The sequence below is a fragment of the Spermophilus citellus genome (genome assembly GCF_964194105.1).
Source record: "Spermophilus citellus genome assembly, chromosome: 9".
NCBI classification, from domain to species: domain Eukaryota; kingdom Metazoa; phylum Chordata; class Mammalia; order Rodentia; family Sciuridae; genus Spermophilus; species Spermophilus citellus.
Window position 1 is genome coordinate 9,230,534 of NC_138191.1, and position 72,089 is coordinate 9,302,622.

General features: G+C 39.9%; 2 protein-coding genes and 3 pseudogenes across 5 annotated transcripts; 3 read left to right on the plus strand and 2 right to left on the minus strand.

Annotated features, from left to right (window-relative positions):
• The first annotated feature begins 7,333 nt into the window (after positions 1–7,333).
• On the plus strand, positions 7,334–11,084 carry CD1D (CD1d molecule). The gene is made up of 6 exons (XM_081308303.1): positions 7,334–7,435; positions 7,722–7,988; positions 8,258–8,536; positions 9,017–9,295; positions 10,208–10,310; positions 10,408–11,084. Exons 1-6 carry the CDS (start codon positions 7,375–7,377, stop codon positions 10,427–10,429), a joined length of 1,011 nt encoding a protein of 336 aa, XP_081164429.1. The 5' UTR covers positions 7,334–7,374; the 3' UTR covers positions 10,430–11,084.
• A 21,543-nt stretch (positions 11,085–32,627) lies between these two features.
• LOC308656931 (antigen-presenting glycoprotein CD1d-like) lies at positions 32,628–37,592 on the plus strand. Its single transcript, XM_081308302.1, has 6 exons — positions 32,628–32,721; positions 33,000–33,266; positions 33,536–33,814; positions 34,294–34,572; positions 35,498–35,600; positions 35,697–37,592. Exons 1-6 carry the CDS (start codon positions 32,661–32,663, stop codon positions 35,716–35,718), a joined length of 1,011 nt encoding a protein of 336 aa, XP_081164428.1. The 5' UTR covers positions 32,628–32,660; the 3' UTR covers positions 35,719–37,592.
• A 5,387-nt stretch (positions 37,593–42,979) lies between these two features.
• Positions 42,980–46,432, plus strand: LOC308656858 (antigen-presenting glycoprotein CD1d-like; annotated as a pseudogene). The gene is made up of 6 exons: positions 42,980–43,055; positions 43,341–43,608; positions 43,879–44,157; positions 45,004–45,282; positions 46,211–46,313; positions 46,411–46,432. The product of its transcript is annotated as an antigen-presenting glycoprotein CD1d-like (transcript).
• Positions 46,433–51,311: 4,879 nt separating this feature from the next.
• Positions 51,312–52,432, minus strand: LOC308657115 (GPN-loop GTPase 1-like; annotated as a pseudogene). The gene has a single exon. The product of its transcript is annotated as a GPN-loop GTPase 1-like (transcript).
• Positions 52,433–64,865: 12,433 nt separating this feature from the next.
• On the minus strand, positions 64,866–67,396 carry LOC308656859 (thioredoxin reductase-like selenoprotein T; annotated as a pseudogene). Its single transcript has one exon. The product of its transcript is annotated as a thioredoxin reductase-like selenoprotein T (transcript).
• Positions 67,397–72,089: the final 4,693 nt, after the last annotated feature.

A 72,089-nucleotide genomic window follows, 5' to 3' on the forward strand; every position in this document is an offset into this window, starting at 1 on the left:
TTTTTAAATAAAATCATCAGGGGGATAGTAGGGGATAGGAAAGGTAGCAGAATACAACAATTACTAATAGGGCATTATGTAAAATTGTGGATGTGTAACCGACGTGATTCTGCAATCTGCATTTGGGGTAAAATTGGGGGTTCATAACCCACTTCAATCTAATGTATGAAATATGATATGTCAAGAGCTTTGTAATGTTGTGAACAACCAATAAAAAATAAATAAATAAATAAATAAATAAATAAATAAATAAAATCATCAATATCCCCAAATAAGTACTTATACCTAACTAAAAATAGAGAAAACAATAAGTTTTATTTCCATTAAAATAATCAAAATTAAACTTTCTTCTACTTTTACAAAGTATGAAGTATGGAGACTAAACACCCACCAAACTGACATCTGATTGTATACAATAATAAAATATTAATTTATAAAAAAGAAAATGGCCAGGAATGGTGGAAAATGCCTATAATCCCAGCGGCTTGGGAGGCTGAGACAGGAGGATCAAGAGTTCTAAGCGAGCCTCAGCAAAAGCCAGGTGCTAAGCAACTCAGTGAGACTCTGTCTCTAAATAAAATATGAAACAGTGCTGGGGATGTGGCTCAGTGGTTGAGTGCCCCTGAGTTCAATCCCTGGTACCAAAACAAAACAAAAACAAAACAATATCAACAACAAGAACAACAAGAACAAAAAAGAAGCAATATAGGAACTCTTACATTATAGTGTAAATGTAAGTAATTCCAGATGTATTAAAGACTTGAAAGTTCCAAGTACACATATAATACACACATTCCAAAATAGGAACTCAGAACCTATTCTATAAAATTTATAAATGTATTTTTAAAAATGTGTGAAAAGCAATAGATGGTATAACTCAACTATAGATTGGGCAAAAATATCTATACTGGAGATGACAGTGCTAGTTAATCTTATCAGTGACATGGTTTCTTACAAACTTATAAGACAAAATGCAAACTGAAAACAAGAAATGGACAAAGAATGAAAAGATAACTCATGAATAAAAATCCCAAATGGCTAATAAACATAAGGTAAGATGATCATCCTCATTAGCAGTCATGGTATTTTGAAAATTAAAATGTAAGTGGGATGTTCATTTTAATTTATTAAATTGACAATACTGAAGAGGGACAGTACATTAATACATGGCTTTTTAAACAGGACTTTGGAAAGCTATTTGGCAAAATTCTCTGATCCCTCAGCTGGAAAATTGTATATTTGGAAACACATCATATTGAAGGTAAAGCACCAGGATTTGAGGATATATGTCCAAAGATGAATGTTGCAACTCTTTGTGTATGCACGTATGCATGTGTTTTATAGTGGCAAAAATAATGGAAATAGGCATTAATTTAGGACTAGGTGGTGTTTCTGCACCTAGTCCTAATTACATTAGAAACAGACCCAATAACAGGATCTTAAAAATACTAAGTTTCTCTTTAATAACAGGATCTTTAAAATACTGAGTTTCTCTTTCATATACATAATCGCAGTCCAGAGGTGGTACTCAAAGGCTAATTCCATGAGCTTTCTAGGGAGCCAGGCTTCTTGAAGCTTAGTGCTCTGTTAGTTACAGTTATGCCTCAACATGAAGTTTAATCCAGCATGAGGGCTTCTGCTATCATGAAAGATCATTCCATTTCTACTTTTAATGTGAGTTATTAGAAGCAGGACACAAACAGCGCAAACATGCTTTTGGTCTGAAATAGTCATAGGCCAATATCTATCTCAGGAGGGGCTGGGATATATAATATTTAATTTGGTGATAATATGCTGATCCAAAAATGAGGTTTTATTTATATATATTTTTCCGTTTTAAAAATTTGTTCTAATTGGTTATACATGAAAATAGAATGCATTTTGACACATCATACATAAATGGAAAATAGCTTCTCATTCTTCTGGTTGTACATGATGTGGAATCACACTCGTCATGTAATCATGTATGCACATAGGTAATAATGTCTGATTCATTCTACTATCATTCCTATCCCGTACCCCTCCATTCCCTTCACTTCTCTCTGGCTAATCCAAAGTACCTCTATTTTCCCCTACTCCATTCACCCCTTATTGTAAAGAAGCAACCACATATCAGATAAAACATTTATTCTTTGTTTTTTGGGATTTGCTTATTTAGCTTGGCATGATATTATATGGTTCCATGGCATTTACCTGAGAATGCCATAATTTCATTCTTCTTTAAGGATAAGTAATATTCCAGTGTGTATAGATACCACAGTTTCTTCATCCATTCATCTGTTGAAGGGCATCTAGGTTGGTTTCCAGTTTACCTATTGTGAAATGAGCTGCTATTAACATTGGTGTGGCTGTGACACTGTAGTATACTGATTTTAAGTCCTTTGGTTACTAACCAGGGAGTGGGATAGCTAGGTCAAATGGTGGTTCCATTCCAAGTTTTCTGAGGAATCTCCATACTGCTTTCCATGACAGTCGCAACACTCACAGTTTGCAGTTTGCAGTTCCACCAGCAATGCGTGAGTGTAACTTTCGCCCAACATTTATTGTTACTTGTATTCTTAATATTTGCCATTGTGACTGGAGTGAGATAAAAATCTTAGTTTTGAAAAAATGAATTTTATAACTAATGAATTTGGGGAGGCAACTAGCAGTCTCTGTTATCAGGCAAACCACAGGACAATGGGCAGCCATTGAAAGAAAATAGTGAGATTCATTAATATTGACGTGGTATTTCAGTTAAAAAAAAGAACAAATGATATTAATAGATACTTCTCAAAAGAAGACATGTAAATGGTCAAAACTATGCTCAATAACATGATCCATCAGAAAAATGCAAATAAAAATTATAACACGACCTCCTCTCAGTTAGAATGGCTACACCCAAAAACAAACAAACAAACAAACAAACAAATAAATAAATAAATGCTGGCAAGGATGTTGAGAAAAACGAACTCTTATTCACTGTTGATGGAAATGTAAATTAGAATAGCTACTATAGAAAACAGTATGGCATTTCATCCAAGCACTAAAACTAGATCTACCATACGATTTAGTCATCCCATTCCTGGGTATATATCCAAAGGAAATGAAATAGACATACCAGAGAGTTACCTGCATACCCATGATTATTGCAGCAACACACTCAGTGGCTAACATGTGGAACTGGCCTACTTGTCCATCAGTAGAAGAAAGGATGGGAAAATGTGCTACACATACAATGGAGTATTGTTCAACTATAAATAAGAATGGGATCCTGTCATTTGCAGTGAAATGGAAGGAACTGGAGGAAGTCACATCAAGCAAAACAACCTCAGGTATAGAAAGACAAGTAGTGATATTCTCTTTCACAGGTGGAAAGTAAAATACGTTAACATGAAGGTAAAATACTGATTAGTAGAGGCTGGGAATGGTGTGTGTGTGGGGGAAGGGGCTGAATGGAGCTTGGATAGTCAGGGCATGCTGTTTCCATTTGTGATAGTATCATACTGAACTCCATTAATATGTATTATTAATACAGGTTAATACAACTTTTAAAACCAGAGATTATTTCTAGGTAACAAATTACTGCATTGTTGGGAGCTGCCCCGGATGCAGACGCCTTTAAGTCCTAATGCATGGATTCTGAACAATTACTGCATTCAGTCTGGCAGGGTAGCACCAGGTCGCAGTAATGTGGGTGTTACTCCAGTTTGGATGCAGGGCGTGGCCCCAGGAGTAGGCATCATCTGTCACCCCTGGGGGTTGAGTTATACTCACCTGTTCCTTTGCAATCCTACCCCTTTGCCCTTTTGAAGATAGAATGCATGGACCCTCTCCTTGTGTGTCCCCCATATAAGAATAAAAAAAATTCCAATAGCTCTCTCTCTTTCCACGGATCCTTAACGTCGAGAGCCATCTTGGATTTTGAAAAGGTACTTCTGTGTGTCTGCGTGCTTTCTTTGTCAGTTTTATTAAGCTATTGGAATAGTCAGATTTTGTGAACCCAGCATTAGGTCGCCGGCTACGATAGATGGTGATACTGCATCTCCCTGGTTTCAGAAGAAAGTTGTGGAAGTTGTAATAGCCAAAAAGTGTCTGACTCAACCTACCTTTGGAAAAAAAAAATTCCATAAGTCCAGATAGCCATAACTGGATCTGAGGTTATGCAGCTAGGAATTATTGATTAAAAAAAACAACAAAACAAAGCAAAACAAGAACAACCAAACCAAATAAAAACAAAAACAACCCACATTCTTGTCTTTACATATGAGAGAATTTTTGCACCAAAAGTTTGACATACAGATAAATTAAATAGAACTCTTCAAGTTTTTAAATGGAGCTCATAAATTTGGAGAATGAAGTTAGGTGTTGTAACATGATCCACACAACTGCTTTTCTTTTCACGTCTCTGCCCACAGTTTCCTTCCCATCCACAATTTGGGCTATTTTGAACTTTTATTTAATCACTTAGTCCTCTATTTGTTACACAGATAAGTTTTCTGTGTTCTTTCAAACTGTTTTGGGACATTCGTTATAGTAAGGTAGGTGGGTTAGGGCGATCTCCAGGATCCCTGCTCAGGGTGAGGGGCAGATGCTTGTTCTCTAGGGACACAGGGGTATGGGAGGAAGGGAAGTATTCATGTGGTCAGATGGGAGGAAGTGGAGACAGGAGATGTGATCCTTACATGTGCTGTCCCTCCAGCTGATTGACAGGAGCACACAGAAAGAGACACACACACACACACACACACACACACAAATGTTTCTATAATGACAGGCTCTGCAGGTGCTGGGAGGAAAGGTTTGCAAAGCAAGTTAGTGTGCAAGGAGTGCAGGTGGGGCTGGCCTAGTTCTCCTGCCTTTGCTCACAGTCTGGGAGGCACAGAAGACTCCCCTGAGAAATTGACCTTAGAGCCTGAGGTCAGAGTGGAAAAAACTAGGCCCAGGAAGTGGTGAGGGGAGCAGAGGGGACCAAGTTCCCCAAACTGAGTGAACTCTTTGTGCAGAGGCTTTTGGCAGGAAGATGCTGTGCATATAAGAAAAACTGAAAGCGTATCATCATGAAGTGAGACTGAGGTGCAAGATGATATGTTCAAAGGTTGAGCAGGGGAGGGCCACGTGCTCTTGTAGGCCACGCCATTGATTTTTGCTCTCCTACCTAAGACAGCTATTTCCAGGGACTCTGCAAAACATTAGGGTGGTGATGAAGGTGGAAGGTGGAGAAAGAGAGCCATTTAAGAGCTATGTAAAGTGGAGCCTCGCTGGTAGTGGGTCGGTCAAAAGATGGGGGAGAGGGGTGTCAGGATGTGCTGAGGCTCTGACTGATTAAAGAAGGGATCACTGTTCAGGGGATCAGGACTCCAAGCCACTGTGTCTGTCACAATTTCTTGTTTTCATTGCGAGAGGTGGGTATTTGTCCCTCCAGGTTCACAGACACATTTGAATCTTATGTCTTGTCTTTAGAACAGAGGCTCATATTAGAAGAGGGAGGGAGCAGGAAGGCAGGAGAGGAAGCCAAGTAGGTAGAGGGGACAGGCAGGAGGGGTGAGAGGTGGAGGGCAATGCAGGGGTACTGGCATGACCAGGAATATTGCTGTTTGGGTTCCAGAGCATTGTGATCAAGTGAATAGTGCTACGAAGGGAGTCACACACATTTTTTGGTTTCTTATCTTTATACTGCACTATAATTCATTAAGTGTGTAATATCGGGTCTCTAAAATGTACACCGATTAATTGAAATTACTTAATTGCTTGAAACTACTTATGAACCTGGGAGCTGGTGGAAAAAAGGGGCTGATTGATCTGTGCAAGCTTGCCATAAATGTGCAATTTTTACCAAGCTGTTATCTGGGAAACACAATAAAGTGACATGCAAAAAAAAAAAAAAAAAGACATGGGATATGTGCACTCGAAAGAATCTTATTCAACCTAATGCAATTCCCTCCATATACTCTCACAAGGATGCGGGTCTGAGGAGGGGCTCCAAAAGAAAGTGATGCAGATCCTGAGGTTCCTTGATGTCATGGCAAAATAGAGTTGAAGGACGGGTTGAAGGGAGGCACAGATTGACTTTATTTTATTTTAATTTTATTTTTTAGTTTTCAGTGGATATAACATCTTTATTTTATTTTTATGTGGTGCTGAGGATCGAACCCAGCACTCTGCGCATGCCAGGTGAGCGCGTTACCGCTTGAGCCACACCCCCAGCCCTTGATTTTATTTTGAGAAAGAAAGCAGTACACACTCTGACAGAGTAGAGTATAGGTGCTGGTGAAGAATGTGCTAGATACATCTCAGCCAGGAGTATTTATATATGAAACATCTGTAGTACAGGGACATGATCTAAGAGGGTGGTTGAGTCCTGCTTTGTGACAGTAAGTGGAAGGATTAACAATTACCCAGTAGGCGTCATTTTCTTTTCTGATTTATTTTTGAAGAAAAATCGCTTTTTGCAATCCCCCCCAGGGTGGGGGTTCATTGTTCTGCATGTGAATTTAAACATTACTACACTGGTGTAACATTGAGGGTTTGCAGCAGAGTATGACATAAAGATGACGTCATCAATTCTCAACGTATGAGTAGTAAGAATACCTACTTGTTGAGCTAAGGCATTTCTCAGACCCGTTTTTTGCTTGTGGGTCCAGGTGAGGAAAGAAGTTATTTAAGGTCCTGTGGGTGAGGACTAGCAACTACTGGAACAGTGCTGTTTGTAATCAGAGTACCCTGAAAGAGACTTTGAAACCTGCACTTTTAATCCACGTGAAAGTGGACTTCAAATCTGAACCTTAAATCCAGGCCACTCTTGATTTTTATCCCCTGTCTCCTTTCTACCTATCCTGTCTTCTATCCTACCTCAGGACACTGAGAAAATTGGTTTTAATGTGGTAGTTTATGGACAATGTAATAGATTCGCTTGTAGATTTTTTTTGAAGACTTAAAAGTGTAAAACAAATCAAAATCACCCATAGTCTCTCCACCTGGCGACCCCAACTGCTAAACCAAATTCTTTCATATATATATATTGGCACTGTCACAGTGGTAAAACAGATACACCTAATGTCCTCTTTTAACAGATAACAGTTGCAAAGTGTCTCCTGTGCTGTTTCCTATTCCTTCTGCATTGGGACAGATCCTGAGAAAGTGAGTTGGTTGTGAAACCCAGTGAAGTGAGCGACAGCTTCTGGACTCCTTGCAGATGGAACCGCTAGGGGCGAGGGGGACAGTCCAGCAGAAGAGTAAAGCGCACCCCAGCAGGTGCGGGGCGACTGCCTGAGCTGCGCCTGGGACTTGGCTCGGGTCCCTGCCAAAAGCGGAGCGCAGGAGGCTGCTGGGGGCGGGGCTTGCAAGGCAGCGCCTTGGGAAGGGTGGAGCCCGCAAGGTCCCAGACTCCGCGGCATGGGGTGCTTGTGGTTCTTGCTGTTGTGGGTGCTCCCGCAGACCTGGGGAAGCTCTGATGGTGAGTGGCCCAGGGTGCCCGCGTACTGGCGGTAAAGAACCAAGAGAGGGAGCGGGCTTGGGACTTAGGGAAAGGCTCCCCTGGGCGATGGGATGGACGCTGGGCGGCGGATCCCGGAGCGCACAGATGCACCAGAGATCGCGGGGTCTCTGGCTCCCGACGCGGTGCGGCTCAGGGTCACCGCACCCCAGCTGTCCCTCCTGGACTCACCTTCTGCTTTGCTTCCTTCCTCTCCCTGTGCTGTCTGCTCCGTGGGCTGTACTTACCCAGTCTTCGTTTTCCCCAGTCCTGCGAAGGAGTGTCCTCTTCCGCTGTCTCCAGCTCTCCTCCTTCACTAACAGCAGCTGGATGCGCACTGATGCCTTGGCCTGGTTGGGGGAGCTGCAGACGCACAGTTGGAGCAACGCCTCTGACACCATCAGCTTGGTGAAGCCCTGGGCCCAGGGCACCTTCAGCAGCCAGCAGTGGGTCCACCTGCAGAATATACTTCGGGTTTTTCGAAGCAGCTTCACCAGGGACATACAGGAATTCGCCAAAATGCTGTCCTTGGAGTGTGAGTTGAGGGGATGGGATCCTGGGCAGGCGCCACAGTGAGAGAATGGACATGGAAGTCCTGCTGGGAGAGGGGATGAGATTGTCTGCTTTCTCCCCCTCTGAGGACTTGCACTTCTGCTTAGCCGGGCCCCAGTTTCAGGCATCAGGCCACCCACTCTCATTTCCTTCCACTGTGGGTCCCCCGTGTAAGCCCAGTACCAGTCTCTTCTCCTTCATCCCTTTCAGTCCTTTAAACCTCATTTGAGTTTTGCACGTTTCTCTCCACAGATCCCATGGAGCTGCAGCTGTCTGGTGGTTGTGAGGTGCACCCTGGGAACGTCTCAGAACACTTTCTTCATGTAGCATATCAGGGAGAATATATCCTGAGTTTCCAGGGAACTGCTTGGGAGCCTGCCCCACAGGCCCCACAGAGGGTAGATTTGGTCATCAAAGTGCTCAACCAGGACAAAGGGACAAGGGAAACAGTGCAGTGGCTCCTCAATGACATCTGCCCCCAATTTGTGAATGGCCTCCTAGAGACAGGGAAGTCAGAACTGGAGAAGCAAGGTCAGCCTTCTGTCCTCTCCATCTATCTTACTTTTAAGCTTCAAGTAGGTTTTGCCATCCAAGGGTTTGCTTTCGTTTAAGCATCAGACAAAGAGCAAGACATAGAGGGGATGGATAAGGCATGAGGGTATTTGTTCATATCACCCAGTGTCACTGAGTACCTGCTGGGTTCCATGAGTTGAATTAAATCAAGACTGTGGGTCAGAATTGATTCAGACAATGTTTGAGACATGCTGTGTGCTCCAGCTGAGCTCAGGGTGTTAGAGTAGGGAGGTGAGGCATTTATGGGGCACTGGGATCAGGGGAGGGGAATGAGTATCAGGGATGGGTCTCCTGGACAAGGTGACACAAAGGGATCAGAGCTACCTGGAGACTTCACCTCCAGAAGTGGACCTTTGGGGAGCATGAACCTGCGAGGAGCCTGGGACCTCTGATGCAGAGTTCTCACCTTATGGTTTCCTCATCCCTTATTGAATACAGTGAAGCCTGAGGCCTGGCTGTCCAGTGGCCTCCGTCCTGGGCCTGGGCGTCTGCTGCTGGTGTGCCACGCGTCTGGATTCTACCCAAAGCCCGTGTGGGTGATGTGGATGCGAGGTGAACAGGAGCAGCAGGGCACTCAGAAAGGTGACATCCTGCCCAATGGTGATGAGACGTGGTATCTCAGAGCAACCCTGGATGTGGCAGCTGGGGAGGCGGCTGGCCTGGCCTGCAGGGTGAAGCACAGCAGCCTAGGAGGGCAGGACCTTGTCCTCTACTGGGGTGAGAAAGGGCTGGGGCTGTGTTGGAAATGGAGACAGGTGCTTCTCCAGCATAGAGGGAGCGACTGTGAAGGATGGAGTTGGCACACCAAGTAGGAGGGCTAGAAGGATGGATTCCAGACACAGTAAAGAGGAAAATAGGACTAACATCCGATGTATTAATACAAGATGAAATGGGACTCATAATCTTAGAGATCTGGAAGTTGTTGGCAATTAATGAATCCCTGGAAGCTGGGCATGACAGCACTTATTTGTATTCCCAGCTGCTGGGGAGGCTGATGCAGGAGAATTCCAAGTAGTTGGCTGGACTAGCCAAATTAGGGAGACCTTGTCTCAAAAAGTAAAGGCTAGGGATGCAGATCAGTGGTTTGTCCCAGACTCTAGGGTTCAAAAATCAGTACTGCATATAAAATGAAAACAGAATCTGGGAAGATTCATTTCCCAGCAGAATGGGGATCAGGGACTTACGAAAAGCAGGTTAACAAGGAGACCTGTGGTTTACTGAGTGCTTCCTGTGTGGGGACCTGGCCTCTCTGCATCCAGTGCTTTACCTGAGCATCACCACTCCCCTTTGAAACACTTACTGTTATTCTATTTTACAAATGAGGAAATTGAGGCTGAGATAGGTTAAGTACCCAGAGTCTCATAGAAGGTGGAAGAGCTGGATATCGATTCAGGTCTGCCTGGCTACACAGCTTCACCTGTACGCTACGTTATTATATAGTGAAATGAACTGTAGTAGAGGTGCCTAGACCCTGTGAAAAGGTGGGGAATCGAAACTTCTGAGGTATAGAAGTTGATGCTCTAAATAGGGGGAGGGAAAAGGCAGCGCCTGGCCCCTCACATGTGCTAGACCAGGGAACTTGGTACAGTGCAGTGTCCTGGACTTACACACATCCTGTGTCCCCTGCAGGTGGGAGCCACACCTCTGTGAGCTTGGTCATCCTGGCGGTACTGGCTTGTCTGGTGCTGCTCTTTGTGCTCATTCTAGGCTTCTATTGGATCAAGAGACACCGGTGAGTCTCCCCTTCCATCTGCTCCTTCCCTCCTCCTCTCTCCTCCCTCCCTGGTTCCTGTTTTCTGAATGGTGTCTCCCTTTCTCTTCCCTCACAGCTCCTATGAAGACATCTTGTGAGTCTTCTGGTCACCTGCCTGTCTGGAGCCCAAGACCTCAGGTCCCCAGAACTGCAGTCTTTGCCTGCTTAGGAATGGAGGATGAATGGAGAGTTAACCTGGAGAAGTAAAAAAGAAAAGGGTCATCCACATCCTTTTAATGTTTATCTAAGATATTTCAAGTCCTTTCCCTTGTATGACAAGTTTTTAAGCCCCAGTGATTCTGTGCAAAGAGGAGCGCCAAGTCCTCTGATGACCTGCTGTCAATGAGCAGGTAAGGGCTGGGGTAGCAGTGCCCTGGTTGGCCATGGAGTGACAGGGTCTGTCCTGAGCTGGGAAAACGTGTCCTTTGCAAAGGTGGTAGCTGCAGTGGCCAGCTGTCAAGTGCCCAGTCAAACTCTGGCCTGATTGCAGCCTATGTTTCTCCCGAAAACTGGAAATCTAGAATTTTATGTGACAGGTGATTTAAAAAGTTAACTTGTCTTTGGACAAAATATTCTTTGTGATAAATAAGCATTGCTAACTGGTCTCATCTCGGGTGCACCCAGATCATGTCTCTTTTCCCTTCTTCAAGATCCATTTCAACACCCGTTTACCACGAAAAATTTTCTGAGTCATGAAGAACTGACATATTTCTGTTCTCCTGAGCACCCTCCTTATAAACTCTTATTAGTGTTGCTAACAAAGAAATAAACTTGAATAAAATAAAGTATAATTTGAATACAAGAAGGGGTTCCTATAGTTCAAGGAATTATACTAATATCTACACCCATGTAACTACTTTCCCCCCATCTTCCCAGAGTTCACAGAAACTTTTCAGTTCCCCAAAGTCTGTGATTTCTCCTTGTTAAAACCAGCATGAGTTTGTGTTGATCTACATTCTACTTCTTTTTGTTTTATCAGTCTGAGAATTTTATATAAATGGAATGGAATGTTTCTGTTCTTCACTTGACACAATGTGTGTTGAGACTCATCTATGTTCCATTTATCAATAGTTCCTTCCCACATACTAATACTAACGGATTAAAGGAATCACAATCTTTGGTGATTTATAATGCTGGGCCTTCAGGAATGAAGCTGCTGTGAACATTTACGCAGAGTCTTTGGGTGCCCTTGGTTTTCCTTATCTCAAGTATATCCTGAGAAGTGGAACTGTGAAACTGAATGTAAATGTGTTTCGTTTTTTTGATCTATCGGTTATTTAAAAATACATTGTGTGTTGGGCTGGGGATGTGGCTCAAGCCGTAGCGCGCTCGCCTGGCATGCGTGCTGTCTGGGTTCAATCCTCAGCACCACATACCAACAAAGATGTTGTGTCCGCCGAGAACTAAAAAATAAATATTAAAATTCTCTCTCCCTCCCTCCCTCCCTCCCTCCCTCCCTCTCTCTCTCTCTCTCTCTCTCTCTCTCTCTCTATCTTTTAAAAAATATATTGTGTAATTATCAAATGTTTGCTGTATTTTATGGGTATTTTAGTCATTGGCTTTCTGTTTGATTCCCCAAATATATTTTGTGTGGTTTTAATCTTTTGAAATCTATTGGAAGTTGTTTGCTATCTGCAGTCTCTCTCTCTGAATATTCCATGTGCACTGGAAAAGAAAGTGTTCTGCTGTTGGGTGGACTGCCTTATAAATATCAGTTAGGTTGTTCTCTAAATCTTCTATATCCTTACTAATTTCCTGTCTACCTGCTCTGTTACTTATTGAGATAGGAGAGTTGAAATCTCCAACTACATTTGTGGATGTAAATGTTTTCCCTTTCATTTCTAACTTTTTGTTCTATTTGCTCCAGGTTTTTTTAAGTTCTCTTATTAATATAAAATTAGTTTTTTTTTTTGGTGGATTGACCCTTTTATCATCATTAAATGATTTCTTTTACGTCTGATATTTCTTGTCCTGAATTCTACTCTGACATTAAAATAGTCACTCTTTCTTTCCTTCTTTCTTTCTTTCTTTCTTTCTTTCTTTCTTTCTTTCTTTCTTTCTTTCTTTCTTTCTTTCTTCTGTCTTTCTTTCGTTTTTTAAAATAGATGAACACAGTACTTTTATTTTATTCATTTATTTTTATGTGGCGCTGAGAATCGAACCTAGACAAGCGCTTTACCACTGAGCCCCAACCCCAGTCCTCTTGCTTTCATTTATCAGGTTTTGTTAAGTGTATCTTTTGCCATCTTCTGCTTAACCTATCTTTGTTCTCTTTACTTAATTTTTCATTTATTTAATATTTCTTTACTGATATACAGGACAGTAGGGTATAATTCGACACACACACACATAAAATAATTTTAACATTTTCCACTTAGGATCCCATTATTGTGGTTTTACATGATGTGGGGTTACATTGGTCATTTAATCATATATAAAGATAGGAAAGTCATGTCAGATTCATTGTACTGCTGTCTTTGTTCTTAAAGTGTGTTTTCTGTAGACTGCAGAGAGTTGTATTTTACATTTTTATTCTATATGACAATCTGATTGTTTGGACCATTTGCATGTGATTTGTGTTATATTAAAGCAATGTAATTTGGGGTATGGTTTAAGTCTTCTGTCTTTTCATTCTTTTCTTACTTGCCCCACCTTTCTTGTTCCTTTTAGGATTTTATTTATAGCCAAGAGTAGCTTTTTGGCGATGTATTTATAAGTACATCAGCGCTCCAGCATTCATATAATTTTTTGGTTGTATCACAGTCTACTTTTATTATCTTAAAAATTTATTTATTTATCCTAATTTGTTATACATGACAGCAGAATGCATTTCAACTCATAGTACACATATAGAACACATTTTTCATTTACCTGGCTGTACACAAAGTAGAGTCACACCATTCATGTCTTCATACATGTAGTTAGGGTAATGATGTCCATCTTATTCCACCATCTTTCCTACCCCGATGACTCCTCCCTTTTCCTCCCTCCCCTTCTCCATATCTAAAGTTCCTCCCATGGTCCCCAACCCCCATTAGGAATCAGCATCCACATATCAGAAAAAACACTGGACCTTTGGTTTTTTGGGATTGGCTTTCTTCACTTAGCATGACATTCTCCAACTCCATCCATTTACCTGCAAATGCCATAATTTTATTCTCTTTTAATGCTGAGTAATATTTGATTGTACATATATATGTATGTGTGTGTGTGTGTGTGTGTGTGTGTGTGTGTGTATATATATATATATCACATTTTATTTATCCATTCATCTGTTTAAGGGTATCTGCTATTTTGCTGAATTCATTTTTTAGTCATGGAAGTTTTCTTATGGAGTTTTTTAGATCCTCTAAATTGAGAATCATGTTGTTGGCAAAAAGTGATAGTTTGAGTGCTTCTTTCCTCTTCATATCCCTTTAATTTCTTCTTCTGTCTAATTGCTCTGGCTAGAGTTTCAAGGACTATGTTGAATAGAAGTGGTGAAAGAGGGCATCCCTGTCTTGTTCCAGTTTTTAGAGGGAATCCTTTTAATTTTTTTCCCATTTACAATGATGTTGGCCTTGGTCTTTGCATAAATAGCTTTTACAGTGTTGAGATATGTTCCTGTTACCCCTAGTTTTTCTACTGTTTTGAACATGAAAACGTGCTGTAGTTTGTCAAATGTGTGTCTGCATCTATTGAGATGATCATATGATTCTTGTCTGTTGATGTGATAAATTACATTTATTGATTTCTGTATGTTGAACCAACTTTGCATCCCTGGAATGAACCCCACTTGATCATGGTGCACTATCTTTTAAATGTGTTTTGTGTGAGATTATCCAGAATTATTGAGAATTATTGAGAATTTTTGCATTTATGTTCATCAGGCCATTGGTCTTTCCTTGATGTGACTTTGTCTGGTTTTGGTATTAGAATGATACTAGCCTAATAGAATGAGTTTGGAAGGGGTCCTTTTTTCCTCTTTCATAGAGTAATTTGAGGAGTATTGGAATTAATTCTTCTTTGAAGGTCTTGAAGAACTCAGCTGTGTATCTGTCTGGTTTTGGGTTTTTCTTGGTTGTCAGGCTTTTGATGGCATCTTCTGTTTCATTGCTTGAAACTGATCCTGTTTAAATTGTGTATGTCCTGACTCAGTTTGTCCATACCATATGTCTCTAAAATTTGTTGATATCTTTGATATTTTTTATTTTCCTGGAGTGTAAATTTTCAAAATAGTTTCTAATTTATCTTCTGTATTTCAATCATTATATCATGATATTTCCTTTTTCATATTTTCTTTTTCCTCATGAATTTAAGTAATTTCAGTTTTCTCTCTCTTCTTCATTAGCATGGCTCATGGTTTATCAATTTTATCTATTTTTTTCAAAGAACCAATTTTTTGTTTTGTCAACTTTTTGAATTGTTTCTTTTATTTTAATTTTATTCATTTCAGCTCTGATTTTAATTATTTCCTGTCTTCTACTACTTTTTATGTTGATTTGTTCTTTTTCTAGGGCTTTGAGATGTAATGTCAGGTCATTTATTTGTTGACTTTTATTCTTTAATGAATGAGCTCAATGCAATGAACTTACCTTTTAGCACTGCCTTCATAAGTCCCAGAGATTTTGATATGTTGAATCATTGCATTGTTCTCATTTACTTCTAAGAGTTGTTTGTTTTTTTTTTTAATCTCCTTCATGACGTCTTCTGCTATCCACTTGTTATTCAAGAGTGTATTATTTAGTCTCCAAGTGTTGGAGTAGTTTCTATTTTTTATTTTATCATTGATTTCAAATTTCATTCTATTATGAAATTTTATGCAATGCAGGATAGTATCTCTATTTTTATGTATTTGCTAAGGTATGCTTTGTGGCATAACATATGTTCTATTTTAGAGAATGATCCATGTGTTGCTGAGAATAAAGTGTATTTGCTTATTGATGGATGAGTTCTATAGTTTCTTTGTTTAGTTTTTGTTTGGAAGATCTATGTAATGGTGAGAGAGGTGTGTTGAAGTCATCCAGTATTATTGTGTTGTGGTCTATTTGATTCTTGAAATTGAGAAGGGTTTTTTTTTTAATGTACATAGATGCTCCAATGCTTTAGGTATACATATTTATGATTCTTATGTTTTGTTGATGTATGGTTCCCTTAAGCAGAGTGAAATGTCCTTATTTATCTCTTCTGATGAACTATGGCTGGAAGTCCACTTTATCTGATGTGAGGATGGAAACTCCTGCTAGTTTACGCAGTCCATGTGGGTGATATGTTTTTTCCCATCCTTTCACCCTCAGTCTGTGGATATCTTTTCGTATGAGATGAGTCTCTTGAAGGCAGGATATTGTTGGGTCTTTTTAAAAAACCCAATCTGCCAGACTATGTCTTTTGATTAATGAGTTTAGGCAATTAACATTCAGGATTATTATTGAGCTATGACTTGTATTCATTTTGGTTTATTTTTGTTTATATAAGGTGACTTGGTTTTTCCTTTGATTGACTTTTCCAATGTAGTTCCACTTTTTGCTGATTTTCATTCCTCCTCATGGAATATTTTGCTGAGAATATTTTGTAGTGCAGGCTTTCTAGTTGTAAATTACTTTAACTTTTGTTGATCATGGAAGATTTTATTTCATCATCAAATCTGAAGCTTAATTTTGCTGGTTATAAGATTCTTGGTTGGCACCCATTTTCTTTCAGAGCTTGGTATATGTTGTTCCAGGATATCCTAGCTCTGAGGTTCTGGGTTGAGAAATTTACTGAGATCCAAATTGGTTTCCTTCTATATGTGTACAATAGAAGGTACTTTTCTTTTGTGGCCTTTAAAATTCTCTCCTTATTTTGTATGCTAGGTATTTTTATTATAAATTTCTCTCCTTATACTGTATGCTAAGTATTTTTATTATAATGTGCATTTGTGTGGAACTGTTATAATTTTGTACATTTGGTGTCATGTAAGCCTCTTGTATTTGATTTTCCATTTCATTCTACAGGTTTGGGAAATTTTTTGGTATTATTTCATTGAAAAAATAGTATATTTCCTTGGTTTGTATCTCTTTTCCTTTCTTTATTCCAACAAATCTTAAATTTGGTCTTTTTGTGTTATCCTATAATTCTTTTTTTTTTTTTTTTAAAGAGAGAGTGAGAGAGGAGAGAGAGAGAGAGAGAGAATTTTTAATATTTATTTTTTAGTTCTCGGTGGACACAACATCTTTGTTGGTATGTGGTGCTGAGGATCGAACCCGGGCCACACGCATGCCAGGCGAGCGCGCTACCGCTGAGCCACATCCCCAGCCCCAATCCTATAATTCTTAGAGGTTCTGATCATGATATCTTACCATCTTCACTGTGTGGTCAAGTTTATTTTCAACACTATATATTATGTCCTTATTGTCTGAGGTTCTATCTTCCAAGTCTGTTGGTGATGATTTCTTGTGAATTTTATTTTGGTTTATTTTTTCCTTCATTTTGAGAATTTCTGTTTGGATTTCTTTCAGAATCTCTTGAAATGAAGGTTACTAGTGTTGGGAGGGTTAGTCTGGGATGTGGAACTCCTGGAGATAGGGCATAGCAATTGCTAGCCCCTATTGGAATACTGAAGCCCAGGAATCTCCTTGGGGGTCCTCTTGTATGTTGTAGGAGCCTGGTCTTAACTTGTGGACCCCTCAATTCCTGGTCTGGAACTTAGCTTCTAAACTGTATCTCTCTCACCCTATGCTTTTGACTTCCTAATCTGGAATCTCTCTCTGGAGGTCCTCAGGGCTGAGCACCAGCATCAGTGTGCCTGTTGTGGAGAGCTGTTCTATATTGTGCAGATGAGGACCAGGCACCAAGAGCAGCAGGCCAGCCATGTAACTGTGAGTGCTGAGCCAGGTTGGTGGCTAGAGGGCTGGAAGACTGGGGATTGGAGAGCCAGAGGGCCCTTTTGATTGCCAAACCAGTAGGACCAGGTGGTCAGTGGATGCTGGATTGGGCAGTGAGCTGGGTGCTGGGCTGTTGTTGGGTCCCAGCAAGTGCTGCTGGAGTTGGCCTTGAGAACCCTGTGGGTGCTGGGCTGGTTGGGTGGGTGAGCCCGGATCAAGATGTCCTGACACTCTCTTCCACACTATCAACCCTGTGAAAAGTCTTCTTCTGAGTCTGCAGCAGGATGGTGGAGAGATCTCACATGTAACCAAGGCTGCAAGGCCCTTGGTGGTGGTCATCCATGCCCTGGCTGTTGTCCCTAGATGGAAGTGGCTGTGTCTCTAGCTGGTGGCAGTGGCAAACCTGTAGGTGCCTTGATGTTGGGCTTCTAGCCCCAGCTGGTGTCCCAAGATGGAAGCTGCCCCAACTAAAAATGACAATGGTGGCAGTTGGGGTAACCCAAGATGGCAGCAGAAGTGTCCCAAGATGGAGGCAACAGCTTCCAGAGACGAGGCAGTGAGGGTGGGCCATGGGATGGTGTTGGGTGGCTTGTGCAGAGATACAGGTCTGTGGCAGGCAGTCCTGCTGTGGGCACCTGCCTCCAGGCCCTCTCTGGTGTCTCAAGGTGGAGGTTACTATGTTGAGGGGCCTATGGGGGCAGCTGCAGTGTGCCAAGAGGAGGTGGCTGGAGGAGCCCTGTTTTGGTAGATGGGGAGCCTGTGGTCTGAGATCTTCACCCATCAGTGGGCCGGGAGATCTGCATAGGGAAGGGACAGCCATATGTTTTCCTTTTAAATATGAAATTAATTTATAGTACTTGGTCTTGTTCTTGCTCTATATAGTTACCTTTAAAGTAAATTTTAAAAAATAAGAAAAAATATTTAATATTTACTGATGCATTTACCATTTCTGACACTCTTCATTTTTTTTTATAGATCCAAGATTTCCTCTAGCACCCTTTTCCTTCAAGTTGAAGAAATTCCTTCTGAATTTCTCATGTATCTGTGTGGGCAGCAAATTCATTCAGTTTTTAGTTTTGAAATACTTCGTTTTTCACCTTAAGTTTTGATAGATATTTGCTGGATATAGAATCCTGGTTTGAGAGTTTTTAAAAGTACTTTTAAGATGTTATTTGTCTAACTTCTGGCTTGCATTGTTACTTACAAACTGTTCTCATTTCCTCCCTATGTATAAGGTATATTTCACCCCGAAGACTTCAAAATTTTGCTTTTTAACACTGTTGTTTATCAAGTTAATTTTATTGTTTCAATGTGTGTGTGTGTGTTTGTGTGTATGTTTGTATGGAGAGAGAGAGAGAGAGAGAGAGAGAGAGAGATTGTTGATCTTCTTGCTTTTAGGCCCCACTTGCAAATATGGTAAACATGTTAGACCACTTGACACTATACCTAGCTCTCTGAGACTTGGACTTAAATCTTTGTCTCTCCAACTTAGTGAGAGTAACTAGCCCTGGCAGGGTTTCTTTGTGAGTTGATTTGAAAATTGTCCCCAAGTGGAAAGAGGAAGGAAAGTTATGTGATTATCTGGAGTATGTTCCTGTATTTTGATCACAGTCCTCACTTTCTGTTTTTACCAGTATTTGGACACACTAGTTTCCACATGCTAGTGTTGACAAACGTCCACAAAATATTTTTTTTTTTATTGTATGGAATGCTCCATACAAGTTGATCTTTCATGATGAGATAAAAGAAATCTCACCCATCTTTTAAAACTATATGTTTCTGTTATTTATTTACATGTGTTTTTTGTCTTATCCTGAACAACAGGCCCATTGTAGAAATCTTTTTATGGATTCAGTGTCAAATGCTCTGAGATCCTGCATACTCCATGGAGATGACAATATTGATTGATTCCTAAAGTGTTTGGTGAATGAAGATGATAATAAGAACACGTCCCCTTATTTCATTTTCCTCCTTACCTGCTAATGAGAATAGGTTTCCTTTAAGAAGCAGACAGGGTGCTTTCAGTATGGTAATGTCCAGTGGCTTATCTTTGAAACACAGGGTGGACATTTGAATGCTTCCTTGATGTGCTTGACAGAATCAAACAGGATGTAGCTGCGTCCTATGTGAGGATATACTTTAGCCCTCAGAGGGCCAGGGGCAGTGAGAGGACATGAAGATGAACAACGAATTGACACCAGGGTCTCAGTGACAACAGGCTCTAGAGAGCAATGGTGGAAGGGCACAAGAGAAGTTCAGGTCGTCAAAACTGAGAAAAAATCAGGTAATGTTCCCCAAGCATCTGCCAAAATACTCCAATTGGCAGATGAAAATGAAAGGCAGGAAAGTCAAATAAGGAAGGAGCAAAGGATACTTCAAAGCCAGAAGCTGCTCAAGGATTGTTGAAAGCTCACAAAAAATATGTACTTTGAAAAGTATTTGCGTTTGTCAGCTTTTCATAGCTTTGATCAAAATACCGACCAGAGGAGGAAAGTTCATTGTGGACTTATGGCTGCAGAGGGTCTGTCCATGGTTGACTGACTCCATGAATCTGGGCCTGAAGTGAGGCAGAGCATCATGGCCAGAGGAGGTGGTGGAGAAGAGCAGCTCAGCTCACAGACTGTCAGGAAGCAGAGAGAGAGAGGGGGTAAGGGGCCACGGCAAACTCAGAGTCTTCCAGACCTCACTGACCCACCTCCTCCAGCCATGGCATCTGGCTAGAGCTACCTGGCAGTTAGTCCATTCAAACCAGGAAGGACCATTAGGCTAGAGCTCTCACAGTGCAATCATTTCACCTTTGAATATTCCCACATTAACTCAAGAGCTTTTTAAGGACCCCTGATATACAATTGTAGCATTTCATTCCTGGTCCCCCAAAACATATGCCATTATCACAACACAAAATGCATCAATCCATCTCCAAGAGTCTCTGCAGTCTTAAAACTTCCAGCATTTCCCCAAAGTCCAAGTCCAAAGTCTCATCTGTGACTCAGGGAAACTCTTGGCTGTGAGCCCCTGTAAAGGTCAAGTGCAAATCACATCAAACCAAGGCACAATGGCACAGAGTCAATGTGCCTGATCCAAACTCGAGGAACAGAGGCCTGGATAGAAAGGATGGGATCAAAAGAATTCTCAAAACCCAGCTGGGCAGCCAAGTCCTGCAGCTTCACTTTGGCATCTGGGGCCTGAGGTGTTGAGTTGTGCCCCTTGGTCCTTGCTCATGGCAGTGCTTGTGGCCTCTCCCCAGCCCACAGCTTTCCTCCCCTGCCTCATTCTTCTGTGGTGTCCCACTTCACCTCAAGCCTCGAAAAATGGGATCATCACAGCATGGAGGAAACCTCTGAAACCATAAGCTCAAAACAAACTTTTCCCCTTCTAATTCGATCTTGTTAGTTATTTTAGTCACAGAGAGCTGACCAAAATGGCTTTCCAATAAATATTATTTTTTTTTTTTAGAAAATACAATTCCTTCTCTGGTTTTCTTAACACTTTAGTAACGTAATGGATTCATTGATTCTAGACTGGATCACTAGAAGTTCCTGGATACCCCTTCACTGTTCTTTGTCTTTTTGCAGAAACTAAATGCGATTATTTTTATTTTATGAACAGGGAAGCAGGCAAGTGTGGGCCTTAGTGCTCACTGTTCATAATTCTCCTGTGCTGTTTTGAGTTCAGTGGACATCAGAGATTGGCCACTCATCAAATGGATCCTGGGAAGTTGGCCATTTTCATTTGGTTGGTTTGTGTTTTTTTGGCTTATTTTTTATTTAATTTTTATACCTGCCCTTCTGAAACATTCTCAAGTCATGTTGCTAGATAATATTTTGGCATTTTAGCACATGCTTTTATTTCTTTCCTTGCATTTCTCTCTTTCCTTCCCTTTATTCATGAAATTAACTACACATTTCTCTTTGCTTCAGGGGAAGATTGTGGTAGGAGACAGATAGCTTCCCAATCATTCTGTTTTTTTTTTCAAGGGCTTTTCTAAGCAGTGAACATGGGACACAAAGGCATGGACAGAAAGTCTTGAAGAAACAAGAAATGGGAAATAATTTTTCCAGAGTAGTTTGATTTTTGTAGTTAGGAAAGAGATGTTTTGGGTTCTAAGAGAAGAAGGAGGCTGTCTCCCTTATCTCCAAGTAGGAAGCAGGAAGTTGAGTTAATTTCTTAACATCATGATCAATGGGAATCTGCCCCAGAAAATGCAGTTTTTGTAACATATGTAAAAGTGCGGACCACAATCAAGTGGGGGTTCATCCCAGGGATGCAAGATTGGTTCAATATACAAAAATCAAGAAACACAATTCATCACATCAATAGACTTAAAGACAAGAATCATATGATCATCTCAATAGATGCAGAAAAAGCATTTGACAACATACAGCACCCCTTCATGTTCAAACGCTAGAAAAACTAGGGATAGTAGGAACATACTTCAACACTGTAAAAGCTATATATGTTAAACCTGTACAAAAGCTATATATGTTAAACCTGTATATATGTTAAACCTAACATGGAATCCTAAGTGGAGAAAAACTGAAAGAATTCCCTCCCTAAACTGGAACTAGACAGGAATGCCCTCTTCCACCACTCCTATTCAACATAGTCCTCTAAACCCTATTCAGGGCAATCAGAGAAAAGAAAGAAATTAAAGGGACACAATAATAAAAGAAGAGCTCAAACTATCCCTATTTGCTGACAATGTGATTTTTATATTCGTAAGACTCAAAAACGCTTTGAAAAAGCTCCTTCAATGAATTCAGCAAAGCAACAAGGTTTAAAATCAGTATCAATAAATCAATTGCATTTTTATACACCAAGGATATATCAGCTGAAAGAGAAATCAGGAAAACTGCCCCCTTTACAATAGTTTAAAAAAAATTTTGGAATCAACTTAACAAAAGAAATGAAAGAATTTTGTAATGAAATTTAAGAAGACCTCATAAAATGGAAAACTCTCCCATGCTGCTGGATAGACAGAATAAATATGATCAAACTGCCGTACTACCAAAAATGTTATGCAGATTCAATGCAATTCCTATAAAGTTCCCAGTGACATTCTTCACAGAAATAGAACAAGCAGTCATGAAATTCATTTGGAGAAATAAGATACCCAGAGTAGCCAAAGCAATCCTTAGCGCAAAAAGTGATTCAGGAGGCTTCACAATAGCAGACATTAAATTATACTACAGAGCAATGGTAACAAATACAGCATGGTATTGGCACCAAAAAAGACATGAAGACCAATGGAACAGAAGACACAGAGACACACCCACATAAGTACAGTTGTGTCATACAAGACAAAGGTGTCACAAATGTACATTGGAGAAAAGATCACCTCTTCAACAAATGGTACTGGGAAAACTAAAATTGAATCCCCCCTGTATATCACCCTGAACACAACTCAACTCAAGGAACTAGGCATTAGACCCGAGACCCTGCACTTACTAGAAGAAAATGTAGGCCCAACTGTCACATGTCAGCCTGGGAATCAAATTCTTCCACAAGACCCCTAAAGTGCAAGTAGTAAAATAGAGTATCAATAAATGGGATGGTATCAAACTGGAAAGCTTCTTCACAGCAAAGAAAAGAATCAACAAAATGTACAGAGATCCTACCTATTGGGATAAATCTTCACCACCAATACCTCAGATAAAGCAATAATTTCCAGGATATACAAAGAACTCACAAAAGATTACACCAGAAAAGTAAATAACTCAATCAATGGGTTGATTGAACAAATCCTTCACCAAAGAAAAGATATGAATGGCCAAAACATATATGAGAAAAAGTTCCACATCTCTAGCAACTAGAGAAATGCAAATTAAAACTACACTGAGATTCCATCTCACTCCAGTCAGAAAAAGCAGTTATAAAGAACAATAAGTGTTGGGAGGATGTAGGGGACATTGTTGGTGGGATTGCAAATTGGTGAAACCACTATGTAAAGCATTTCTTGTAGAAATAGAGAAAGCAATCATGAAATTCATAGGGAAAAATGAAAGACCCAGAATAGCAAAAGCAATTCTAAGCAGGAAGTGTGAATCAGGTGGTATAGCGACACCAGACTTCAAACTATACTACAGAGCAATAGTAACAAAAACAGCATGGTACTGGTACCAAAACAGGCGGGTGGACCAATGGTACAGAATAGAGGACACAGAAACCAATCCACAAACTACAGCTATCTTATATTTGATAAAGGGGCTAAAAGCATGCAATGGAGGAAGGATCGCATCTTCAACAAATGGTGCTGGGAAAACTGGAAATCCATATGCAACAAAATGAAACTGAATCCCTTTCTCTCGCCATGCACAAAAGTTAATTCAAAATGGATCAAGGAGCTTGATATCAAATCAGAGACACGGCATCTGATAGAAGAAAAAGTTGGCTACGATCTACATACTGTGGGGTCGGGCTCCAAATTCCTCAATAGGACACCCATAGCACAAGAGTTAATAACTAGAATCAACAAATGGGACTTACTCAAACTAAAAAGTTTTTTCTCAGCAAAAGAAACAATAAGAGAAGTAAATAGGGAGCCTACATCCTGGGAACAAATCTTTACTCCACACACTTCAGATAGAGCCCTAATATCCAGAGTATACAAAGAACTCAAAAAATTAGACAATAAGATAACAAATAACCCAATCAACAAATGGGCCAAGGACCTGAACAGACACTTATCAGAGGAGGACATACAATCAATCAACAAGTACATGAAAAAATGCTCACCATCTCTAGCAGTCAGAGAAATGCAAATCAAAACCACCCTAAGATACCATCTCACTCCAGTAAGATTAGCAGCCATTAGGAAGTCAAACAACAACAAGTGCTGGCGAGGATGTGGGGAAAAGGGTACACTTGTACATTGTTGGTGGGACTGCAAATTGGTGCGGCCAATTTGGAAAGCAGTATGGAGATTTCTTGGAAAGCTGGGAATGGAACCACCATTTGACCCAGCTATTCCCCTTCTCGGTCTATTCCCTAAAGACCTAAAAAGAGCATGCTACAGGGACACTGCTATGTCGATGTTCATAGCAGCACAATTCACAATAGCAAGACTGTGGAAGCAACCTAGATGCCCTTCAATAGACGAATGGATAAAAAATGTGGCATTTATACACAATGGAGTATTACTCTGCATTAAAAAATGACAAAATCATAGAATTTGGAGGGAAATGGATGGCATTAGACCAGATTATGCTGAGTGAAGCTAGCCAATCCCTAAAAAACAAATGCCAAATGTCTTCTTTGATATAAGGAGAGTTAGAACAGAGTAGGGACTAAGAGCATGAGAAGAAGATTAACATGAGAGGTGGATGAGAGGTGGGAGGGAAAGGGAGAGAGAAGGGAAATTGCATGGAAATGGAAGGAGACCCTCAGGGTTATACAAAATTACATACAAGAGGAAGTGAGGGGAAAGGGAAAAATAATACAAGGGGGAGAAATGAATTACAGTAGAGGGGGTAGAGAGAGAAGAGGGGAGGGAAGGGGAGGGGAGGGGAGGGGAGGGGGGATAGTAGAGGATAGGAAAGGCAGCAGAATACAACAGACACTAGTATGGCAATATGTAAATCAATGGAAGTGTAACTGATGTGATTCTGCAATCTGTATATGGGGTAAAAATGGGAGTTCATAACCCACTTGAATCAAAGTGTGAAATATGATATATCAAGAACTATGTAATGTTTTGAACAACCAACAATAAAAAAAATCACTATGTAAAACAGTATGGAGATTCCTAAGAAAACTTGGAATGGAACCACCATTTGACCCAGTTATACCATTCCTTGGTATATACCCAAAGGACTTAAAAACAGGATACTACAGGGACACAGTCACATCCATATAGTATCTCAACTCACAATAGCTAAGCTATGGAAACAACGTAGGTGTCCTTCAACAGATGAATCATTAAAGAAAATGTGAGTGAATTTGGTGTCAACATATCATATATACAAACAGATTTGTTAAATTGTGGTATAAAGGTTTATTAAGAAATGTAATGCAAAAAAATTATGAATGTAATGCACTCCACTACTGTCATGTATGTAAGAAATAATTAAAAAAGAATTATATATATATATATATATATATATATATATATATATATATATATATATAAAATTCAGCCATAAAGAAAATGAAATTATGTCATTTTCTGGTAAACTGATGGTAATTGATTAGAGAATATCATGCTAAGTGAAATGAGCCAATCCCCCAAAACCAAAAGTTGAATGTTGTCTTCAATTTGTGGATACTAATTCAAAAGAAAAGAGCGTGAGGAGGAGAATAAAAGTCCATTGGATTAGACAAAGGGAAATGAAGGGAAGGGAGGGGAGAGGGGAATTGGAAAGAGTAGAATTAATTGGTCATAACTTTCCTAGCCTTGTATTTGCACACTGTATATGACCACAAGAATGCAGACCCTAAATAGAATAAGTTATACTCTATGTATGTATTTTCTGAAAAAATACATTCTACTGTCATGTATAACTAACAATACAAAAAAAATGCATTTTTTGTGGCCTAATCCTAAGCAAGGGCATCAGCTGGCACAGAATGTGACAGCTGAAATTTCCCTCTGACTTTGAAGTCTCTGGGGATTCAGGAGGTGCACCCTTCTGTTGGACCAAGAGCAGCTGCTGAGGCAGAGGGACCCACAGGGGAAGAGATGAACTCAATCCTTTTCACCAATGATGTGACTATGTACCTAGAAGAAACAAACAACCCTGTTTGAAAGAACATTTGCTAGAATTTACAAAGGTGTTTATTCAAGTAAAAAGATAAACACATACAAAAGAAATCATGTGTTAAGTACAACCAACTCGAAATGGAAATGGGAATAAGTGACGTATTCAAAATCCAAAAAGAGAAAGAGGATACTTAGGAATATATTTCACATGAATAGTACAGACACATATAAAATACTACATAGTTCTCTGATGTTCTCTCCACCATCTTGCTGCAGAGTCAGAAGAAGGCTTTTCACAGGGTTGATAGTGTGGAAGAGAGTGTGAGGACATCTTGATCCGGGCTCACCCACCCAACCAGCCCAGCACCCACAGGGTTCTCAAGGCCAACTCCAGCAGCACTTGCTGGGACCCAAAAACACCCCAGCACCCAGCTCACTGCCCAATCCAGCATCCACTGACCACCTGGTCCTACTGGTTTGGCAATCAAAAGGGCCCTCTGGCTCTCCAATCCCCAGTCTTCCAGCCCTCTAGCCACCAACCTGGCTCAGCACTCGCAGCTACATGGCTGGCCTGCTGCTCTTGGTGCCTGGTCCTCATCTGCACAATATAGAACAGCTCTCCACAACAGGCACACTGATGCTGGTGCTCAGCCCTGAGGACCTCCAGAGAGAGAGATTCCAGATTAGGAAGTCAAAAGCATAGGGTGAGAGAGATACAGTTTAGAAGCTAAGTTACAGACCAGGAATTGAGGGGTCCACAAGTTAAGACCAGGCTCCTACAACATACAAGTGGACCCCCAAGGAGATTCCTGGGCTTCAGTATTCCAACAGGGACTAGCAATTGCTATGCCCTATGTCCAGGAGTTCCACATCCCAGACTAACCCTCCCAACACTAGTAACCTTCATTTCAAGAAAGAGATTCTGAAAGAAATCCAAACAGAAATTCTCAAAATGAAGGAAACAATAAACCAAATTAAAAATTCAATAGAAATCATCACCAACAGGCTTAGAAGACAGAACCTCAGACAACAAGAACATAATATATAATCTTGAACATAAACTTGACAAAGCAGTGAACATGGTAAGATATGATGATCAGAGAGAGAGAGAGAGAGGGGGTAAGGGTCCAAAGCAAACTCAGAGTCTTCCAGGCCTCACTGACCTACCTCCTCCAGCCATGGCATCTGGCTACAGCTACCTGGCAGTTAGTTCATTCAAACCAGGAGGGACCATTAGGTTAGAGCTCTCACAGTGCAATCATTTCACCTTTGAATATTCCCACATTAACTCAAGAGCTTTTGAGGGACACCTGATATACAACTGTAATAATTCGGCCCTGGTCCCCAAAAGCATATGCCCATCTCACAAAACAAAACACATTAGTCCATCTCCAAGAGTCCCCATAGTCTTAGTAGTTCCAGCATTTCCCCAAAGTCCAAGTCCAAAGTCTCATCTGTGACTCAGGGAAACTCTTGGCTGTGAGCCCAGTAATGGTCAAGAGCAAATCACATCAAACCAAGGCACAATAGCCCAGAGTAAATGTGCCCATTCCAAACTCGAGGAACAGGGGCCTGGATAGAAGGGATGGGACCAAAACAAATCTCGAAACCCAGCTGGGCAGCTGAGTCCTGCAGCTTCACTTTGGCATCTGGGGCATGAGGTGTTGAGTTGTGCCCCTTTGTCCTTGCCCATGGCAGTGCTTGTGGCCTGTCCCCAGCCCACAGCTTCCCCCCCCCCCTGCTTCATTCTTCGGTGATGTCCCACTTCAAGCCCCCCCCCCCCCAAATGGGATCATCACAGCATGGAGGAAACCTCTGAAATCATAAGCTCAGAACAAACTCTTGTTCTTCTCAGTTGTTCTTGTTATTTTAGTCACAAAGAGCTGACCAACACAGCTTTTCAATAAATATTATTTTTTTTGAGAACATACAATTCCTTCTCTGCTTTTCTTAATACTTTAATAAAGTAATGGATTTACTGATTCTAGACTGGATCACTAGAAGTTTCTGGACGCCCTTTCACTGTTCTTTGTCTTTTTGCAGAAACTAAATGTGATTATTTTTATTTTACTAACTGGGAAGCAGGCAAGTGTGGGCCTTGGTGCTCACTGTTCATAATTCTCCTGTGCTGTTTTGAGTTCAGTGGACATCAGAGATTGACCACTCATCAAATGGATCCTGGGAAGTCGGCGTTTTTCATTTTGGTTGGTTTGTGTTTCCTTGGCTTATTTATTATTTAATTCTTATGCCTCCCCTTCTGGAAAATTCTAAAGTCATGTTGCTAGATAATATTTTGGCATTTTAGCACATGCTTTTATTTCTTTCCTTGCATTTTTTCTTTCCTTCTCCTTCCCCCTTTATTCATGAAAGTTAACTACACGTTTTTTTTTTTTTTTTTGCTTCAGGGGAAGATTGTGGCAGGAGAGAAAAGAGAGATAGCTTCCCAATCATTCTGTTATTTTTTCTAGGGCTTCTCTAAGCAGTGAGCATGAGACATAAAGGCATGGACGGAAAGTCTTGAAGAAACAAGAAGTGAGAAATAATTTTTCCAGACTAGCTTGGTTTGTGTAGTCGGGAAAGAGATGTTTTGGGTTCTAAGAGAAGAAGGTGGCTTTCTCCCTTATCTCTAAGCAGGAAGCAGGAAGTTGAATTAATTTCTTACCACCATGATCAACGGGAACCTGCCCCAGATAATGAAGGTTTTGTAGCATATGTAAAAGACCCAACCACAGTCAAGTGGGGGTTCATCCCAGGGATGCAAGATTGGTTCAATATACAAAACTCAATAAACAAAATTCATCACATGAATAGACTTAAAGATAGGAATCATATGATCATCTGAAGAGATGCAGAAAAAGCATTTGACAAAATACAGCACCCCTTCGTGTTCAAACACTAAAAAAACTAGGGATAACAGGAACATATCTCAACATTGTGAAAGTTAAATATTTTAAACCTGAGGCCAAAATCAATCTAAATGGAGAAAAACTGAAAGTATTCTCTCCCTAAACTGGAACTAGACAGGGATGCCCTCTTCTACGACCCCCTATTCAACATGGCCTTCAAAATATGAATATTATTCAGCCATAAAGAAAATGAAATTATGGCATTTTCTGGTAAATTGATGGAAATTGATTAGAGAATACCATGCTAAGTGAAATAAGCCAATCCCCCAAAACCAAAGGCTGAATGTTGTCTTTAATTTGTGGATACTAACTCACAACAAGAGAGGGTGGGAAGGAGAAGAATAAAAGTCCATTGGATTAGACAAAGGGAAATGAAGGGAAGGGAGGGGAGAGGGGAATAGGAAAGAGTAGAATTAATTGGTCATAACTTTCCTAGCCTTGTATTTGCACACTGTATATGACCACAAGAATGCAGACCCTAAATAGAATAAGATATACTCTATGTATGTGTATTCTGCCAAAATACATTCTACTGTCATGTATAACTAAAAATAGAAAAAATGCATTTTTTGTGGCCTAATCCTAAGCAAGGGCATCAGCTGGCACAGAATGTGACAGCTGAAATTTCCCTCTGACTTTGAAGTCTCTGGGGATTCAGGAGGTGCACCCTTCTGTTGGACCAAGAGTAGCTGAGGGACCCACAGGGGAAGAGATGAACTCAATCCTTTTCACCAATGATGTGACTATGTACCTAGAAGAAACAAACAACCCTGTTTGAAAGAACATTTGATAGAATCTATAAAGGTGTTTATTCAAGTAAAAAAGACAAACACATAGAAAAGAAAGCATGTGTTAAGTACAACCAACTAGAAATGGAAATGGGAATAAGTGACGTATTCAAAATCCAAAAGGAGAAAGAGGATACTTAGGAATATATTTCACACGAATAGTACAGACACATATAAAATACTACATAGTTCTCTGAAGGATAAAAACCATTTTGAATTAGTGAAAAGATGTATTCCTTTCTTGGTTTAGAACACTTAATGTAACAAAATGTTAATTAGCTCCCCAATTTTTCAATTAACTAAAATTTTAAGTAGCATTAAAATGGCTCCAAAATAGGAAAAAAAAATGTAATGATGGGATCAGAGTATCTGCCATTCAAAATACTAAACCCAGAGGCCACCATATCAAAACATTATGGTAATAAGATAGGAATGGACAAATAGACGAATTAAAGAGTACAATATAAAACTAAGAAATAGATCTCAACAGCTCCTCGGCACATATTGTAATGATCTAAGGTCATCCTACCATCATGATACAGCCACATGGATGTTTATAGCAGTGCAATCCACACCAGTCAGGTTATGGAACCAGCCCAGATGCCTGTCAGCAGATGAATGGTTAAATAAAGCATGGTATATGTACACAATGGAGCCATAAAGAAGAATGAAGTCATAGCTTTTGCCAGTAAATGACTGGAACCAGAGAGGATCAGGCTAAGTGAAATAAGCCAGACCCAATAGAGTCAAGAATCAAGTGTTTTCTTTCTTATGCAGAAGCTAGACCAAAATAAGGGGAAAAGGGGGAGTGGGAATCCCATCAGAACAGAAGAGAGATCAATAGAGTGAGATAGGGGTTGGAGGAGAGGGCGGGAGTAGAGGCAGAAAATGTGAAGAATGGTGGAATGAAACTGATCAATGATCCTGTGTACAGGAGTGAACGTACCACAGTGAATTTCACATTTATGTATACCTATAATGCACTAATAAAAAATTAAACAGTAGATAAGAAAAATAGAGTAAAAAAAGTTGAACAAAGTAAAGTGAAAGGAGGAATGGAGGGAAGTACCAAGTCCAGTGATACCAGTAGAGGGTTGGCTAAAACCAGAGGGAAAGTTCTGTCCTTGCCACGACTTCTTCAGAGACGCTTTCTGCAGGGCCTCAGAATATACAATGAAATCAATGGCGGAGGGAGGTACAGGGCAGCTCCATGTGGACTGAACTTCCAACATTGCTTCATTTTCTAGCTGGATACCCAGCTCAGCTATTCATTATTCTTTGCAGTTTTATGAAATAACATCTAATACACAGATTAATTCCATTTCTTTTCTAATCTTTTCATTACTGCATTACTGTTATACATAATATTGAGGTTTATTTTGATATAATTATACAAGGATGGAATATAATTTGCTCCAATTTAGTCCCCAGTACTTTTCTTTTCAAGTCTATGCCCACAGGTTCTTTCCCATCCACTATTTGGGCTATTTTGAACTCTCATCCAATCACTCAGTCCTTTATTTGTTACCCAAATAAGTTTTCTGTGTTCTTTCAAACTTTTTTGGGACATTCGTTATGGTAAGGTAGGTGGGTTAGGGCGATCTCCAGGATCGCTGCTCAGAGTGAGGGGCAGATGCTTGTTTCTAGGGACACAGGGGTATGGGAGGAAGGGAAGTATTCATGTGGTCAGATGGGAGGAAGTGGAGCCAGGAGATGTGATCCTTACATGTGCTGTCCCTCCAGCTGATTGACAAGAGCACACAGAAAGAGACACACACATGAATGTTTCTATAATGACAGGCTCTGCAGGTGCTGGGAGAAAGGTTTGCAAAGCAAGTTAGTGAGCAAGGAGTGCAGGTGGGGCTGGCCTAGTTCTCTGCCTTTGCTCACAGTCTGGGAGGCTCAGAAGACTCCCCTGAGAAATTGACCTCAGAGCCTGAGGTCAGAGTGGTTATAACAGGAAGCTGGTGAGGGGAGCAGAAGGGAGCAAGTTCCCCAAACTGAGTGAACTCTTTGTAGTACAGGGACATGATCTAAGAGGGTGCTTGAGTCCTGCTTTGTTAAGGTGAGTGGAAGGGTTAACAATTACCCAGAAGAGTCATTTCCTTTTCTTATTTATTTTTGATGAAAAATGTCTTATAATGTACCCCTGGGGAGTTTTCATTGTTCTGCTTGTGAATTTAAACATTACTACACTGGTGTAACATTGAGGGTTTGATGCAGAGTATGACATATAGATCATGTAATCAAAACCTCAATGTATGAGTCTTAAGAATACCTACTTGTTGAGCAAAGGCATTTCTCAGACCCGTTTTTTCCTTGTGGGTCCAGGTGAGGAAAGAAGTTATTTAAGGTCCTGTGGGCGAGGACTAACAACTGCTGGAACAGTGCTGTTTGTAATCAGAGTACCGTGAAAGAGACTTTGAAACCTGCACTTTTAATCCATGTGAAAGTGGACTTCAAATCTGAACCTTAAATCCAGGTCACTCTTGATTTTTATCCCCTGTCTCCTTTGTACCCATCCTATGTCTTTTATCCTACCTCGGGACACTAAGAATATTGGTTTTAATGTTGGTAGTTTATGGTCAATGTATATGTTCACTTGTAGATTTTTTTTGAAGACTTAAAAGTGTAAAACAAATAAAAATCACCCATAGTCTCTCCACCTGGAGACCCACACCGCTAAACCAAATTCTTTCCTATTTTTTTTTTTTTGGCACTGTCACAGTGGTAAAACAGATACACCTAATGTCCTCTTTTAACAGTTAGATAACAGTTGCAAAGTGTCTCCTGTGCTGTTTCCTATTCCTTCTGCATTGGGACAGATCCTGAGAAAGTGAGTTGGTTGTGAAACCCAGTGAAGTGAGCGACAGCTTCTGGACTCCTTGCAGATGGAACCATTAGCGGCGAGGGGGACAGTCTAGCAGAAGAGTAAAGCGCACCCCAGCAGGAGCGGGGAGGCTGGCTGCCTGAGCTGCACCTGGGACTTGGCTGGGGTCCCTGCCAAAAGCTGAGCTCACGAGGCTGCTGGGGGCGGGGCGTGGAGGGCAGCGCCTTGGGAAGGGCGTAGCCTGCAAGGTCCCAGACTCCTTGGCATGGGGTGCGGGTGGTTCCTGCTCTTGTGGGTGCTCCCCCAGGCGTGGGGAAGCTCTGAGGGTGAGAGGCCCAGGGTGCCCGCGTACTGGCGCTAAAGGGCGGAGACAGAGCGCGGGCTTGGGACTTAGGGAAAGGCTCCCAGGGAGCTGCGATGAGCCGCGGATCCCTGAGCACACAAATGCACCAGAGATCGCAGGGTCTCTGGCTCCTGGCGCGGTGCGGGTCAGGGTAGGCGCACCCCAGCTGACCCTCCTGGACTCACCTTCTGCTGTTGTTCCTTCCTCTCCCTGTGCTGTCTGCTCCGTGGGCTGTACTTACCCAGTCTTGGTTTTCCCCAGTCCTGCGAAGGAGTGTCCTCTTCCGCTATCTCCAGATCTCCTCCTTCACTAACAGCAGCTGGATGCGCACTGATGCCTTGGCCTGGTTGGGGGAGCTGCAGACGCACAGTTGGAGCAACGCCTCTGACACCATCAGCTTGGTGAAGCCCTGGGCCCAGGGCACCTTCAGCAGCCAGCAGTGGGTCCACCTGCAGAATATACTTCGGGTTTTTCGAAGCAGCTTCACCAGGGACATACAGGAATTCGCCAAAATGCTGTCCTTGGAGTGTGAGTTGAGGGAATGGGATCCTGGGCAGGCGCCACAGTGAGAGAATGGACATGGAAGTCCTGCTGGGAGAGGGGATGAGATTGTCTGCTTTCTCCCCCTCTAGGACTTGCACTTCTGCCTGGCCGGGCCCCAGTTTTCAGGCATCAGGCCACCCACTCTCTTTTCCGTCCACTGTGGTTCCCCCGGGTAACCCCAGTACCAGTCTCTTCTCCTTCTTCCCTTTCAGTCCTTTAAACCTCATTTGAGTTTTGCACGTTTCTCTCCACAGATCCCATGGAGCTGCAGCTGTCTGGTGGTTGTGAGGTGCACCCTGGGAACGTCTCAGAACACTTTCTCCATGTAGCATATCAAGGAGAACATATCCTGAGTTTCCAGGGAACTGCTTGGGAGCCTGCCCCACAGGCCCCACATTGGGTTGATTTGGTCATCAAAGTGCTCAACCAGAACAAAGGGACAAAGGAAACAGTGCAGTGGCTCCTCAATGACATCTGCCCCCAATTTGTGAATGGCCTCCTAGAGACAGGGAAGTCAGAACTGGAGAAGCAAGGTCAGCCTTCTGTCCTCTCCATCTATCCTACTTTTAAACTTCAAGTAGGTTTTGCCATCCAAGGGTTTGCTTTCGTTTAAGCATCAGACAAAGAGCAAGACATAGAGGGGATGGATAAGGCGTGAGGGTATTTGTTGATATCACCCCGTGTCACTGAGTACCTGCTGGGTTCCATGAGTTGAATTAAATCAAGACTGTGGGTCAGAATTGATTCAGACAATGTTTGAGACATGCTGTGTGCTCCAGCTGAGCTCAGGGTGTTAGAGTAGGGAGGTGGGGCATTTATAGGGCACTGGGATCAGGGGAGGGGAAGGAGATGAGGGATGGGTCTCTTGGACAAGGTGACACAAAGGGATCAGAGCTACCTGGAGACTTCACCTCCAGAAGTGGACCTTTGGGGAGCATGAACCTGCGAGGAGCCTGGGACCTCTGATGCAGAGTTCTCACCTTATGCTTTTCTTATCCCTTATTGGATACAGTGAAGCCCGAGGCCTGGCTGTCCAGTGGCCCCCGTCCTGGGCCTGGGCGTCTGCTGCTGGTGTGCCACGCGTCTGGATTCTACCCAAAGCCCGTGTGGGTGATGTGGATGCGAGGTGAGCAGGAGCAGCTGGGCACTCAGAGAGGTGACATCCTGCCCAATGGTGATGAGACGTGGTATCTCCAAGCAACACTGGATGTGGCAGCTGGGGAAGCGCCTGGCCTGGCCTGCAGGGTGAAGCACAGCAGCCTGGGGGGCCAGGACCTCGTCCTCTACTGGGGTGAGAAAGGGCTGGGGCTGTGTTGGAAATGGAGGCAGGTGGTTCTCCAGCATAGAGGGAGGGATTCGCAAAGGTCGGTTGGCACACAGCAGGGCCTGAATATGAGATTCCAATTACAGAAAGGAGGAAAAAAGAGTCTGGAAACTAAAATGGGACTGACAATTGATGTATTAAATGCAAGATGAAATGGGACTGATAATCTCAGAGATCTGGAAGTTGTTTGCAAATAATGAATCCCTGGAAGCTGGGCATGACAGCACTCATCTGTCTTCCCAGCTGCTGGGGAGGCTGATGCAGGAGAATTCCAAGTAGTTGGCTGGACTAGCCAAATTAGGGAGACCTTGTCTCAAAAAGTAAAGGCTAGGGATGCAGCTCAGTGGTTTGTCCCAGACTCTAGGATTCAACTAGCAGCACTGCATATAAAATAAAAACAGAATCTGGGAAGATTCATTTCCCAGCAGAATGGGGATCAGGGACTTATGAAAAGCAGGTTAACAAGGAGAGCTGTGGTTTACTGAGTGCTTCTTGTGAGGGGGCCTGGCCTCTCTGCATCCAGTGCTTTACCTGAGCATCACCACTCCCCTTTGAAACACTTACTGTTATTCTATTTTACAAATGAGGAAATTGAGGCTGAGATAGGTTAAGTACCCAGAAACTCATAGAAGGTGGAAGAGCTGGATATCGATTCAGGTCTGCCTGGCTACAGAGCTTCACCTGTACGCTACGTTATTATATAGTGAAATGAACTGAATAGATGTGCCTAGACCCTGTGAAAAGGTGGGGAGTCTAAACTTCTGAGGAATAGAAGTTGATGCTCTAAATAGGGGGAGGAAAAAGGCAGCGCCTGGCCCCTCACATGTGCTAGACCAGGGAACTTGGTACAGTGCAGTGTCCGGGACTTACACACATCCTGTGTCCCCTGCAGGTGGGAGCCACACCTCTGTGGGCTTGGTCATCCTGGCGGTACTGGCTTGCCTGGTGCTGCTCTTTGTGCTCATTCTAGGCTTCTATTGGATCAAGAGTCACCGGTGAGTCTCCCCTTCCATCTGCTCCTTCCCTTGCTCTCTCTCCTTCACCCCTGTTCCTGTTTTCTGAATGGTGTCTCCCTTTCTCTTCCCTCACAGCTCCTATGAAGACATCTTGTGAGTCTTCTGGTCACCTGCCTGTCTGGACCCCAAGACCTCTGGTCCCCAGAACTGCAGTCTTTGCCTGCTTAGGAATGGAGGATGAATGGAGAGTTAACCTGGAGAAGTAAAAAAGAAAAGGGTCATCCACATCCTTTTAATGTTTATCTAAGATATTTCAAGTCCTTTCCCTTGTATGACAAGTTTTTAAGGCCCAGTGATTCTGTGCAAAGAGGAGCGCCAAGTCCTCTGATGACCTGCTGTCAATGAGCAGGTAAGGGCTGGGGTAGCAGTGCCCTGGTTGACCATGGAGTGACAGGGTCTGTCCTGAGCTGGGAAAACGTGTCCTTTGCAAAGGTGGTAGCTGCAGTGGCCAGCTGTCAAGTGCCCAGTCAAACTGGCCTGATTGCAGCCTATGTTTCTCCCGAAAACTGGAAATCTAGAATTTTATGTGACAGGTGATTTAAAACGTTAACTTGTCTTTGGACAAAATATTCTTTGTGATAAATAAGCATTGCTGACTGGTCTCATCTCGGGTGCACCTAGATCATGTCTCTTTTCCCTTCTTCAAGATCCATTTCAACACCCGTTTACCACGAAAAATTTTCTGAATCATGAAGAACTGACATATTTCTGTTCTCCTGAGCACCCTCCTTATAAACTCTTATTAGTGTTGCTAACAAAGACATAAACTTGAATAAAATAAACTTAAAGTATAATTTGAATAAAAGAAGGGGTTCCTATAGTTCAAGGAATTATACTAATATCTACACCCATGTAACTACTTTCCCCCCATCTTCCCAGAGTTCACAGAAACTTTTCAGTTCCCCAAAGTCTGTGATTTCTCCTTGTTAATACCAGCATGAGTTTGTGTTGATCTACATTCTACTTCTTTTTGTTTTATCAGTCTGAGAATTTGATATAAATGGAATGGAATGTTTCTGTTCTTCACTTGACACAATGTGTGTTGAGACTCATCTATGTTCCATTTATCAATAGTTCCTTCCCACATACTAATACTAACGGTTTAAAGGAATGACAAACTTTGGTGATTTATAATGCTGGGCCTTCAGGAATGAAGCTGCTCTGAACATTTATGCAGAGTCTTTGGGTGCCCTTGGTTTTCCTTATCTCAAGTATATCCTGAGAAGTGGAACTGTGAAACTGAATGTAAATGTGTTTCGTTTTTTTTTATCTATTAGTTATTTAAAAATATATTGTGTAAGTATGAAACTTTTGCTGTATTTTATGGGTATTTTAGTCATTGGATTTCTGTTTGATTCCCCAAATATATTTTGTGTGGTTTTAATCTTTTGAAAAATCTACTGAAAGTTGCTTGCTATCTGCAGTCTCTCTCTTTCTGAATATTCCATGTGCATTGCAAAATAAAGTGTTCTGCTGTTGGGTGAATTGCCTTATAAATGTCCATTAGGTTGCTCTTCAAATCTTCTATATCATTACTGGTTTTCTGCTTACTTGCTCTGTTACTTACTGAGATAGCAGAGTTGAAATCTCCAACTACATTTGTGAATGTAAATGTTTTCCCTTTCATTTCTAACTTTTTGTTCTATTTACTCCAGTTTTTTAAAGTTCTGTTATTAATATAAAATTAGTTTTTTTTTTTCTGGTGGATTGACCCTTTTATCATCATTCAATGATTTCTTTTATGTCTGATATTTTTTGTTCTGAATTCTACTCTGACTTTAAAATAGTCACTCTTTCTTTCTTTTTTTTTAAATAGATGAACACAGTTCTTTTGTTTTATTCATGTATTTTTATGTGGTGCTGATGTTTGAACCCAGGGCCTCACACATGCTAGACAAGCGCTCTACCACTGAGCTCCAACCCCAGTCCTCTTGCTTTCATATTATCAGGTTTTGTTAAGTGTATCTTTTGCCATCTTCTGCTTTAATCTGTCTTTGTTCTCTTTACCTAATTTTTCATTTATTTAATATTTCTTTACTGATATTCAGGACAGTAGGGTGTAATTTGACATTCATACATAAAATGATTTTAACATTTTCCACTTAGGATCCCATTATTGTGGTTTTACATGATGTGGGGTTACATTGGTCATTTAATCATATATAAAGATAGGAAAGTCATGTCAGATTCATTGTACTGCTGTCTTTGTTCTTAAAGTGTGTTTTCTGTAGACTGCAGAGAGTTGTATTTTACATTTTTATTCTATATGACAATCTGATTGTTTGGACCATTTGCATGTGATTTGTGTTATATTAAAGCAATATAATTTGGGGTATGGTTTAAGTCTTCTGTCTTTTCATTCTTTTCTTACTTGCCCCACGTTTCTTGTTCCTTTTAGGATTTTATTTAAAAACCAAGAGTAGCTTTTTGGCGATGTATTTATAAGTACATCAGCGCTCCAGCATTCATATAATTTTTTGGTTGTATCACAGGCTACTTTTATTATCTTAAAAATTTATCTATTTATCCTAATTTGTTATACATGACAGCAGAATGCATTTCAACTCATAGTACACATATAGAACACATTTTTCATTTATCTGGCTGTATGCAAAGTAGAGTCACACCATTCGTGTCTTCATACATGTAGTTAGGGTAATGATGTCCATCTTATTCCACCATCTTTCCTACCCTGATGACTCCTCCCTCCCCCTCCCTCCCCTTTGCCCTATCTAAAGTTCCTCCCATGGTCCCCCAACCCCCATTAGAAATCAGCATCCACATATCAGGAAAAACACTGGACCTTTGGTTTTTTGGGATTGGCTTTCTTCACTTAGTATGATATTCTCCAACTCCATCCATTTACGTACAAATGCCATAATTTTATTCTCTTTTAATGCTGAGTAATATTCCATTGTGTATATATACCACAGTTTATTTATCCATTCATCTGTTTAAGGGCATCTGCTCTTTTGCTGAATTCATTTATTAGTCCTGGAAGTTTTCTGGTGGGGTTTTTTAGATCCTCTAAATTGAGAATCATGTTGTTGGCAAATAGTGATAGTTTGAGTGCTTCTTTTCCTCTTCATATCCCTTTAATTTCTTCTTCTGTCTAATTGCTCTGGCTAGAGTTTCAAGGACTATGTTGAATAGAAGTGGTGAAAGAAGGCATCCCTGTCTTGTTCCAGTTTTTAGAGGGAATCCTTTTATTTTTTTTTCCCATTTAGAATGATGTTGGCCTTGGTCTTTGCATAAATAGCTTTTACAGTGTTGAGACATGTTCCTGTTACCCCTTGTTTTTCTACTGTTTGAACACAAAGAAGTGCTGTTGTTTGTCAAATGTGTGTCTGCATCTATTGAGATGATCCTATGATTCTTGTGTGTTGATGTGATAGATTACATTTATTGATTTCTGTATGTTGAACCAACTTTGCATCCCTGGAATGAACCCCACTTGATCATGGTGCACTATCTTTTAAATGTGTTTTGTATGAGATTAGCCAGAATTATTGAGAATTATTGAGAATTTTTGCATTTATGTTCATCAGGGCTATTGGTTTGCCATTTTCTTTCCTTGATGTGACTTTGTCTGGTTTTGGTATTAGAATGATACTAGCCTAATAGAATGAGTTTGGAAGGGGTCCCTTCTTTCCTATTTCATCAAGTAATTTTAGGAGTATTGGAATTAATTCTTCTTTGAAGGTCTTGAAGAACTCAGCTGTGTATCCATCTGTTCCTGGGTTTTTCTTGGTTGGCAGGATTTTGATGGCAATTTCATTGCTTGAAACTGATCTGTTTAAATTGTGTATGTCCTGACTCAGTTTGGCCATACCATATGTCTCTAGAAATTTGTTGATATTTTCTAATATCAGGCTTTCTAATTGTAATTGTAATTTCTATTTTCCTGGAGTGTAAATTTTCAAAATAGTTTCTATTTTATCTTCTGTATTTCAATCATTATATCATGATATTTCCCTTTTCATATTTTCTTTTTCCTCATGAATTTAAGTAATTTCAGTTTTCTCTCTCTTCTTCATTAGCATGGCTAGTGGTTTATCAATTTTATTTATTTTTTCAAACAACCAATTTTTTGTTTTGTCAACTTTTTGAATTGTTTCTTTTATTTTAATTTTATTGATTTCAGCTCTGATTTTAATTATTTTCTGTGTTCTACTACTTTTTTTTGTGTTGATTTGTTCTTTTTCTAGGGCTTTGAGATGTAATGTCAGGTCATTTATTTGTTGACTTTTATTCTTTAATGAATGAGCTCAATGCAATGAACTTACCTTTTAGCACTGCCTTCATAAGTCCCAGAGATTTTGATATGTTGTATCATTGTTCTCATTGCTTCTAAGAGTTTTTTCCATCTTTTTCATGACGTCTTCTGCTATCCATTTGTTATTCAGTAGTGTATTATTTATTCTCCAAGTTTTCGAGTAGTTTCTATTTTTTATTTTATCATTGATTTCAAATTTCATTCTATTATGAAATTTTATACAATGCAGGATAGTATCTCTATTTTTTGTATTTGCTAAGATATGCTTTGTGGCATAACATATGTTCTATTTTAGAGAATGATTCATGTGTTGCTGAGAATAAAGTGTATTTGCTTATTGATGGATGAGTTCTATAGTTTCTTTGTTTAGTTTTTGTTTGGAAAATCTATCTAGTGATGAGAGAGGTGTTTTGAAGTCATCCAGTATTATTCTGTTGTGGTCTATTTGATTCTTGAAGTTGAGAAGGTTTTTTTTTAATGTACATAGATGCTCCAATGCTTTAGGTATACATATTTATGATTCTTATGTTTTGTTGATGTATGGTTCCTTTAAACAGAGTGAAATGTCCTTATTCATCTCTTCTGATGAACTATGGCTGGAAGTCCACTTTATCTGATATGAGGATGTAAACCCCTGCTAGTTTACGCAGTCCATGTGGGTGATATGTTTTTTCCCATCCTTTCACCTTCAGTCTATGGATATCTTTTCCTATGAGATGAGTCTCTTGAAGGCAGCATATTGTTGGGTCATTTTAAAAAACCCAATCTGCCAGACTATTAAAAAATATTTCCATAAGTCCAGATAGCCATAACTGGATCTGAGGTTATGCAGCTAGGAATTATTGATTAAAAAAAAAAAACAACAAAACAAAGCAAAACAAGAACAACCAAACCAAATAAAAACAAAAACAACCCACATTCTTGTCTTTACATATGAGAGAATTTTTGCACCAAAAGTTTGACATACAGATAAATTAAATAGAACTCTTCAAGTTTTTAAATGGAGCTCATAAATTTGGAGAATGAAGTTAGGTGTTGTACCATGATCCACACAACTGCTTTTCTTTTCACGTCTCTGCCCACAGTTTCCTTCCCATCCACAATTTGGGCTATTTTGAACTTTTATTTAATCACTTAGTCCTCTATTTGTTACACAGATAAGTTTTCTGTGTTCTTTCAAACTGTTTTGGGACATTCGTTATAGTAAGGTAGGTGGGTTAGGGCGATCTCCAGGATCCCTGCTCAGAGTGAGGGGCAGATGCTTGTTCTCTCGGGACACAGGGGTATGGGAGGAAGGGAAGTATTCATGTGGTCAGATGGGAGGAAGTGGAGCCAGGAGATGTGATCCTTACATGTGCTGTCCCTCCAGCTGATTGACAAGAGCACACAGAAAGACACACACACATGAATGTTTCTATAATGACAGGCTCTGCAGGTGCTGGGAGAAAGGTTTGCAAAGCAAGTTAGTGAGCAAGGAGTGCAGGTGGGGCTGGCCTAGTTCTCTGCCTTTGCTCACAGTCTGGGAGGCTCAGAAGACTCCCCTGAGAAATTGACCTCAGAGCCTGAGGTCAGAGTGGTTATAAAAGGAAGCTGGTGAGGCGAGCAAATGGGACCAAGTTCCCCAAACTGAGTGAACTCTTTGTAGTACAGGTACATGATCTAAGAGGGTGGTTTAGTCCTGCTTTGTGACAGTAAGTGGAAAGGTTAACAATTACCCAGCAGGCGTCATTTTCTTTTCTGATTTATTTTTGAAGAAAAATCACTTTTTGCTGCTGAGAGCCATGGCGGAGTCTGTTTGGCCCCTGGCATTTTGCCAACAGTATTGATTGACAGGCGAGGTATTACTATCTGCCTCTGCCTCTACTTTTAGTTCTAGAACTATTTTGGAGTTCTCTTGGGGATTTCCGGGGATTCCCCGAGAGTTCCCATTGGTTGGGGAAGTGCAGGAGGAGGGATTTCCGGGAGAGATATTTCCGGCTGGTGGTTCCTGGACAGCTGGGAGGCATTAGAAAGAATTCCCCAGGAGCTTGTGTGAGGTTTTTTCTTGCAGTTCAAAAATAAAGTTTGTTCCTGCTTCAGTGGCTCGTGATCTGTGCCCAGTCAGACTGGGGCATTTTGCAACGGGGGGGGGGGGGGGGTTGTGTTTCATTGTTCTGCATGTGAATTTAAACATTACTACACTGGTGTAACATTGAGGGTTTGCAGCAGAGTATGACATAAAGATGACGTCATCAATTCTCAACGTATGAGTAGTAAGAATACCTACTTGTTGAGCTAAGGCATTTCTCAGACCCGTTTTTTTCTCGTGGGTCCAGGTGAGGAAAGAAGTTATTTAAGGTCCTGTGGGTGAGGACTAACAACTGCTGGAACAGTGCTGTTTGTATTCAGAGTACCGTGAAAGAGACTTTGAAACCTGCACTTTTAATCCATGTGAAAGTGGACTTCAAATCTGAACCTTAAATCCAGGCCACTCTTGATTTTTATCCCCTGTCTCCTTTCTACCTATCCTGTCTTCTATCCTACCTCAGGACACTGAGAAAATTGGTTTTAATGTTGGTAGTTTATGGACAATGTAATAGATTCACTTGTAGATTTTTTTTTTGAAGACTTAAAAGTGTAAAACAAATCAAAATCACCCATAGTCTCTCCACCTGGCGACCCACACCACTAAACCAAATTCTTTAAAAAAAAATTCTTTTTTTTTTGGCACTGTCGCAGTGGTAAAACAGATACACCTAATGTCCTCTTTTAACAGATAACAGTTGCAAAGTGCTGCAGGTGCTATTTGATATTCCTTCTGCATTGGGACAGATCCTGAGAAAGTGAGTTGGTTGTGAAACCCAGTGAAGTGAGCGACAGCTTCGGGACTCCTCCCATTTCAGCCAGGACTCCTTGCAGATGAAACTCATAGGGGCGAGGGGGACAGTCTAGCAGAAGAGTAAAGCGCACCCCAGCAGGAGCGGGGCGGCCGCCTGAGCTGCGCCTGGGACTTGGTTGGGGTCCCCTACAAAAGCGGAGCGCACAAGATGCTGGGGGCGTGGCGTGGAGGGTAGCGCCCTGGGAAGGGCGGAGCCCGCAAGGTCCCAGACTCCGCGGCATGGGGTGCAGCTGGTTCCTGTTGTTGTGGGTGCTCCCGCGGGTGTGGGGAAGCTCTGATGGTGGGTGGCCCAGGGTGCCCGGGTACTGGCGCTAACGGACCGAGAGAGGGAGCGGGCTTGGGACTTAGGGAAAGGCTCCCTTGGACCAGGGGATGAGCGCTGGGCCGCGGAGCCCAGAGCGCAGGAATGCACCAGAGATTGTGGGGTCTCTGGCTCCTGGCGCGGTGCGGGTCAGGGTAGGCGCACCCCAGCTGACCCTCCTGGACTCCCTTCTGCTTTGCTTCCTTCCTCTCCCTGTGCTGTCTGCTCCGTGGGCTGTACTTACCCAGTCTTCGTTTTCCCCAGTCCTGCGAAGGAGTGTCCTCTTCCGCTGTCTCCAGATCTCCTCCTTCACTAACAGCAGCTGGATGCGCACTGATGCCTTGGCCTGGTTGGGGGAGCTGCAGACGCACAGTTGGAGCAACGCCTCTGACACCATCAGCTTGGTGAAGCCCTGGGCCCAGGGCACCTTCAGCAGCCAGCAGTGGGTCCACCTGCAGAATATACTTCGGGTTTTTCGAAGCAGCTTCACCAGGGACATACAGGAATTCGCCAAAAATGCTGTCCTTGGAGTGTGAGTTGAGGGGATGGGATCCTGGGCAGGCGCCACAGTGAGAGAATGGACATGGAAGTCCTGCTGGGAGAGTGGGATGAGATTGTCTGCTTTCTCCCCCTCTGAGGACTTGCACTTCTGCCTGGCCGGGCCCCAGTTTCAGGCATCAGGCCACCCACTCTCTTTTCCTTCCACTGTGGTTCCCCTGGGTAACCCCAGTACCAGTCTCTTCTCCTTCATCCCTTTCAGTCCTTTAAACCTCATTTGAGTTTTGCACGTTTCTCTCCACAGATCCCATGGAGCTGCAGCTGTCTGGTGGCTGTGAGGTGCACCCTGGGAACGTCTCAGAACACTTTCTCCATGTAGCATATCAAGGAGAATATATCCTGAGTTTCCAGGGAACTGCTTGGGAGCCGGCTCCACAGGCCCCACATTGGGTTGATTTGGTCATCAAAGTGCTCAACCAGGACAAAGGGACAAGGGAAACAGTGCAGTGGCTCCTCAATGACATCTGCCCCCAATTTGTGAATGGCCTCCTAGAGACAGGGAAGACAGAACTGGAGAAGCAAGGTCAGCCTTCTGTCCTCTCCATCTCTCCTACACTCTGACTCCTCTCGGTTTTGCCATCCAAGGGTTTTCTTTCCATTTTTAAAAATTTATTTCATTTTATTATTTTTTTGGGGGTACTGAAATTGAACTCAGAGGTATTCGATGTCTGATCCACATCCCCAGCCCATTTTGTATTTATTTAGAGAACAGGGTTTCACTCAGTTCCTTAGTACCTCACTTTTTTTCTGAGGATGGCTTTGAACTCTGGATCCTCCTGCCTCAGCCTCCTGAGCTGCTGGATTTACATTTGTGTGTCACTGCTCAGTTGGTTTGCTTTCCTTTAAGCATCAGAGAAAGAGCAGGACACAGGAAAGGATGAATAAGGCTTGAGGGTATATTTTCTATTTATTTATTTTTTACTTATTTATTTTTTATTTACTTATTTATTTTAATACACCATTATTCAATAATTTATCATATTTCTGATTATATATATGGTATATTGACATTGAGGGTATATTTTCATATCACCCACCATCATTGAATACCTGCTGGGTTCCATGAGTTGAATTAAATCAAGACTGTGGGTCAGAATTGAATCAGACAATGTTTGAGACATGCTGTGTGCTCCAGCTGAGCTCAGGGTGTTAGAGTAGGGAGGTGGGGCATTTATGGGGCACTGGGATCAGGGGAGGGGAAGGAGTATCAGGGATGGGTCTCCTGGACAAGGTGACACAAAGGGATCAGAGCTACCTGGAGACTTCACCTCCAGAAGTGGACCTTTGGGGAGCATGAACCTGTGAGGAGCCTGGGACCTCTGATGCAGAGTTCTCACCTTATGGTTTCCTCATCCCTTATTGAATACAGTGAAGCCTGAGGCCTGGCTGTCCAGTGGCCCCAGTCCTGGGCCTGGGCGTCTGCTGCTGGTGTGCCACGTGTCTGGATTCTACCCAAAGCCCGTGTGGGTGATGTGGGTGCGAGGGGAACAGGAGCAGCAGGGCACTCAGAGAGGTGACATCCTGCCCAATGCAGATGGGACGTGGTATCTCAGAGCAACCCTGGATGTGGCAGCTGGGGAGGCGGCTGGCCTGGCCTGTAGGGTGAAGCACAGCAGCTTGGGAGGGCAGGACTTCGTCCTCTACTGGGGTGAGAAAGGGCTGGGGCTGTGTTGGAAATGGAGGCAGGTGGTTCTCCAGCATAGAGGGAGCGACTGTGAAGGATGGAGTTGGCACACCAACTAGGAGGGCTAGAAGGATGAATTCCAGACACAGAAAGGAAGAAAATAGGACTGAGATCCGATGTATTAAATACAAGATGAAATGGGATTGATAATCTTAGAGATCTGGAAATTGTTGGCAAATAATGAATCCTTGGAAGCTGGGCATGACAGCACTCATCTGTCTTCCCAGCTTCTGGGGAGGCTGATGCAGGAGAATTCCAAGGAGGTGGCCAGCCTAGCCAAATTAGGGAGACCTTGTCTCAAAATAAAAGATAAGGGCTAGGAATGCAGCTCAGTGGTTTGTCCCAGACTCTAGGGTTCAAAAATCAGTACTGCATATAAAATAACAACAGAATTCTGGGAAACTCAGTTCCCAGCAGAATGGGGATCAGGGACTTATGAAAAGCAGGTTAACAAGGAGAGTTGTGGTTTACTGAGTGCTTCCTGCGTGGGGCCAGGCCATGCCGCATCCAGTGCTTTACCTGAGCATCACCATTCTCTTTTGAAGCAGTTACTGTTATTTTATTTTACAAATGAGGAAATTGAGGCTGAGATAGGTTAACTACCCAGAGTCTCATAGAAGGTGGAAAAGCTGGATATAGATTCAGGTCTGCCTGGCTACAGAGCTTCACCTGTACGCTACGTTATTATATAGTGAAATGAACTGTAGTAGAGGTGCCTAGACCCTGTGAAAAGGTGGGGAGTCGAAACTTCTGAGGAACAGAAGTTGATGCTTTAAATCCATGGTGGTGGTGGGGAATAAGCAGCACCTGGCCCCCTCACATGTGCTAGACCAGGGAACTTGATACCTGGAAGGGTCCTGTGCTGACACACACCTTGTTTTCCCCCATGCAGAGGAGACCCACACCTCTGTAGGCTTGGTCCTCTTGGTGGTGACCTGTCTGGTGTTCCTCTTTATGCTCCTTCTAGGTTTAACCTTCTGGATTAGGAGATGCAGGTGGTTCTCCCCTTCCATCTGCTCCTTCCCTCATTCTCTCTTCTCCATCCCCTGTTCCTGTTTTCCTAAAGGTGACTCCGTTTCTACTCCCTCACAGCTCCTATGAAGACTTCCTGTGAGTCTCCTGGCCACCTGCCTCTCTGGAGGCCAGCATCAAGCTCCCAGGACTGTAGTCTTCCCCTGCTCAGGAACTGAGGGTGAAGTGAGCGTGGTGTTGGAGAAGTCACAAAAAATAATCACCTCCTCTTTTAACATTTATCTAAAAGAGTTTAAGTTCTTTTTCCTTCTGTTACAAGTGATTCTGTGCAGACAGCAGTGCCAACTCCCATGTTTACCTGCAGGCAATGCGGAGATACAGGGACTAGGGTGGGAGTGCCTGTGTTGGCCTCTGAGTTATGGAATCTGTCTTGAGCTGGGAAGCAAACATCCTGAGCCAAGGTGGCAGCTGCGGTGGCCTGTTGTCAAGTATAAAGTCAAACTCTGGCTTGGCTGTAATCTGCATTTCCCACGAAGACTGGAAATCTGGAATTTTCTGTGACATGTCTGATTTTAAAACGTCAGCATGATTTTGCAGAATATTCTGTGTGACATCCCAAATGAACACTGCTGACTAATGACATCTCAGGTTCTCCCAGTTTGTGTCACTTTTATGGAAACTTTGGAAACTAAGAAATAGATCCGCATATATGGCAATTAATATATGTATTAGATAACATCACTGCAAAGAATGGATGAGCTGATTCTCCATGTAGAAAATGAATTTTAGAACTCTGTCTTATAATATAAATATAAATAGTTTCATATATGCATGTTTTGGAATGTTTTGAAAAAATGTATATATATAGATATATGTTATATATCATATATTATATTTTAATAAATATATAATATTTACCACAAAAGTACTCAGAAACTAGAAGGTAAAATTTACATATGTTAAAAACATAAAATGTATGACAATAGGTGTCATAAACCAACTGTAAACTGGGTAAAATGTGTACTGACAGTGCTAGTTAATATTATTAATGACAGTTTCTATAAGTTCATAAAAAATTAATACTCTAAATAGTAACTGGACAGGCTGAATTAGGATATCTCACAAAGAGAAAATCCAGAAAAGCTAGTAAACATAATAAAGGATGATCATCCTCGGTAATAATCATGGGATAAAAATCAATGTATTAGTGAGAAATTCATTCTGATATCAATTTGTCATCAATGAAGGTGGATAATATGTCAGTTTTTAAACAACCTTTCAGGGAAAAATATCTTTATGTGAAAAATTCACTGACCTCTCAATTTGGAGATCATGTTGAAACGTCTTATTAAAATAAAAGTACCCGAATTTGAGGATGTATGCCCAGTGGCGAGTGGGCTCTTTATGTATCATATGTAAGTATGCATGCATTTTGCAGTTGTAAAATACTGAAAATAGACATGAATTTGAACTAAGTGCAGTTTCTTAAAGCAGAAACAGCCCAAATAACAGGAGCTTAAAATACTTTGAAAGTCTTTCATATAATAGCCATCCAGAGTAGGCACTCAAGGGTTAGTTCCACAGAGTGTTGCTAAGGATACGGGCTTCTTCAAGCTCATTTCTCTGTTAGAACCCTAGTGCTGCTCTTTGAAATAGTCACAAGAGCACATCTGCCTGCAAGAAAGGCTCGAATATGTATTTGGTCATAATGTGTCTAGCCCCAAACTAGACTTTGTAACCATTACATTGGGGGAAGCAACAACAGTCACCATTACAGGCAAGCATAGAACAATGTACAGTCCCTGAAGAGTGAGTAGATCTATTAAATTTGACTTGCAGGAATTACGATTATTTTATGAATTTTTAAATTTATCTTAAAATTTTCTTTTGTTTATCAGCAAGAATTATATGTACTAAATATCTATCTTTGAATATGTTTAAAAGAACACTTAAAGATAAAAATGGAGTGGATGTGGTAGATGCCTTTGATCCCAGCTGCTTGAGAGATGAAGCTGGAGGATTGTAAGTTTGAGGTCAGACTGCACAATTTATCAAGAACTTGTTTCAAAAAAAAAAAAAAGTGATGCACTCTGGGAATTCAGCCAATGGTAGATTAGATCCCTGAATTAGATTCCCAGTCCAAAACACACACACACACACACACACACACACACACACACACACACAAGCTAAAGCTAAAATACAAGGTTATTAAAAATATGTTTCATGGTTCATTTGGCAGTTTTTTATGGCACATACAATATTTGTGCATTTAACCATTGATGGCACCTTAATGTGATGCAATGCAATAATAATGTTATGATAATTAACACTAAATATTATGAAATGACATTAAAAAACAGATGGCATATGAATCTGATTAATACCTCCATATGCTTTCCTCTGATTTTGTAAAAGTTTGACTCTTGATCATCACCCCAAATTACAGCCAAGAGCTTACCCCATGGGTGATAGAAGCTAAAGGGTTACTACCATTGCACAGCTCCCTGACTCTTGATCCCTAACTCCTTGAAGACCTTTTGGGGAGTTCCACACGTCAGCATATAGGGATTCATTGATTTATTGCTAGGTCTTCTGATCAGTGTTCTGACTCCCTTGCTCCAGCATCTGTTGATCAGTCAGGCAGGGTGGTGCACACCTCCCATCCTTGGGGAGGCTGAGACAGGAGAATCACAAATTCGACCCCAGCCTGGGCAACTTAGTGAGGCCCTCTCTCAACATAAAAAGAGGTGAGGATGTAACTCAGGGGTAGAGAGTCCCTGTGTTTGATCCCCAGTACTGAATAAAACAAAAACAAACAAAAAACTTAAATGAATTGCAAGTCACTCAAGAGCTTTTAAAAATGGAGTAGAAGCATCATTTTTTTTTGTTTAGAAGCATCATCTTTTGTTTTTCAAATTATTTTTCTCTAGGAAAAAGAAAAACAGCATTTTACCCCAAATGCAATATGGAGGATAATACAGATTGGCTTTCCTAATCTGGAAAGATTTCTGAGATTCTTTTGCAGCCAGTGTTTAGGATGTAAATTTGGTTTAAACAATATCATGGGACATCTTTAGATAGGTTGTAAATGACAAATTCAGCTTCTATAATGAACATAGGGGGTTTTCAGGTTATCTGTTTCTTTTTTGAGTGAACTTCGGTGGTCTGTGTTTTTCAAGGAGTTTATTTCATCAAAGTGCTGATTTTGGGGGGATGAAGTCATCAAATATACCTTTATTAGTCCTTTAATATCTGTGGGATCTGTAGTTATGTCACATTCCTCATTTTCAATATGATAAATTGTGGGTTTTTTTGTTTTCACAGATCACTCAAGCGAGAGGTTGATCAATTTTATTAATCTTTCCTTTTCTATTTACTTTGAGTTTAACTTATTGTTTTTCTAGTGTTTGAAGATACAAGCTGCGGTTACTGATTTGAGATCATTATTTCTAATACAGGCATGTCAGTGGTACAAATTTCTCTTGAAATTCTGCATTTTTTTGTTGTTGAGTTGTGAGAGTTATTCAAGTATTTTGGATCCTAAGAATTTATGGAGTTTTAACTTTTTGCATATCTGACAATTTTGACTGTGTGCCAGACATTGTGGATTTACGTGATTAGATGGTAAGTAACTATGTATATTGGGATACAATTTAGTAATGGATCATCAGAGGCTTGGTTTTGAGCATTGTTAGTGCTATGGTTTGAACAAGCTCTGTCCAAAATTCTGGAGTTGCTATTACAATGGTAAGAGGTGGGCCCTTTAAGATATAATTAGGCCCCGGGGAACTTCTCTCTTTGGAATGAGATTCAGGCCCTTATAAAAGAGGCTGCGTGCAACATTTGGTTATCTCACTTTTCTTCTCTTATGTCATGTGAAGACACAGTGTTCCTCTCCAGAGGATATAATCTTCACCAGACAACTGAACCTACTAGTTCAACCTTGATCTTGAAATTCCCAGCTTCCAGAAACAGTGATAAGATAAATTTCTATTCTTTATAAACTTCCCAGTCTGTAGTATTTTGTTATGGCAGCACAAGTGGACGAAGCAGACAGTATTAGAGTAGATTTTAATCTTGGATTACCTGGTCATGGAATATTGACCATAATACTCACCAAAGGGTGAGCTTGGGTCCAGGGGCTCTGATAGGGTAGTACTTCATCTTCTGGATTAAGATCACCAATATTTACCCTGAAGACTTTTAAAGTGTTTTCAAGAGTAACAGTGATGCCTAGTATTCAAGTTGGGCCAGTGTAATGTGTATTACCACTAAATCCTGAAATTTTTTGATGTCATAGAATCTATCATTACACAGATATGCTGGTGAAATCCAGCAATCTTTGCATGACATTCAAAAATGCTGGGAATAAAGATAATACTGACGAAATGTTTTTTAAAAGTTATAATTAGAAACGCTTTATCCAAGTTACCATTTAAGCAAGATTCTTATTCAGCTTACGTTCTGCCCACTTTCTTCAACAAACTTGGTGTCCTCTAATGAGCTTCTGGTGTCAGACATATTTCATAACAACACTGACTTGCCAAGGAGACTCTACTGCTACCCTGGAAAAGCTTATGTGTCCCCTCTCCCTTTCTATTAAAAGAACAACTCAGGTTATAAGTTGAGGACATGGTGCTGGGGAAGTTGAGGCTAAGATCTGAAGTGGTCACCAAGATGATAAGTTCTCTCTGTATTCTATCACCAGCAGAAGTATGTAAGTTCAAATGATAAAACTTAGGCTTGAAGGCATGTCAGCTTCCAAAATCAGTCAGTATATCCTTCCTTGCATAAATGTTAGTGAAAGGCCAAGGCAGACTTGACATGTCTACCTGCCAGCTCCAAGAATCATCTCCCTGACTTCTTCTGAGTCATAAGATTCTCTCAAAAGAAAAATTCTGCTATTCTGAGGAAAATTGTTCTTCATCCTAGTCCTGAATCAGCGATAAGAATAGTTTCTTCATATGGAGTCCCAGATTCTGGGACTTCTAGAATCAATTGAAATTTCCTAAAATCTCCTATTTGTTGTTTCTCTTCCAATTCTGTGCCATTGATTCTTGCATAAAATTCTGAAATGCTGGCTCTTGGTGACTTTCCTCTGTAACTCTGTGGTCAGTGTCACCAGTATCACTGTCAGCTTCCTCATCCTCTTCATCCAAGGTTCCTCGAGTCAGGATTAAGTCAGAGGGGTCCAACACAGGAGATCCGCTCTCTTTGGCAGTTCCTGTGTCCAAGGCTACAGAGCCCATATCTTTCCGAAGGCGGTCCAGTTGTTCTTTCTGCTGTTCACTCTGTGTACCGGCCAACAATTTCTTCAGACGTTCATATTCAGGACGATACTCCCTTTCATATTCTTCTGCAGCACTGGTGATTTGCACAAAGAGTTCATCGAAGCCAGTGCCCACAACAGCAGAGACTCCCACCACCCTGAGTGAGCTGTAAAACTCATCTAACACCAGGCTCATTGAACGGGTCAGGTTACTGACATATGTAGTTTCTTGATTCAAGGCATCTTGGAAAGCCTCAAAATCCTGCATCCATTCCACTGCAAAGCTGTGATCAATGATGTCAGTTTTGTTCATAACCATAATGAAAGGCAGCTTGGTTTTGTACAAGATGCTGCAGGCATACAGCATATTCGACATAAACGTCACTGGGTTAGTACTTCTCTATGTGTCCATTACATAGATGACAACTGTTGGGAATGAGGATGCCAGGGCCTCAGTGATGATTGTCCCAGAAGCTGAACAGATTGAATACCTCAATCTGCCCAGGTGTGTCAATCGAGACATATTTAGATGTGTTCTGGGCCTTCTCAATAAATTTCATCACCTGATCAAATCTGGTAGCAAAGAGATTGAGAGAGATTACTATGCCACCGTTGGGCCCAAGGCCATATTGTTTCATGACTTCTTTATACTTCACAGTGTCACGAATATTGGGAGGAAAGGGGACTTCGTGCATAGCTAGGTCCAAGTTGATCATGTAAGGTGGACAGCTTTGCCTATGCAGGTGCCTCTTTAGCCTCTGTAAAAAAGTGTTTTTTCTGGAACCTGCCATTCCCAACACCAACAGACACAATGGGAGATTAGGAGTTCCCGAAGCCCCAGAATCCGCTGCTGCCACGGGGGCTGCCATCTTTCCCCTTGAAATGATGAAAGTTTTAAATTGTGAAGCTTTTGCATATTCTGATTAAAAAAATATTTATTTTTTACATGTACTTTTTTGCATTACAATTCTTAATACACATATATACCACAGTTTTTCATATCTCTGTTTGTAAATAAGGTATGTTGACACCCAATTCAAGTCTTCATACATGTACTTTGTATAATGATGACCATCACATTCCACCATCCTTGCTAATCCCCTGCCACCTCCCATTCCCTCCCACTCCTCTTCCCTATCTAGAATTAATCTAATTCTTCTTTAAATTGACTGTTACTATCTTTTACCAGATTTTCTGGGATGATTGCTTTCTTTTTCATTTGCTGGAATTCATTCTGTAATTTATATTCATATTTCATCAGGGTTTGAAATTGCAAATATCTTCTTTCCATCTGCTATCTATTGACTTTGTTTATTGTCTTTGTCTCCTTTATTGACTAGAAGATCTTACTTTTTTCATAGCTACATTTATAGTTTGTTTGAATTTTATGTTTAGTCCTTTGAACTTTATTTACAAAGTCTTTTCTTATCTCTAGGTTCATTCATTCTTCTAAACTTTTATAATTTTTTCATATTATATTTAGATACTTAATGTATCTAGAATCTATACTTAGGTGAAGCATTTAGAAGGCTGTCAGTTTCACACACATCTATATGTGAGCCAGTTTGCATTAGTGATTAATATCAAAGTTTCATTTCTTGCTTATGTTCCCTGTAGGACATGGGTTTGCTGTGGCTAGGCTCCAGGGTAAGGCTTGAATTTGAGTCTGGTCCACATAGTTATTCATTCCATGGTCGAGGTAAAGGAGATCTGATGTGGGACATGCCTAATGTGGAGGAAGACGGAAACAACAAGAGAGGTTGAAATATGCAATCATCCAAAGTTTCTGCTTGCATATGGCATGTGCCATGACCACTCCCATTTCCTTCCTAAAGTCAGGTGGCGGAGCCTAACAGGATCACATTCACTTCTCATTGGGTGGGAGGAAAGATAGAGGGAGAGTAATTATTTACAAACAATGCCATCTAGCAACTTCTCAACACACACACACATCCTTACATATAATGCATACATACATGTATATGAATATATACACACAATTATATAAATAATCTATTACAAATATATATTACTACGGTTTTAATATCTTTTATCGGGTAGGAAAATTTCCCTTGCCCCTCTCTTTTATTTTTAAAGACTGGCTTAAGTTTCCATGCATTTTTATTCTTGCATATAAACAGCTTATCAATTTTGATCATATGGCTAATTATATTGCTAGGTTGATAATGAAACTTGCTTGTGTGTATTACATTTGCCCCATTTTATATGTTATAGAGAAGCATACAGTGACCAGTGCCAGAAAAGTAGATATTACTTTTGAATACCCCTCTTCTCTTTACATTTTAATCTAAATTGTCATTAAGGTTTATAAATTATACATATTTTATATCATTTTCCCCCTTTCTCCTTCCATTCTCTATGACTACTTCCTTAGTCAGATCTTCATTATTTTCTATCTGTCTATAGCTCTTGATAATTCTCCCCATATCTAGTTTTGGTTACATTTAGCCTATTACACACATTGCTACCAGAGTAGTATTTCTAAAATAAATATCAGATTATTTTAAATCCAATTAGCATTGCCCTGATGGTCTATGATGTTGAACATCACTTTATATATTATTATTTACATGTATTTTTTCTTATAAAGTGCCTATTTCGATTTTTGACTCTTATTTATTTATTTTTGATATTGAGGATTGAACCCAGGGGCACTTAACCACTGAGCCACATCCCCAGCCCCTTTCTTCTTAAAAATTTTAAATTTTGCTAAGTTGGTAAGTTGCTGAGGCTGGCTTTAAACTTTCGATTCTTTTGTCTCAGCCTCCTGGGTCACTGTGATTACAGGCATGAGTCATCATGCCCAGCTTGACCTTTTTGATATTAAAAAATTTCCATGTCATTTTCATTTAAAATTTAACAGCATAGAGTTTTTCATCTTATCTTTTTGATCTGTGATGAATATGTAAATCATCTTATTTTAAATTTTTTTTTTTTTTTTTTTTTTTTTTAATTATTTTATTGTTGGTTGTTCAAAACATTACATAGTTCTTATTATACCATATTTCACAGATTGATTCAAGTGGGTTATGAACTCCCATTTTTACCCCGTATACAGATTGCTGTGTCACATCAGTTACATTTCCACTGATTTACAAATTGCTTTTCTAGTGACTGATGTATTCTGCTGTCTATCCCATTCTCCACTGTCCCCTCACCCCTCCCCTCCCCTCCCCTCCCCTACTCTCTCTCCATCCCCTCTACTATAAATCGTTTCTTCCACTTATATAATTTTTCTCCTACTCCTCCTTTCCTCTTATATGTAATTGTGTATAACCCTGAGGCTCACCTTCCAGTTCCATGCAATTTCCCTTAACTCTCACTTTCCCTCCCGCCTATCATCCCTGTTTAATGTTATTCTTCTTCTCCAGCTCTTCGTCTCTACCCTGTCCTTGGTTACTCCCCTTATATCAAAGAAGACATTTGACATTTGTTTTTTAAGGATTGGCTAGCTTCACTTAGCATAATCTGCTCTAATGCCATCCATTTCCCTCCAAATTCTATGATTTTGTCATTTCTTATTGCAGAGTAATACTCCATTGTGTATAAATGCCACATTTTTTTAATCCATTCATCTATTGAAGGGCTTCTAGGTTGGTTCCACAATCTTGCTATCGTGAATTGTGCTGCTATGAACATCGATGTAGCAGTGTCCCTGTAGCATGCTCTTGTTAGGTCTTTAGGGAATAGACCGAGGAGGGGAATAGCTGGGTCAAATGGTGGTTCCATTCCCAACTTTCCAAGAAATCTCCATACTGCTTTCCAAATTGGCTGCACCATTTTGCAGTCCCACCAACAATGAACAAGTGTACCCATTTCCCCGCATCCTCGCCAGCACTTGTTGTTGTTGGATTTCTTAATGGCTGCCAATCTTACTGGAGTGAGATGGTATCTTAGGGTGGTTTTGATTTGCATTTCTCTGACTGCTAGCGATGTTGAGCATTTTTTCATGTACTTGTTGATTGATTGTATGTCCTCCTCTGAGAAGTGTCTGTTCAGGTCCTTGGCCCATTTGTTGATTGGGTTATTTGTTATCTTGTTATCTAATTTTTTGAGTTCTTTGTATACTCTGGATATTAGGGCTCTATCTGAAGTGTGTGGGGTAAAGATTTGTTCCCAGGATGTAGGCTCCCTGTTTATCTCTCTTATTGTTTCTTTTGTTGAGAGAAAACTTCTTAGTTTGAGTAAGTCCCATTTGTTGATTCTGGTTGTTAACTCTTGCGCTATGGGTGTCCTATTGAGGAATTTAGGGCCTGACCCCACAGTATGTAGATCATAGCCGACTTTTTCTTCTATCAGACGCCGTGTCTCTGATTTAATATCGAGCTCCTTGATCCATTTTGAGTTAACTTTTGTGCATGGCGAGAGAAAGGGATTCAGTTTCATTTTGATGCAAATGGATTTCCAGTTTTCCCAGCACCATTTGTTGAAGATGCTATCCTTCCTCCATTGCATGCTTTTAGCCCCTTTATCAAATATAAGATAGTTGTAGTTTTGCGGATTGGTTACTGTGTCTTCTATTCTGTACCATTGGTCCACTCGCCTGTTTTGGTACCAGTACCATGCTGTTTTTGTTACTATTGCTCTGTAGTATAGTTTGAAGTCTGGTATCGCTATACCGCCTGATTCACACTTCCTGCTTAGCATTGTTTTTGCTATTCTGGGTCTTTTATTATTCCATATGAATTTCCTGATTGTTTTATCTATTTCTACAAGAAATGCTGTTGGGATTTTGATTGGGATAGCATTGAACTTATAGAGAACTTTTGGTAATATCGCCATTTTGATGATGTTAGTTCTGCCTATCCATGAGCAGGGTATATTTTTCCATCTTCTGAGGTCTTCTTCTATGTCTCTTTTTAGGGTTCTGTAGTTTTCATTGTATAGGTCTTTCACCTCTTTTGTTAGATTGATTCCCAGGTATTTTATTTTTTTGGGGGATATTGTGAATGGAGTAGTTGTCCTCATTTCTGTTTCAGAGGATTTGTCGCTGATATACAGGAATGCATTTGATTTATGCGTGTTGATTTTATATCCCGCCACTTTGCTGAATTCATTTATTAACTCTAATAGTTTCTTTGTAGACCCTTTTGGGTCTGTTAGGTATAGAATCATATCGTCTGCAAATAGTGATACTTTAAGTTCTTCTTTTCCTATTTTTATGCCTTTAATTTCTTTCGTCTGTCTAATTGCTCTGGCCAGTGTTTCGAGGACTATGTTGAACAGAAGTGGTGAGAGAGGGCATCCCTGTCTTGTACCAGATCTTAGAGGGAATGCCTTCAATTTTTCTCCATTCAGGATGATGTTGGCCTGTGGCTTATCATAGATTGCTTTAACAATGTTGAGGAATGATCCTGTTATCCCTAATTTTTCTAGAGTTTTGAACATAAAGGGATGCTGTACTTTGTCGAATGCCTTTTCTGCATCTATCGAGATGATCATATGGTTCTTATTTTTAAGTCTATTGATGTGATGAATAACATTTATTGATTTCCGTATATTGAACCAGCCTTGCATCCCAGGGATGAATCCTACTTGATCATGGTGTATAATTTTTTTGATATGTTTTTGAATCCGATTCGCCAGAATTTTATTGAGGATTTTTGCATCTAGGTTCATTAGAGATATTGGTCTGTAGTTTTCTTTCTTTGAAGTGTCTTTGTCTGGTTTAGGAATCAGGGTGATGTTGGCCTCGTAGAATGTATTTGGAAGTTCTCCCTCTTTTTCTATTTCCTGAAATAACTTGAAAAGTATTGGTGTTAGTTCCTCTTTAAAGGTTTTGTAAAATTCTGCTGTATACCCATCCGGTCCTGGGCTTTTCTTAGTTGGTAGTCTTTTGATGGTTTCTTCTATTTCCTCTATTGTTATTGGTCTGTTTAGGTTGTCTATATCTTCCTGACTCAATCTGGGCAGATCATATGACTTAAGAAATTTATCGATGCCTTCACTATCTTCTATTTTATTGGAGTATAAGGATTCAAAGTAATTTCTGATTATCTTCTGTATTTCTGAAGTGTCTGTTGTGATATTGCCTTTTTCATCCCGTATGCTAGTAATTTGGGTTCTCTCTCTTCTTCTCTTCGTTAGCATGGCTAAGGGTCTGTCAATTTTATTTATTTTTTCAAAGAACCAACTTTTGGTTTTGTCAATTTTTTCAATTGTTTCTTTTGTTTCAATTTCATTAATTTCAGCTCTGATTTTAATTATTTCTTGCCTTCTACTTCTTTTGCTGTTATTTTGCTCTTCTTTTTCTAGGATTTTGAGATTTTAAATTTATAATATTATTTATTTGACCACTGTTTTCTTGCTTATTCTTGCATAAATTTATCTGCTTTGTTGATTTCTTTTCCTCAAAGAATCAGCTTTTGGCTTGTGGTTGTCTTTGTTTTTAGTTGTATTGAATTTTTCTCCTCTTTGTAGTTCCCCTGCTATTAATCCTTTGTTTTTTAGTTTTCAGGGCTTCTTTGTTCTACTGTAAACATTTTTAAAGAACATTTTCTTGAAATTCCACTTCATGCAAAAATGGAGGAAACCACTGTAAAGAAGCCAAAGGAGACAGAAGCAAGGTGCAGAGTCACAGTGGCAGGATGGCAGGAAGGCAGAAAGCCCCAGTCCAAGCTGCCATCTTTATTTATACAGTAGGTGACACAAGGTCACTGGCATCAGTAGTACATTATTGTTCATTGTGTCCTTAGGCAGGTTACAGAGACAGCAACATTATGCAGCTTATTCCTCAGTTACTATAGTTGCAATGTGCAATGTTAGGAGCTTTGTGCAGCTCTCAAGAAAGTCCATTGTTTAAAGTTACTGTTCTGTGGACAGGCTCAGGCTCAGCAGAGCTTGGTGAAACACCGGTTGTCTACCAAGAGAGTTCCTTTATTCCCAGGAGCTCAGTGTCTGATATCAAGGTCAAGGCTGATAAGACTCTCATACAGAGCCTCCTCATGCAGAGCATTGCCATAGTAGCTAGACATTGCACATGTATTAGTTACCTTGCTAGTTCCTGGGGGAAACTGCACAATATTCCAAGTGTGGAAAAATGAGTGCCTGTTACCCCTCAAGAGTTTGCTCATCAGAGGAATGCTGTCCTGTATATTCCCACAGCCAAAATCCTTACAAACACAATTCTTACTATTATTAGTTAAGTACAGCTGTCAAACAAATCTGCTTCAATATAAAAAATTTGAGCAACAAAATAAAAAAAATTAGCTTGGTGAAACTGTACAGAATTCTGCATCCAAAAGATGTGTAGTACAAGTGTACATCACACAGGTTTTAATATGTAATTTTTGTTACATTATTAATTGTTAACCAGCACCCTTTATTGTAAGTTTTCAACACTTCTTCTTTGACTCATGAATTCCCCAGAAATATGGTTTTTAAACCAACCGTGAAGGTTGGGAATTTATCTTTTTGATATTAACTTTTAAATTAGTGATAGCGGGATGTAAATCAGCTCTGTGTGCTATCCCTCTCATCTTTGAAATTTGCTGGGATTTATTTTGTTATCTAGAAGTACTCAAGTATGCTTGTGAAGAACTTGAACTCTTCAATGTTTGGATGGATAATTCTATAAATGCCCACAAGACTAATGTTTTAAATTGTGGGGTTAAAAAATTTCATACCCATATTGTATTTTGGTCAGTTGAGCTTGTTGTTAAAGATGAGATCTGTAGAAAAATCTCCCTGTGCTTTAAAAATTTTATGTTAAAGTTTTGGATTTTACTTCATTAGGTATGCACATATTTAAAATTTTAGGTGGTCATAGCAAAGTGAAACTTTTATTAGCAAGAAATAACTTTTTACCTTTTTCTTTCAATCATGTTTTTTATCTTAGTCTTTTTTGTATATAATTATAGTTATACCAGTTTTCTTTTGTTTACTGTTTGGACAATATCCGCTTACTTTGTTTATAAAATAACTATCTAATATTGAAAAATCTAAGTATTCACAGAAGTATAGACAGCAATATATAATGAATCCATGTAATTGGACAATTATAACATTTTTCAAATCTGTTCTATTTTTAATTTGCCTTTTCTTGTTTAGCGATGTTGAGGACCTTTTCATATGCTTTTAGGCCATTTGTGTACCTTTGGAGAAATGTCTATTTAAAATCACATCCAAATCCAATATCTTGAAGCTTTCCTGTTGTGTTTTCTTCTAGGAATTATAGAGTTTTGGGTCTTACATTTTGTTATGAAATTCATTTTGAGTTAATTTTTGTATATGTTATAAGGTAAGGATTCAATTCTTTCTCATGCCTGTGGATATCCAGCTTACCCAGCACCATTTGTTGACGTGACTATGGATTCCCCACTAGATAGCCTTGTCTAAGATTATTCGACACCATGTATATCAAGAACTATGTAATGTTTTGAACAACCAATAAAAAAAAAAAAGAATAGTTTTGACTATTTGGGGCCCTTTGAGATTCCATTATGGAATTTAGGATGGAAGATCCTAATTGTTTTTATTTAGATAAAGCCATTGGGCCTACTTTGGGAAATATCTTCTCCTAAGAGGATTTGCTTTTGTCTTCTTAGCTCTTCAGAGGTTCAGGTTCAGCATGGTGGCTTAGGACTTAGCTCTCACTTTCTTGCTATTTCAAGGATGAATATGCCACTAACGGATTTCCTAGGGGAATTCATTGCAGGGTATCCATGCTTTCTTTTCATTTTGCACATTGAGACCGGCTCCCTGAAACTCTCAGTTGCTGGCTGCTCTATTTTCTGCTGTTTTTGCCTTAGTGGTCTACTGTTTTTGGATTGAACTCTATGCCTTCAAAGCCCGAGTCTCTCTCCTCTGCTGTGCAGCTCCAGGCTGAGCTCTTGTTTATGTTATCATTTGTTCCTTAGTTATGTCTCTGTTTGCTTTTTTAAAAAAAATTTTATAGATGGACATGATACATTTATCTTATTTATTTATTTGTATGTGGATAGAATCCAATGCCTCACATGGGCTAGGCAAGTGTTCTACCACTGAGCTACAAACCCAGCCCTCTGTGTTTGCTTTGGAAGGAGTGTGGTTGGAGATCTCCCATTTGGAGTCAAACAGAGCCCCAGAGAACATGTCTCATCTGTGTTCTGTTTGTGCAGTAGTAGGAGCTCCAAGGTTCCCGACAGAAAAACAAAATCCTAGATTCCAGAGTTTTAAACATAACTACACTTCAAAACACCCCTGCTACCCAGCAGGAGAGATAATTAGAAGGAAAGCCCGATCAGTTATAGACAAAATAAGGAAAGTATAATTTTCTTTACAACCTGGCTACAATTGAAACACAAACAGCTTTGTGACTGTGATGTGGAAAAAGGTGGAAGATATTCACTCTTATGGCAATGCACAAAATAAAAACAAAAACAAAACCCCTTAAGATGTTATAAAACTCAAACTTGTTCATGAAACACTGAAGAGTGGTGGATGCAAAGTTCAGAAAATGAAGTCATTGAGAAGTGACAGATTCTAGAGGCACAGGTGGAGGAGAAAGCTTGCCAGACTGACAGAGAGGTACTGGCAATATTGGTGGCAGGGCAGGGAGAATGGAGTGTAGAAGCCTCCCAAATGAGCAGAAATGTACTTGACCTAGTTGGGCATGGTGGTTCATGCCTGTAATCTCAGTGGCTAAAAAGTAGAAGAAGACTCTCTAGTCTTTTTTATTCTTGAGGCGATTGGAAATGAGGGGCTCTTCTACGTCTGATTCAAAATGTGAAACTGAGTGCCAACCCACACCAAACTCCAGGGTCACACATTGAAAAAAATGAAGGAAATTAGACTTGGGCAGGAACAGCTGTGGCATTGCGAGGAAAGACTAACCAGCAGTAAATTCAATCTTAAACATGGCTTCCTTGTCCAAGATTAACTAGATAGTTGGTGAAATCCAAATGATCACCTCCCCACTTTAGCAATGATACACAACAAGGAGATTGTACAAGTTTGGTAATAAAAAACAAAGCAAAAACTTTGTGTAACTCAGTCTCCACTATTATCTATATACCAAAGGTCTCTGACTTACCATGGTTTGACTTATGATCTTACAACTTTACAATGATGTGACAATGATACACATTCAGAAGGAGCTGTACTTTGAATTTCGATCTCTTTCCAGGCTGGTGATATGCAGCACAATACCTTCTCTAGACACTTGGGCAGCAGCTGTGAGCTGTCCTTCCCAGGCAGCCACATGACCACAAGGGTGAACAGCTGACACTCTGCAGTGTACTGTGTGGCTAAGCTGTAAAGTTCAGTAGGTTTGTTGCATTAAATGCATTCTTGACTTAAGTTATTTTCAACTTATGATGGGTTTATTGGGTTGTAAGCCCATCCTAAGTTGCTTAGCATCTAAATTGTACATCATTGAAGTATGATGTTCAGTATACCAGGAAATGCTTCTAAATTCATTTATGTGGAAATGAGACCCATACAAAATACAAAAATCAATCAATAAAAAAATCATAGACAACCCAGAAACCAGAACTGGCAGAAAATGATATAGATAAATTCTAGATAGGGAAGAGGGGTGGGAGGGAAAGGGAGGGGGCAGGGGACAAGCAAGGATGGTGGAATGTGATGGACATCAGTATCCAAAGTACATGTATGAAGACCCCAATTGGTGTCAACATACTTTGTATACAACCAGAAATATGAAAAATTGTGCTTTATACTTGTAATAAGAATCGTAATGCATTCTACTGTCATATAAAAAATCAATAAAACATAAAAAAATCCACTTGGAAAGTTATAAGCAGAGATGAAACAAGCAGGTAAATATGGGGAATCTCATAAAATGAAAGGGAAACTTAAAAAACAAAAAAATAACCTAATAGCCTAATATAATGAGTCCAAAAAGCAAAAGCAGCTGACCTTAACAATGGAACGAACACTGTGAAAGAAGAGTCAAGGATCTTGAAGAAAGGCCAATAGAAATTATTCAAAAGAGAACATTGAGGAAAAAATGCTGACAGATTAAAACATCATCTATGACTTGTGTTATAATAATTGTACTGGAAATTCATCTAGGGGGTGCTTTAGCACTGAGCTACATCCCCCAACCTTCTATTTTTTTTTTTTTTTGAGATAGGGTCTTGCTAAGTTGCTGAAGTTGACTTTGAACTCATGATCCTCCTGCCTCAGCATCCTGAACCTCCTGAGTTGATGGGATTACAGGTGTGTGCCACTGTGCCCAAGCAGAAACGATATTTTTTTGAAATAATGACTAATTTTGAAGCAATGACTATTTTTTTCCCCAAGTCCATGAAAAGTATCAATTCAAAAATCCTAGTGAGTGATGGGAAGTAGCTCAGTAGAGTGGAGCCCTTGCCTAGCATGCACGGGGCCCGAGGTTCTCCCAGCAATACACACTAAACAAACAACAAGCAAACAACTCCCCTCAGCCACCCCAAAGACCCCCAAATTCCAGTGAATTCAAAGCAGAATAAATACAAAGAAAACTATATCACAAGGTGTCAAAGGTCAAACTGCTGAAAACCAAAGATAAAGAAAAAAACCCTAGAAGCAGCACAGAGCACATACGTGGGAACAATGAGAAGACTTGCTTTTCTTCAGAAATGTAAACTAGCATGTAACAGAATAAATAAAATGTGGAAACCCAACAAACAAAAGCAACTCACCTATTAGAATTCTACATCCATCAAAATATCTTTTAGGGCTGGGGCTGGGGATCAGCGGTGGAGCGCTCGCCTAGCACATGACAGACACTGGGTTCGATCTTCAGCACCACATAAAAATAAATAAATAAAATAAAGGTATTTTGTCACTACAACTAAAAAAATATTTAAAAAATATTTTAAAAATAAAGTGATGTTTTTATGCTTAATGAAAGCTGAGAGGATTTATTGCCAGTAGACCTACTGAAAAATGCTAAAGGATGCCCATAACCTAGCTACTTGGGAGGCTGAGGCAGGATGATCTGCAAGTTTAAGGCCAGCCAGTGCAACTTACCAAGACCCTAGGCGTACACTTCATTGGTAGCCTGCTTGTCTAGCATGTGCAAGGCCCTGGGTTCAATTCTCAGTACAAAGAGAAACAAAGAAATGTTCAAGGAAATCCTTCAGGGTAAAGAGAATACAAGCTATAAACTCTAATATACAAGGGGGACTGGAAAGAATTGACAATATTCAATGAGTAGAATTTTTCATAGTGATAAAACAATTCATACAGAAGACCTAAAAATCCTCAATGTTAATGAACCTAAAAATAAAAAAAATTAAAATTCATAATGAAGAGATCAATAGAAACAAAGGGAGAAATAATTAAATCAAAATAGTGGTTGGAGTTTTTTTTTTAAAGCATAACTTCTCTCATCAATTGATGGAATAAGCAAATAAAATCAGTGAGACTCGAGAAGATTTGAACAGTAATATCAACCAACATGACCCAATATATGCCTGTTTGACTTTATACCTGACCAAATTCTGAATATATGTTTTCTTTCTTTATTTGTTTTTTACGTATACATGAACTTAGAATATATTTTGATGTATTATACATATGTGGAGTATAACTTATTCTAATTAGGATCCATTCTTGTGGCTTTACATGATGTGGAATTACAGAGTTCATGTATTTGTATATGAACATAGGAAAGTCATGTCTAATTCATTCTACTGTCTTTTCTATTCCCACCCCCCTTCCCTCCCCTTCCTTCTGTTTGTCTAATCCAATGAACTTCTATCCCCCCTCCTCCCCGTTATCGGTCGTTAGTAGCCACATTTTCTTCCAACACATATAGAAGATTCTTTGTAGTAGGACACATGTTGGGCTGTAAAACAAATTTCAATTAATATGGAAGGATTGATATTACTGAGTATGTTTTCTGATCTCAAGGGAAATAAATTTGAAATCACTAACAATAAGACATCTAGAAAGTACTCAGAATATTTGAAAATTAAACAGCACCTTGATAAGATTAATAAAATTGATGTCTCCCTAGCAAGAATGGTCAAGAAGCCAGATACAGTGGCACACAACTGTATTCACAGACACTGGAGAGGCTTAGGTGGGAGGATTACAAATTCTAGGGCAGCCTAGGCAACTTATAGAGACTCTGTCTCAAAAAAATGAATAAATGAATAAATAAATAAATAACAAAGAAAAAAGACTGGGAATGTAACTCAGTGGTAAAGCAACCCTATGTTGAATTTCCAGTAACTTAAAAAAGAAAAAGAAAAAAAATCAAATAACAAGTATTAATAATAAACGAGAAGGTATTACTACAATCTATTGTTAAAAGAAACATATTTTCCTTCTTTTTTTTTAATAAAGTTACACTGCAAATAGTTTATTTTCCTCACATTATTTTTTTCATATTCACATGACCCACATTTTTTTTTATCAGACTCCATTAAATTCTAGATTTAAATAGAACTAAGCATAAAACAAAATAGCTCTTATCAGTGTCTAAGCCACTTAAAGTTATTCTCTAAAAAACAAGTTATTCAACCCAAGGCAAACATGGAGAAAGTTGGAGCTGAAGCTTTGGTTCCCCATAGTTTGATCTGTAAAACCCATGGGAACTTTCAAGATTCAGTTTTTTAGTAGCTTCATGCCATAAAGGTAACTGTCCCTAGTGGAATGTCCATTAGCCAAAGAAAGACCCCCAGACACATTCCACAGGGTGTTCAACTTGCAGAAAATGGGGAGTTTGGAGTGGTATGCAATCAGATTAACACGTTTTTAATCCTTAGTCAAACATAAATATTATACCTAAATAACAATCTCGAAGGAGCTTGAAACTTAAATCATGAACTAACTAACCTGAAGAACGGAAAGGTTCTACTCGGAATGGAAATGATAACCGCTTGGCCAGTTTTCTGCAGTGAATCACAGACTGACATTGTGCAGTCAGTTCAGAGACCGCAGTGCTCCTCCCTGAGGCTGTAACAGTTAGGCCATTACCTGACATGTGCTTCAGGACACCCAGTGACAGCAAAACAGGTCAGTCCTATGACACACAGGGTTAGGTCTTGTAACTCTGAAGTGTTAGATAAAACCAATGTTGGGTTTTCCTCATAACTTTTCCTTGAATCCTTTTATTTACATGAGTAAATCCAGGCCTACTTTGGGCTCTCCATGTTAAGCCTGTGGAAGCTGCGGCTGCTGCTGCTGCTGCTGCTGCTCGATGGCTCTTTTTCTACATTATGGTCCTATTTCTGCTAAATTGTCCTTCAAGTCTTAGTCAATTTTAGTTTTCTAAAAACTCTTCTTTTTAGAATACTGAAACTATCAGTAAATTTAAATTAATCTTATTTTTCAAATACAACAGAATTCTGATATCTGATGCTGGGTGATTTCTGTTCACTTAGTATCAATGTTGTAAAGAGATTCAACTGAACTTTTATTTAATGAGGTGAGTTTCAACTCTAAAAATGGTAAATTAACCTCTTTTTTTGTGGGAATCTAAAGTGTAACCCTTAGGAGATTATCTTTAAGTTAAAAACACAAAATTAGGCCGATGATGATTAAATACAATGTTAACAAGTACATTGAGCAATAAACTGAAACTTTTTCATTTAACTGACATCTGCTAGTTTTTTATTAAGTATAAAGGCCAGTTAATCAATTCATTAGATTGGTCAAGGCAAGACACCTGAACTACACAACAGAATTTAAAAAGCAGTTGGTTTTGTAGTAGTTCTCTGGTAATCACACATGCACGCACACATATAAACAAATTGGTAGAGTACTCTGGATGTTAGATTCCCCCATAATCTTGTATAATGCACTGTTCACAATCTGCAGTTTTTTGATAACGATATAAATTGGACATGACCAAATTAGAGATGACTGATAAAGTCTTTGGGGGAATACAGCTAAAGTTCCCAAAAGATTGACTTTAAACAAACAAAAAAATCATATAAAAACACAAGATTTAACAGACACTTTGAAAAAAATCAAATTGTAACTCAATTTTCTACTTTTTAAATATGACTAAGAAAAAAGTTTTAAGTAGTAATGTCTACATTTTAAAAAATGACAAACTGTTAACTGGGTGAATCTGGGTTGGGAGAAAGCTATCCAGTATTATTGCACTCCACGAATGTGCAGAATTCCAGAACGTGCCAGCACAGAAAAACTATTTTGCATTGAGGTTTTCCAAGAGGTACAAGGAGCCTGCCAAAAAAGCATCTGGTCTGTACTAACAGCTGGCTGTCTTCAGTACAGGCCTTCATAGTGTCAGTCACGCTGCTCTTGCAAAGATCCCTTAATGTAAAAGAGTTTTCAGTGCTGATAGGTGGGGCTATGATCGATGAGGCGGAATTGAATCCATGTGCACGTTGAGTTTCATTTCATTGTCAAGAATTTGAACAAGTTGTTGCATGGATGGAAGATGACCAGATTCCAGCTGAGACCATACAGGCACGTCATTTAAAGTTATCTCAAATGCACCTGTTGACATACACTGGTTCTCAATCATGTTGCTTAAGAAGAAAACCATCATACATGCACAGACCTTATTCTCCTGGCCCCACTGCCAGATGCTAGGAGCTTGCATGCCAAAGAAAGCAAAAGGGTCCTTGCCAACAGTGATCAAGCCTATTAATACGAGTTTGAAGATTGACAGGAAAGAGGCTATGTGTCTATAAATTGGTTGAGGGAGGTAATTCTCTCCTTCGATTCGGATGTCTGGGTACCGCTGACTAGTTACCCGCATGTACTCCTCAAACACCCGCCTGTAACCTCAGGAAACACAAATCTGGAACTTGAGCAGCGGCCCGTAGCGTACTGCATCTTCAACCTCCTGCTGGGCACGCCGCCCAGGTCCGCCGCCACCAGGAGAAGCGACAGAAGCCTCATCTTACTCGAGACCACCGCCGCGGCCGCCTTCAGATCGAGACTGCGGCGGCTCCCACATATTTTCTTTTATATCACCATGATATTTTCACGAAAATATCATGGTATCATGGTAATATAATTGAAAATATAAATTAAATAAAAAAATACTTAAAAGAACACAACTTTACTGAAACTGAGACAAGAAGAAAGTGAACATCTGAATGGCTCCTTGATAATTTGCTATTAAAACAATAAATATCAAATATATAGTAAATCTAATAAGTAAATAAATACAACTACTACGTATATTTTTAAAAAATCCTCTCACTAAAGAAATGTCCTAGCTCAGTGAATTCTGACAACATTTAAAGGAGAAAAAAATACAGTCTTACATAAAACCTTTGTAAAAACAGAGATGGCAGCTGTCCCCAATTTGCTTTATAAGGTCAGTTATTCCTAATATCAATAACTTACAATAAAATTATAACAAAAATTACATCCCAACATTCCTCATAAATTTAGATACAAAAACTCTTAACAAAACTTAACAAAATCTCATAATGTATAAAAGTGTATTTTATCATGGGCATGTGAAGTTTATCCCAGAACAGGAACATAGGCTTAATATTTAAAAATCAAACATCATAATTAATCATCTTGACAGACCATAGGGGAATAATCATATGTTCATCTCAACAGAAATAAAAGAGTTGAAACAATCAATATCTGTTTATAAGAAGAACTCTCAGTAAATTAGGAATTGAAGGAAATGTCCTCAGTTTGATAAAGAACAACAAAAACTATAACGTGATATGAATGTTGGCATTTTATGCTTCTAAGATTCAGAGGAAAGCAAGAACGTCTGTGTTCATCATTTCTATTCAGCATTGCACTGGATGTTTCCATATTATTAAGAAGGAATTAAAACCATTAAGTCTGAAAAGCAATAATCCTACCTATGTTTGCAAGTGGCTCAGTAGTGTATAAAACAGAGAATATTTAATTGTGTTCTGTGCCCTTTCTCAGTCCAGAGGGCCTAGTTAGTACACAATTTGCAAAGTCTGTTGGAGAAGCAAATTAGCAATGTTATAATCCAATTCAGGACAAAAGGCAATTAGAGAGTGTCTGATGAGAAATGCAACAATTAGTTAAGAAACCATTTTTGCTTTATGTAAAATCTTAAATAAATATGGATCCTGGCAGAAACCAATACAGAATACATGTTAGAGTGGATAAAATGACTTCTAGGACAATTCAATCTAATAAAATTACATTTCATATAAATAATGCCTACAGAAGAAAATGCACAAAACCTTTATATTCAATATTTGATGCATCAGTTTTTTACTGTGTACTTTTTATATAAAAATAATTTATATAAAATGTAAAAGTCTTATATAAAATAATTTATCACAATGAATATACTTTTAATATAGCATAAATACAATTTGGAAAGATAGAAATTATTTAATTGTGGTTTTAAAATAATAGAATTAGGTTGATTAATGGAATTCATTTGGTATATTTTGTCATAGATACTTAAATTTTTTTTTTGTAGTTGTAGATGGACAGCATACTTTTTTCTTATTTGTTTATTTTTATATGATGCTGAGGATTGAACCCAGTGCCTCACATGTACTAGGCAAACGCTCTGCCACTGAACTACAACCCCAGACCCTTGTCATAGATACTTTTAGTCTGGAGATTTAAGAACACAGTGATCCCCAGAAGACTGGAGGCATTAGGCTTGTTTAGATTACAAACCAGTCTGCAAATCTTATTTAAGGCTGACCGTAACTGTGGGAGAAAATATAGGAAAAATAGCCCAGAAGCAGATAAAATCCACCATTTAAGCACAGTTTTCTCACCTACAAAGCTCCCCACACCAATACAGTTTACTTAAAAGTACCACATTGAGTTTTCCTGTTCATCTTAAAGTAGGGGGTTAAGAAAATGGTCCTAACAGACAAACAGCTGTCACTGCAGGTGAGCATTCTACAGCAGGCAGCAGAATGTCAGTTTGGAACAGAGGGAAACAGCCCATTTTCTCTTTGAACACCTGCTGAAGCTTGTGGATGTTTATATTTCACCACAAGGTGGCGCAAGTGCTAAATAGTTAAACCAAGGCTGTAAGACTGGAGTATTGAAGCTTTCTTAGGAAAAAAAAAAAAAAAAAAAGATAGATTGATGTTTTTATTTTTTACTTTTAAATATTTATTTATTTTTGTGCTACACGTATACATATAATTCATCAACATAACATGATAGTGGCAGATACCTCTGTACCATCCCCACGGAAGCCATTGTGACAGGCTCACTCCAGCTGCATCGCCCACCCTCTGCACCTTTGCCCCAAGACTTTTCCTGCAATGTGATAGGGACACCTGAGATAAGACACTGAGCATTTGTGAACGCCCGGAAATGCAAGTGTCAGGGAGGTAATACCTGGTCTGTTAATGGATGGGAGGTCATGAATATGTGCTCTTCTCATCTCTCAGGTAGAAAATTCAGAGGCACAATCTCTATGGAGGATCAGAAGCTTCCAGTGAGTCGGATCCCAGTTTTTCATGGAGGTGACAAGACGGTTAACATCACTGCTTTGGCTTTCCATCTTTTCCTGTTTTACCCTTCCTAGTGCCCCACTCCTGGTACCTGGTATCATGCCCCCAAATAAAGTTCTATCTTTAAAGCTCTCAATGCTGATATAGACCTTCCTTTCGGTTTTAGAATCTCCATTGTGGAAGAAACCCAAACATGATCCACTACTTTTATAAAGAATGTTTCAGCACTAAGAAATCTCCCTCATGACTGCCCTTTCCAATCAGTAACCTTTTAAAGGCAATCAACATTCTGATATCTAACACGTTATATTAGTTTTAATTCTGTTTTGGAACTTCACATTACCGGAATCTTAATGGTAAGTACTATTTTATGTCTGCCTTTTTTTCGTTGAACATCATTTCTGTGACATTTATCATGTTATTGCCTGCAACCAAGTTCAATCTTTTTCATTGCTGTGTAGTATTAAGTCATGTGGATACAAAATAATTTACCCATTCTACTGTAAATGGACATTTAATTGTTGCCAGATTTTATCTATTTTGAATAATGCTACTTTAAGCATTTTTAGTACTTTTTTTTTCTCGGTTATATTGGAGATTCAATCCAGGGGCACTCTACTCCTGAACCACACCCCCAACCCTTTTTAAATTTCATTTTGAGATAGGGTCTTGCTAAGTTGCTCGGGGTGGCCACAAATTTGTGATACTGCTGCCTCACCCTCCCAAGTAGTGCCACCACACCTGGTTTGTGCATGTCTTTATGAACATAAGCACTTATCTCTCTAGGGAAGACACATAGAAATGGGATTGCTGGGTCAGAGGTTATATGTATTTTTTAAAGAATTTATCCTTATTAAATTTCAAATTTTGTTCTTACTTATTAACATAATAACTGTACACATTAGTGGGGTTTGTTGTGATATTTCTACATCTATACATAAAGCATGCATGGATCTAATCTAATTTTCCTTTTATCATCTTCCCTTCTGTGCCCAAACTTTGATTAATCACTATTCTATATTCAGGTTGAATTGTTTTAGCTTTCACATATGAGAGGGGACATGCACTCCTTGTCTTTCAGTGTCTGGGCTTGTTTCATTTGATACAGTGTCCTCCAGTCCCATCCATTTTGCTGCAAATGGCAGGATTTTCTTTATGGTCTAATAATTTCCACTGTGTATATATGCCATGTTTTAAAAATCCATTTATCTGTTGATGGGAACTTAGGTCAATTTCATATCTTAAGCTCTTGTGAAAAGTGTTGCCTAAACATGAGTGTCGAGGTCTCTCTTTGGCATGATGATTTGCTTTCCTTTGGATAAACACCCAGAAGTGGATTCATATCGTAGCTCTATTTTGAATTTGTTTGAGGAGCCTCCATACTGATACTGTTCTCCATGGTGACTGTACTAATTTACATTCTCGACAGCAATGTATAGCAGTTTCTTTTTCTCACCAGCACCGGTAGGTTATTTATTTCCTTATTGGTACTGGGGATTGAATCCAGGGGAATTTTACCACTGAGCTATATCCCCAGTCCTTTTTATTTTTCATTTTGAGACAGGGCCTCCCTAAGTTGCCCAGGTTGGCCTTGAACTTGGAATCCTCATGTCTCAGCCTCCTGAGTAGCTGGTATTAAGGAGTGTGCCACTACACTCAACTGGTCGGTCGTTGTAAATGGGGTGAGATGATATCTCATTTAGTTTTGATTTGCATTTCTCTAATGGCTAGTTATATTATTTCTTCATGTATTTATTAGTCATTTGTATTTATTTGAGAAATGCCTTTCCATCATTTGGTCCATTTTAAATGTATTAAAGTTTCGTAATTAAGCTCTTTTTGGAGTTCCATATGTACTTTTGGTCTTAACCCTCTGTGAGGTACCTAGGTGACAAGCATTTTCTCCCATTCTGAACATTGTCTCTTCACTTTGTTAACTGCTTCCTTTGCTGTGCAGAGCCTTTTCAGTTTGATGTTATTTCATTTGTCGATTTTTGTTTTTGTTTCCTGTGATTTTTTGGGTTTTGTTCAGAAAAATCATTGTCCGTGCCAATATCTTGAGCTAATTCCTCTGTTTCCTCTACTAATTTGAAATTTCAAGTCTTACATTTAAGCTTTTTATCTATTTTGAGTTGAGTTCTGTACAGGATCAG

Coding starts and splice junctions, on each gene's coding strand:
- CD1D (XM_081308303.1), top strand. CDS start 7,375: ATGGGGTGCTTGTGGTTCTTGCTGTTGTGGGTGCTCCCGCAGACCTGG. Junction 7,436..7,721: donor GACCTGGGGAAGCTCTGATG/GTGAGTGGCCCA, acceptor CGTTTTCCCCAG/TCCTGCGAAGGAGTGTCCTC. Junction 7,989..8,257: donor CAAAATGCTGTCCTTGGAGT/GTGAGTTGAGGG, acceptor TTCTCTCCACAG/ATCCCATGGAGCTGCAGCTG.
- LOC308656931 (XM_081308302.1), top strand. CDS start 32,661: ATGGGGTGCGGGTGGTTCCTGCTCTTGTGGGTGCTCCCCCAGGCGTGG. Junction 33,815..34,293: donor GTCAGAACTGGAGAAGCAAG/GTCAGCCTTCTG, acceptor TATTGGATACAG/TGAAGCCCGAGGCCTGGCTG. Junction 34,573..35,497: donor GGACCTCGTCCTCTACTGGG/GTGAGAAAGGGC, acceptor TGTCCCCTGCAG/GTGGGAGCCACACCTCTGTG.